The following is a 70159-nucleotide window of genomic DNA, read 5'->3' as shown; positions in this document are numbered from 1 at the left end:
CAGGTGTGTCAAATCAAGAAGCTGATTAAACAGCGTGATCATTACACAGGTGCACCTTGTGTTAGGGACAATAAAAGTCCACTTTAAAATGTGCAGTTTTGTCACACAACACAATGCCACAGATGTCTCAACTTTTTAGGGAGTGTGCAATTGGCATGCTGCCTGCAGGAATGTCAACCAGAGCTGTTGCCAGAGAATGTAATGTTAATTTCTCTAACATAAGCTAACACGAGCTGCCTCCAACATTGTTTTAGAGAATTTGGCAATACGTCCAACGGGCCTCACAACCGCAGACCAAGTGTAACCACGGCAGCCCAGGACCTCCACAACCGCAGACCACGTGTAACCACGCCAGACCAGGACCTCCACAACCGCAGACCAGGTGTAACCACGGCAGCCCAGGACCTCCACAACCGCAGACCACATGTAACCACGCCAGCCCAGGACCTCCACAACCAGCTTCTTCACCTGCGGGATGATCTGGGGAAGAGGGGTGCTAAGGAGTATTTCTGTCTGTAATAAATCCCTTTTGTGGGGAAAAACTCATTCTAATTGGCTGGGCCTGGCTCGCCAGTGGCTGGGCCTGGCTGCCAAGTGGGTGGGCCTTTGCCCTCCAAGGCCCACCCATGGCTGCTCCCCTGCCCAGTCATGTGAAATTCATAGATTAGGGCGTAGTTAATTTATTTAAATTGACTGATTGATTGTATAATGAAATTTAAATCATAAAAAATACTTGAGATTGTTGCATGTTATGGTTACATTTTTGTTCAGTATGATTTGTGTGGCTTCGGGTTGCGTTCAATAGAGTGCGATAACAAGAAAATGTCCACCCTCGCATGGACAAAAAAAATAATATATTATATTCTATAGGCTTATATTCTGAGAACTAGAAGAGACAATTAAAACAGGGATGTGGCTGGAGAAAAGCATCACCCTCTGCTAGCCCATGGGAATGTTTAAAGGCCCCGCGTAGCACGCGATGGGGGGAGGGGATTGTTTACCTCTCTCTCGCTCTCTCTCTCTCTCTCTCTCTCTCTCTCTCTCTCTCTCTCTCTCTCTCTCGCTCTCTCTCTCTCTCTCTCTCTCTCTCTATCTCTCTCTCTCTCTCTCTCTCTCTCTCTCTCTCTCTCTCTCTGGCGAGGTGCCAAGGCTGCTCACTGACGGAGTTTCAATTGATGAGGGGAAGAATAGGTTCACTCAAGCAAGGCCTCGGCTACAATAATACCAGTGTTTACACACATACATGAGCGCACAGTGGGACGTTCTGCTGGAGATATTTACACCTGCTACCCGCTGGTGCCTCGGCAGGAGCTGAGGAGATTCCCTTGAATTTATGAAACACACAGCGTCTCGCTCTCTCTCTCTCTCTCTCTCTCTCTCTCTCTCTCTCTCTCTCTCTCTCTCTCTCTCTCTCTCTCTCTCTCTCTGACATCTCTATACTCTTAGATAAACAAGCAGTTAGGCCTATCAGATGTTGCTGATGTGCTTTCTGATGTGTTTTATTATGCTTGTGTTAAATAACGTTGTCAGCACTGTTAACAACCCTCGTCATGAAGGAATTACCAAATGGTTCTATTCAAAGCTTATCTGAGTCTCCATGCAGATAAAGATAGATGGATATTTTTAATCTCTGCTTCATCAAAACGTTGGACACCATTCGTGGAAAGATTACACTTGCTGTTACAAATAACCAAAGCCCTTTCATGTCATTGCAGCCTGCTGCCTGCTTAGGTACTGCTACTTCTCAGTGGGATGGATATGGTTGCTATCTATCAGCTGGTTGCTGTCTATCAGCTGGTTGTGCTCTATCAGCTGGTTGCTTTCTATCAGCTGGTTATGCTCTATCAGCTGGTTGCAGTCTATCAGCTGGTTGTGCTATATCAGCTGGTTATGCTCTATCAGCTGGTTGCTATCTATCAGCTGGTTATGCTCTATCAGCTGGTTGCAATCTATCAGCTGGTTATGCTCTATCAGCTGGTTATACTCTATCAGCTGGTTATGCTCTACCAGCTGGTTATGCTCTACCAGCTGGTTATGCTCTATCAGCTGGTCGTGCTCTATCAGCTGGTTGTGCTCTATCAGCTGGTTGCTCTCTATCAGCTGGTTGCTCTCTATCAGCTGGTTATGCTCTATCAGCTGGTTGCTATCTATCAGCTGGTTGCTATCTATCAGCTGGTTATGCTCTATCAGCTGGTTGCAATCTATCAGCTGGTTATGCTCTATCAGCTGGTTATACTCTATCAGCTGGTTATGCTCTACCAGCTGGTTATGCTCTACCAGCTGGTTATGCTCTATCAGCTGGTCGTGCTCTATCAGCTGGTTGTGCTCTATCAGCTGGTTGTGCTCTATCAGCTGGTTGCTCTCTATCAGCTGGTTGCTCTCTATCAGCTGGTTATGCTCTATCAGCTGGTTGTGCTCTATCAGCTGGTTGTGCTCTATCAGCTGGTTGCAGTCTATCAGCTGGTTATACTCTATCAGCTGGTTGCAGTCTACCAGCTGGTTGTGCTCTATCAGCTGGTTATACTCTATCAGCTGGTTGTGCTCTATCAGCTGGTTGTGCTCTATCAGCTGGTCGTGCTCTATCAGCTGGTTGTGCTCTATCAGCTGGTTGTGCTCTATCAGCTGGTCGTGCTCTATCAGCTGGTTGCTCTCTATCAGCTGGTTATGCTCTATCAGCTGGTTGTGCTCTATCAGATGGCTGTGCTCTATCAGCTGGTTATGCTCTATCAGCTGGTTGTGCTCTATCAGATGGTTATGCTCTATCAGCTGGTTGTGCTCTATCAGCTGGTTGCTCTCTATCAACTGGTTATGCTCTATCAGCTGGTTGCTCTCTATCAGCTGGTTGCTCTCTATCAGCTGGTTGCTCTCTATCAGCTGGTTGCGCTCTATCAGCTGGTTGCTCTCTATCAGCTGGTTGCGCTCTATCAGCTGGTTATGCTCTATCAGCTGGTTGCTCTCTATCAGCTGGTTGCTCTCTATCAGCTGGTTGCTCTCTATCAGCTGGTTGCGCTCTATCAGCTGGTTGTGCTCTATCAGCTGGTTGCTCTCTATCAGCTGGTTGCTCTCTATCAGCTGGTTGTGCTCTATAAGCTGGTTGCTCTCTATCAGCTGGTCGTGCTCTATCAGCTGGTCGTGCTCTATCAGCTGGTCGTGCTCTATCAGCTGGTCGTGCTCTATCAGTTGGTTGTGCTCTATCAGCTGGTTGTGCTCTATAAGCTGGTTGCTCTATCAGCTGGTTGCTCTCTATCAGCTGGTTGCGCTCTATCAGCTGGTTGTGCTCTATCAGCTGGTTGTGCTCTATCAGCTGGTTGTGCTCTATCAGCTGGTCGTGCTCTATCAGCTGGTCGTGCTCTATAAGCTGGTCGTGCTCTATCAGCTGGTCGTGCTCTATCAGCTGGTTGTGCTCTATCAGCTGGTCGTGCTCTATCCCTTCATAGCAGCCAGAACCTCCAGACAGTGAGACAGACCTGTCCATTACACAGCGCGTCAGACTTGTAACACAACACGTCACCAATGTTATGTTGAAATAACCCTTGACCCTTCGGCCCTTTATGGAGTGGCCACTTGCTGATGCGTTTGATAGTCTCAATCACTCAAGTCTTTTTTCGAAAAAAAAAAAAGAGAATTGAAACGATCAAAGTTCACTTATATCCCAACTGCAACTTGTCAATATCCCAAAACCCATTGGTGAGCATCGTGTCCCTCCGTGACCTGTTTTGTAACATGATTCCCTATGAAACGTTGCCAGTTAAGACACTCTCTGGTAATAGAAAATTAGAAAGTTATAAAAAAAGAAGAAGTTTAAAACAGCACCGAAGCACACACACACACGTCTCCACTCGATGTTGACTTGATAAACTGATTGAGGCCCGGCTGCTCAATGTGCCTGCTAACTACGACTTCCTAGCGGCATTTGTTTTTTTTTAAACACAAGAGTTGGACCTTAGCTAGCAAGTGATTTGATTTTTCTTCCGCTGATAAACAGCTCGTAGATTGTTCTTTATTTAAGATAGTTTGACAGCTGATGAGGACGTTATAGACGTGTTGTTCTCAGAAATCAGCCCTGAGCATGCAGCCAAACTTTCCCGACTCCATAGATTGTCTGCACTGATTAGTTTTCATGCAAATGTTTTTAACTTGAGAAATACTACACCAAACACCTTTGCTAGATGTCAAATCGCAGGACTAAGACCACCTCGGTAAGCTCTTATTTCTCTTTGATTCATTTAGACGATTTTAAGGAAGTGGTTATGTTGTTGCTACGGTGACCCAGGAGGGACAAACAACAGTACCTGCAAAGGTATGATGTGCCACACCCACATCAAACCACACCCCAAGACAACTTACGTTTGTTTGGCTTCCGTCATGGCCGCTAGCGTTTCTTAAAGAGACAGTCTTCAAAACGAGGCCAAATCAGGAAGAGCAGTTGCCCTTCAATATGGCGACACATCTTAACTCCTCCTCCACATTTACTGGATTGGTTGAACAGTGCAGAAGAGAACCTCCCCCAAACAGTTTTTTCTCTCTCTTTCTCTCTCTCTCTCTCTGTCTCATTTACACCTGCTACATTAGGCTAGAGACTGAGTGTTGATCTTTTTTATTTCTATTTTATTTATTTGACCTTTTATTTAACTAGGCAAGTCAGTTAAGAACAAATTCTTATTTACAATGACGTTCAAGGAACAGTGGGTTAACTGGTCTAGGAACAGTGGGGTTAACTGGTCTAGGAACAGTGGGTTAACTGGTCTAGGAACAGTGGGTTAACTGGTCTAGAAACAGTGGGTTAACTGGTCTAGGAACAGTGGGTTAACTGGTCTAGGAACAGTACGTTCACTGGCAGATCGACAGATTTGTACCTTGTTCAGCTCGGGGATTTGAACTTGCAACCTTCCCGGTTGCTAGTCCGCCACTAGGCTACCCTGCCGCCCATAGTGACCATAGATAGAAACTGGGCCCTAATCACACACATCCATTCTATAGATAGATAGATTTGGATCCTTCTGTAACCCACCGGGGCAGGTAAGAGATGTCTAACCCACCGGGGCAGGTAAGAGATGTCTAACCCACCGGGGCAGGTAAGAGATGTCTAACCCACCGGGGCAGGTAAGAGATGTCTAACCCACCGGGGCTGGTAAGAGATGTCTAACCCACCGGGGCAGGTAAGAGATGTCTAACCCACCGGGGCAGGTAAGAGATGTCTAACCCACCGGGGCAGGTAAGAGATGTCTAACCCACCGGGGCAGGTAAGAGATGTCTAACCCACCGGGGCTGGTAAGAGATGTCTAACCCACCGGGGCAGGTAAGAGATGTCTAACCCACCGGGGCAGGTAAGAGATGTCTAACCCACCGGGGCAGGTAAGAGATGTCTAACCCACCGGGGCAGGTAAGAGATGTCTAACCCACCGGGGCAGGTAAGAGATGTCTAACCCACCGGGGCAGGTAAGAGATGTCTAACCCACCGGGGCTGGTAAGAGATGTCTAACCCACCGGGGCAGGTAAGAGATGTCTAACCCACCGGGGCAGGTAAGAGATGTCTAACCCACCGGGGCTGGTAAGAGATGTCTAACCCACCGGGGCAGGTAAGAGATGTCTAACCCACCGGGGCTGGTAAGAGATGTCTAACCCACCGGGGCAGGTAAGAGATGTCTAACCCACCGGGGCAGGTAAGAGATGTCTAACCCACCGGGGCAGGTAAGAGATGTCTAACCCACCGGTAAGAGATGTCTAACCCACCGGGGCAGGTAAGAGATGTCTAACCCACCGGGGCAGGTAAGAGATGTCTAACCCACCGGGGCAGGTAATGTCTAACCCACCGGGGTAGGTAAGAGATGTCTAACCCACCGGGGCTGGTAAGAGATGTCTAACCCACCGGGGCAGGTAAGAGATGTCGAACCCACCGGGGCAGGTAACCCAGATGTGTCTAACCCACCGGGGCAGGTACCCAACCCACCGGGGCAGGTAAGAGATGTCTAACCCACCGGGGCTGGTAAGAGATGTCTAACCCACCGGGGCAGGTAACCCACCGGGGCAGGTAAGAGATGTCTAACCCACCGGGACAGGTAAGAGATGTCTAACCCACCGGGGCAGGTAAGAGACGTCTAATAGGCTCTCTGTTCAAGTTGTTAGCGTCATGGCTTTTCCAACACGGAAATAATAATTCCTTGTAAATGAGAACATGCATGTAGTAATGTCAACCCCCCTCCCCATGGTCTATTTGTGGCACAAAGACATCCAATGCATTAACATGGTTGGTCGGGCCTTATGCCCGTGTGAACATGTGGAATGTATGTTTAACACTCACTCACTCACACACGCACACACACACACACGCACGCACACACACACACACACACACATCTGCTAGCCCGAAGGAGTTCAGGGTTGGTTTATTGGACAGTAGCGGTCATTAAATATCTCAATAGGTCTGTCTTCCAGGCCTGCTTTCCAGTCTGTTTCCCAGGTCTGTTTTCCAGTCTGATCTCTAGGTCTGGATGCCAGTCTGTTCTCTAGGTCTGGATGCCAGTCTGTTTTCCAGGTCTGTTTTCCAGTCTGATCTCTAGGTCTGGATGCCAGTCTGTTCTCTAGGTCTGGATGCCAGTCTGTTTTCCAGGTCTGTTTTCCAATCTGATCTCTAGGTCTGGATGCCAGTCTGTTCTCCAGGTCTGGATGCCAGTCTGTTCTCCAGGACTGGATGCCAGTCTGTTTCCCAGGTCTGGATGCCAGTCTGTTTCCCAGTCTGTTTTCCAGTCTGTTTCCCAGTCTGTTTTCCAGGTCTGGATGCCAGTCTGTTCTCCAGGTCTGGATGCCAGTCTGTTCTCCAGGTCTGGATGCCAGTCTGTTTCCCAGGTCTGGACGCCAGTCTGTTCTCCAGGTCTGGATGCCAGTCTGTTCTCCAGGTCTGGATGCCAGTCTGTTTTCCAGTCTGTTCTCCAGGTCTGGATGCCAGTCTGTTCTCCAGGTCTGGATGCCAGTCTGTTCTCCAGGTCTGGATGCCAGTCTGTTTTCCAGTCTGTTCTCCAGGTCTGGATGCCAGTCTGTTCTCCAGGACTGGATGCCAGTCTGTTTCCCAGGTCTGGATGCCAGTCTGTTTTCCAGTCTGTTCTCCAGGTCTGGATGCCAGTCTGTTTTCCAGTCTGTTTTCCAGGTCTGGATGCCAGTCTGTTCTCCAGGTCTAGATGCCAATCTGTTCTCCAGGTCTGGATGCCAGTCTGTTCTCCAGGTCTGGATGCCAGTCTGTTCTCCAGGTCTGGATGCCAGTCTGTTTTCCAGTCTGTTCTCCAGGTCTAGATGCCAGTCTGATCTCCAGGTCTGGATGCCAGTCTGTTCTCCAGGTTGTTGTTGTTTGGCCAAACAAGATTTGTTTGGCAAGGCAACAATGTGTCGTTGTCGAAAGCAGAAACAGTCATTCAGCTACCTAGGCTACACTATTGTTGCTTGGCAACCCAGACTCCTTGCTCTGGCCAAACACAGACACAATGAGCCTGGATCTGAGTACCTCCCCGACCCTCCACTGAATGCCAACACATTCGGGGGCCGTCCGATTGGTCCAGAAACCGATGGGTTTGGACCAGAGCCAGAACCACAAGCGTCAGTTTAAAAACAAAAAAATCAGTCATTGGCTTTGATACTCTGATTAGATCCCACCTGGTCAGACAGTTATAGGCCTATCGAGCTGACATGCAACATGTGTAAGTTGATTCGAGGGTGATGCATTTCTTGTAAGTTAGGGATTTGATGAGCGGAGCACAGAGTGGGGTTCAGGAGAGGGAGGTCTGCTCTGGTGACAGTTAAAAGAGGCGATGAGTGTTGTGTATTTTTGACATTGAGAAAGCTTACGATACCATGTGGAGGGAAAGGGGTTGTTGATCAAGTTGAGTGCATCAGGCTTTGGGGGACGACTCTATAACTGGGCCATGGACTTCCTGTTTTGATCGAGTCATACAGATGAGGGTGGGGTCAGAATTGTCAATGTGATTTGACCAACGGTATTCCTCAGGGAAGTGTAGTTAGTCCTGTGTTCTTCACCCTGATGATAGGTTACATTTTTTTTATAAACAAGAGTTATTTTGGACGCAGTATTTGCACCCTACTGCAGTTATACTACAGTATACTGCAGTTATAATGCACTCTGGCTACAGTTATACTACAGCATACTGCAGTTATACTACACTCTGGCTACAGTTATACTACAGTATACTGCAGTTATACTGCACTCTGGCTACAGTTATACTACAGTTATACTGCAGTTATACTGCACTCTGGCTACAGTTATACTACAGTGTACTGCAGTTATACTACAGTGTAGTGCAGTTATACTGCACTCTGGCTACAGTTATACTACAGTGTACTGCAGTTATACTGCACTCTGGCTACAGTTATACTACAGTGTACTGCAGTTATACTACACTCTGGCTACAGTTATACTACAGTGTACTGCAGTTATACTACAGTGTACTGCAGTTATACTACAGCATACTACAGTTATACTGCACTCTGGCTACAGTTATACTACAGTGTACTGCAGTTATACTGCACTCTGGCTACAGTTATACTACAGTGTACTACAGTTATACTACAGTGTACTGCAATCTTTTTTTCTTAAGGGAAGACATCTTCAACCATGAATACGTTTTTTTTGCGCAATGTATAATAATCAAGTTGCGAACATTTGCAGGAATAACAGGTTTCAAGGTATCCATGAGAAGAAGATTTCGGTTGATATTTTATTTTGACATGTTTAGCTGTCTGGGTAGTTTCTTCTTTAACAGAGTAGTTATTCTGCTGTGTGGTTAGCTGCGCTTAAAAAGGAATAGTCATCTAACAAGTTAAACTCTATCGCACCCAAGTGGCCAACAAAGAAAATACACCCTTCTACAAATCTTTTTTTGGGGGGGGAATGGACTTAGTTCCAAACTTCACTTCAGTTCAGAGTTTGATCAATTAAATATTTATGTTCCTGCTTCTATTGTGGCATTGGTACATGACACATGCAACAAGACACAGAGATGGTGTAGGTTAACAAGTAACAGTCAGGAAGAGACAGAAGGACAAACACTATATAACGTTTTCAAGCAATCAATCACACACAAAACTAGATCATGGTCATTTGTAGGCTACACTTTACATAACTCGGGTTCAACCAAAATACGTCTCTTCTTTCTAGGGAGGTTTTCTTTTTTTTTTGGCAACTGTGCTCCTGCTTGCTCTTTGCGATACTGTAAAACACGTTGACAATCACCATGGAACTGATGAAAGATAAACCCGCACACAAACACAGTGTTAATTAACCTACGTCATGGGGTTTCATGTATCTTACCTACCTTGATGTGTATCTGAAGGGGTACATGACAGTAGCACTAGCAGCATTGGCTTCAGCCGGTTGCTCCGGCGGGAGGCGGACCGTGTGTGTGTGTGTGTGTGTGTGTGTCTTGAACAACATTGAGCAAGGAACAGTACAATTGCCTTCTAAATAAAAGTCCCCAAATGAAACTGATGCAAACGGATGAAAATGGCGGAATCCTGCCACAATTAGACTGGAGATCATGCTAAACAAGGTAGGAATGTTGTTATATAAATTAAACAAAATAAAAATAATTAGTTAATTTCACCCCCCCAAAAAAATTCTGTTGAAATCGTAAATGAAATCATGTATGTATACATTAAAGAATTGCATTCGGGTCACACGTGTAATATAATGTATAGCCTTACCTATGGATTTGGGGTGTGTTGGAGTGTCAGAGTGTGTCGAGTCCTGTCAGGGTCCTGTCAGAGTGTAGAGTCCTGTCAGAGTGTAGAGTCCTGTCAATGTGTAGAGTCCTGTCAGTGTGTAGAGTCCTGTCAGAGTGTAGAGTCCTGTCAGGGTCCTGTCAGTGTGTAGAATCCTGTCAGAGTGTAGAGTCCTGTGAGTGTGTAGAGTCCTGTCAGAGTCCTGTCAGGGTGTAGAGTCCTGTCAGAGTCCTGTCAGGGTGTAGAGTCCTGTCAGTGTGTAGAGTCCTGTCAGAGTCCTGTCAGGGTGTAGAGTCCTGTCAGTGTGTAGAGTCGTGTCAGTGTGTAGAGTCCTGTCAGAGTGTAGAGTCATGTCAGTGTGTAGAGTCCTATCAGTGTGTAGAGTCCTGTCAGTGTGTAGAGTCCTGTCAGAGTGTAGAGTCATGTCAGTGTGTAGAGTCCTGTCAGAGTGTAGAGTCCTGTCAGAGTGTAGAGTCCTGTCAGGGTCCTGTCAATGTGTAGAGTCCTGTCAGTGTGTAGAGTCCTGTCAGAGTGTAGAGTCCTATCAGTGTGTAGAGTCTTGTCATAGTCCTGTCAGGGTGTAGAGTCCTGTCAGTGTGTAGAGTCCTGTCAGTGTGTAGAGTCCTGTCAATGTGTAGAGTCCTGTCCGTGTGTAGAGTCCTATCAGTGTGTAGAGTCCTATCATAGTCCTGTCAGGGTGTAGAGTCCTGTCAGTGTGTAGAGTCCTGTCAGAGTCCTATCAGTGTGTAGAGTCCTATCATAGTCCTGTCAGGGTGTAGAGTCCTGTCAGGGTGTAGAGTCCTGTCAGTGTGTAGAGTCCTGTCAGAGTCCTGTCAGTGTGTAGAGTCCTGTCAGTGTGTAGAGTCCTGTCAGTGTGTAGAATCCTGTCAGAGTGTAGAGTCCTGTCAGAGTGTAGAGTCCTGTCAGAGTGTAGAGTCCTGTCAGAGTGTAGAGTCCTGTCAGTGTGCATAGAGACAGTGCTAAAAGAAAGATGCAAGCCATTTTGCTAGCTATTTAGCAGTCTCATGGCTTGAGGATAGAAGCCAGTTAAGTTTTGTTGTGTTACAGCCTGAATTTAAAATGGATTAAATTGAGATTTTATGTCACTGGCCTACACACAATATCCCATAATGTCAAAGTGGAATTACATTAGAGGTCGATGCAATGATGCAATCGTCAACTCAGATAGTTTGTGAAGCCATTTTGTTATCTATTTAACAGTCTTATGACTTGGGGATAGAAGCTGTTCAGGAGGATGTTGGTGCCCGACGATGTACCAGTATTGCTCGCACGGATTGCCGTGCGGAAGCAGAAAGAACAGTCTATGGCTTGGGTGACTGGAGTCTAGGGCTGTCACCGACTAAAAAATAATATCTCTCTCTCTCTCTCCTCCCTGCTGCTGTGACCACCACAGAACATCAACAGAGTGTATAGTGTTGTCTCTCTCTCCTCCCTGCTACAGCGACCACCACAGAACATCAACAGAGTGTATAGTGTTGTCTCTCTCTCCTCCCTGCTACAGCGACCACCACAGAACATCAACAGAGTGTATAGTGTTGTCTCTCTCTCCTCCCTGCTACAGCGACCACCACAGAACATCAACAGAGTGTATAGTGTTGTCTCTCTCTCCTTCCTCCACCACAGAACATCAACAGAGTGTATAGTGTTGTCTCTCTCTCCTCCCTCCTACAGCGACCACCACAGAACATCAACAGAGTGTATAGTGTTGTCTCTCTCTCCTCCCTGCTACAGCGACCACCACAGAACATCAACAGAGTGTATAGTGTTGTCTCTCTCTCCTCCCTCCACCACAGAACATCAACAGAGTGTATAGTGTTGTCTCTCTCTCCTTCCTCCACCACAGAACATCAACAGAGTGTATAGTGTTGTCTCTCTCTGCTTCCTCCACCACAGAACATCAACAGAGTGTATAGTGTTGTCTGTCTCTCCTTCCTCCACCACAGAACATCAACAGAGTGTATAGTGTTGTCTGTCTCTCCTTCCTCCACCACAGAACATCAACAGAGTGTATAGTGTTGTCTCTCTCTCCTTCCTCCACCACAGAACATCAACAGAGTGTATAGTGTTGTCTCTCTCTCCTTCCTCCACCACAGAACATCAACAGAGTGTATAGTGTTGTCTGTCTCTCCTTCCTCCACCACAGAACATCAACAGAGTGTATAGTGTTGTCTCTCTCTCCTTCTTCCACCACAGAACATCAACAGAGTGTATAGTGTTGTCTCTCTCTCCTTCCTCCACCACAGAACATCAACAGAGTGTATAGTGTTGTCTGTCTCTCCTTCCTCAACCACAGAACATCAACAGAGTGTATAGTGTTGTCTCTCTCTCCTTCCTCCACCACAGAACATCAACAGAGTGTATAGTGTTGTCTCTCTCTCCTTCCTCCACCACAGAACATCAACAGAGTGTATAGTGTTGTCTGTCTCTCCTTCCTCCACCACAGAACATCAACAGAGTGTATAGTGTTGTCTCTCTCTCCTTCCTCCACCACAGAACATCAACAGAGTGTATAGTGTTGTCTGTCTCTCCTTCCTCCACCACAGAACATCAACAGAGTGTATAGTGTTGTCTGTCTCTCCTTCTTCCACCACAGAACATCAACAGAGTGTATAGTGTTGTCTCTCTCTCCTCCCTGCTACAGCGACCACCACAGAACATCAACAGAGTGTATAGTGTTGTCTCTCTCTCCTCCCTCCACCACAGAACATCAACAGAGTGTATAGTGTTGTCTCTCTCTCCTTCCTCCACCACAGAACATCAACAGAGTGTATAGTGTTGTCTCTCTCTCCTTCCTCCACCACAGAACATCAACAGAGTGTATAGTGTTGTCTCTCTCTCCTTCCTCCACCACAGAACATCAACAGAGTGTATAGTGTTGTCTCTCTCTCCTTCCTCCACCACAGAACATCAACAGAGTGTATAGTGTTGTCTCTCTCTCCTTCCTCCACCACAGAACATCAACAGAGTGTATAGTGTTGTCTCTCTCTCCTTCTTCCACCACAGAACATCAACAGAGTGTATAGTGTTGTCTCTCTCTCCTTCCTCAACCACAGAACATCAACAGAGTGTATAGTGTTGTCTCTCTCTCCTTCCTCAACCACAGAACATCAACAGAGTGTATAGTGTTGTCTCTCTCTCCTCCCTCCACCACAGAACATCAACAGAGTGTATAGTGTTGTCTCTCTCTCCTTCCTCCACCACAGAACATCAACAGAGTGTATAGTGTTGTCTCTCTCTCCTTCCTCCACCACAGAACATCAACAGAGTGTATAGTGTTGTCTCTCTCTCCTTCCTCCACCACAGAACATCAACAGAGTGTATAGTGTTGTCTCTCTCTCCTTCCTCCACCACAGAACATCAACAGAGTGTATAGTGTTGTCTCTCTCTCCTTCTTCCACCACAGAACATCAACAGAGTGTATAGTGTTGTCTCTCTCTCCTTCCTCCACCACAGAACATCAACAGAGTGTATAGTGTTGTCTCTCTCTCCTTCCTCCACCACAGAACATCAACAGAGTGTATAGTGTTGTCTCTCTCTCCTTCTTCCACCACAGAACATCAACAGAGTGTATAGTGTTGTCTCTCTCTCCTCCCTGCTGCTGTGACCACCACAGAACATCAACAGAGTGTATAGTGTTGTCTGTCTCTCCTTCCTCCACCACAGAACATCAACAGAGTGTATAGTGTTGTCTCTCTCTCCTTCCTCCACCACAGAACATCAACAGAGTGTATAGTGTTGTCTCTCTCTCCTTCCTCCACCACAGAACATCAACAGAGTGTATAGTGTTGTCTCTCTCTCCTTCCTCCACCACAGAACATCAACAGAGTGTATAGTGTTGTCTCTCTCTGCTTCCTCCACCACAGAACATCAACAGAGTGTATAGTGTTGTCTGTCTCTCCTTCCTCCACCACAGAACATCAACAGAGTGTATAGTGTTGTCTCTCTCTCCTTCCTCCACCACAGAACATCAACAGAGTGTATAGTGTTGTCTCTCTCTGCTTCCTCCACCACAGAACATCAACAGAGTGTATAGTGTTGTCTCTCTCTCCTTCCTCCACCACAGAACATCAACAGAGTGTATAGTGTTGTCTCTCTCTCCTTCCTCCACCACAGAACATCAACAGAGTGTATAGTGTTGTCTGTCTCTCCTCCTGTCCGTGTTACTGAAGGTGTAACATAACTACAACCATTTTTGACTGAAGAGTTTTGGTACCAAAAAATCCCTAATTTGGTTCATTTAAATTAGAACAGTAAAATGTATATATTTTTTGTCATTGCTGTAGTATATGGTCAGATATTACATGGCTTTCAACCAATCAGCATTCAGGGCTCAAACCACCCAGTTTATGACTGTAAATAAATGCTGGTTGCACATGTGCATAACTAAAGATAAATCTGACAGAAGAGAATGAGTGATTAATGTTGGACAGAGGATCTCGAAATCTCTGAGTGAGAAACACTAGAAGGAACTTTAAAGAATGAAAGTTAGACTGTTTTCTGGCAATTCTGCCCCAGCTCCAGCATTCTACCTTATCCCCAGCATTCTACCCTATCCCCAGCATTCTACCCTATCCCCAGCATTCTACCTTATCCCCAGCATTCTACCCTATCCCCAGCATTCTACCCTATCCCCAGCATTCTACCCTATCCCCAGCATTCTACCCTATCTCCAGCATTCTACCTTATCCCCAGCATTTTACCTTATCCCCAGCATTCTACCCTATCTCCAGCATTCTACCCTATCCCCAGCATTCTACCTTATCCCCAGCATTCTACCCCAGCCCCAGCATACTACCCTATCCCCAGCATTCTACCCTATCTCCAGCATTCTACCCTATCCCCAGCATTCTACCTTATCCCCAGCATTCTACCCTATCTCCAGCATTCTACCTTATCCCCAGCATTCTACCTTATCCCCAGCATTCTACCCTATCCCCAGCATTCTACCCTATCCCCAGCATTCTACCCTATCCCCAGCATTCTACCCTATCCCCAGCATTCTACCCTATCCCCAGCATTCTACCCTATCCCCAGCATTCTACCCTATCCCCAGCATTCTACCCTATCCCCAGCATTCTACCCTATCCCCAGCATTCTACCTTATCCCCAGCATTCTACCCTATCTCCAGCATTCTACCTTATCCCCAGCATTCTACCTTATCCCCAGCATTCTACCCTATCTCCAGCATTCTACCCTATCCCCAGCATTCTACCTTATCCCCAGCATTCTACCCCAGCCCCAGCATACTACCCTATCCCCAGCATTCTACCCTATCTCCAGCATTCTACCCTATCCCCAGCATTCTACCTTATCCCCAGCATTCTACCCTATCTCCAGCATTCTACCTTATCCCCAGCATTCTACCTTATCCCCAGCATTCTACCCTATCCCCAGCATTCTACCTTATCCCCAGCATTCTACCCTATCCCCAGCATTCTACCCTATCCCCAGCATTCTACCTTATCCCCAGCATTCTACCCTATCCCCAGCATTCTACCCTATCTCCAGCATTCTACCTTATCCCCAGCATTCTACCCTATCCCCAGCATTCTACCCTATCCCCAGCATTCTACCCTATCCCCAGCATTCTACCCTATCCCCAGCATGCTACCCTATCCCCAGGATTCTACCCTATCCCCAGCATTCTACCCTATCCCCAGGATTCTACCCTATCCCCAGCATTCTACCTTATCCCCAGCATTCTACCCTATCCCCAGGATTCTACCCTATCCCCAGCATTCTACCCTATCCCCAGCATTCTACCCTATCCCCAGCATTCTACCCTATCCCCAGCATTCTACCCTATCCCCAGCATTCTACCTTATTCCCAGCATGCTACCCTATCCCCAGCATTCTACCCTATCCCCAGCATTCTACCCTATCCCCAGCATTCTACCCTATCCCCAGCATTCTACCCTATCCCCAGCATTCTGCCCTATCCCCAGCATTCTACCCTATCCCCAGCATTCTACCCTATCCCCAGCATTCTACCCTATCCCCAGCATTCTACCCTATCCCCAGCATTCTACCCTATCCCCAGCATGCTACCCTATCCCCAGGATTCTACCCTATCCCCAGCATTCTACCCTATCCCCAGGATTCTACCCTATCCCCAGCATTCTACCTTATCCCCAGCATTCTACCCTATCCCCAGCATTCTACCCTATCCCCAGCATTCTACCCTATCCCCAGCATTCTACCCTATCCCCAGCATTCTACCCTATCCCCAGCATTCTACCCTATCCCCAGCATTCTACCCTATCCCCAGCATTCTACCCTATCCCCAGCATTCTACCCTATCCCCAGCATTCTACCCTATCCCCAGCATTCTGCCCTATCCCCAGCATTCTACCCTATCCCCAGCATTCTACCCTATCCCCAGCATTCTACCCTATCCCCAGCATTCTGCCCTATCCCCAGCATTCTACCCTATCCCCAGCATTCTGCCCTATCCCCAGCATTCTACCTTATCCCCAGCATTCTACCCTATCCCCAGCATTCTACCCTATCCCCAGCATTCTACCTTATCCCCAGCATTCTACCCTATCCCCAGCATTCTACCCTATCCCCAGCATTCTACCCTATCCCCAGCATTCTACCTTATCCCCAGCATTCTACCTTATCCCCAGCATTCTACCTTATCCCCAGCATTCTACCCTATCCCCAGGATTCTACCCTATCCCCAGCATTCTACCTTATCCCCAGCATTCTACCTTATCCCCAGCATTCTACCTTATCCCCAGCATTCTACCTTATCCCCAGCATTCTACCCTATCCCCAGCATTCTACCCTATCCCCAGCATTCTACCTTATCCCCAGCATTCTACCCTATCCCCAGCATTCTACCCTATCCCCAGCATTCTACCTTATCCCCAGCATTCTACCCTATCCCCAGCATTCTACCCTATCCCCAGCATTTTACCCAATCCCCAGCATTCTACCCTATCCCCAGCATTCTACCCTATCCCCAGCATTCTACCCTATCCCCAGCATTTTACCCAATCCCCAGCATTTTACCCAATCCCCAGCATTCTACCCTATCCCCAGCATTCTACCCTATCCCCAGCATTCTACCCTATCCCCAGCATTTTACCCAATCCCCAGCATTCTACCCTATCCCCAGCATTCTACCCTATCCCCAGCATTCTACCCTATCCCCAGCATTCTACCCTATCCCCAGCATTCTACCCTATCCCCAGCATTCTACCCTATCCCCAGCATTCTACCCTATCCCCAGCATTCTACCCTATCCCCAGCATTCTACCCAATCCCCAGCATTCTACCCTATCCCCAGAATTCTACCCAATCCCCAGCATTCTACCCTATACCCAGTATTCTACCCTATCCCCAGCATTCTAACCCAGCTCCAGCATTCTACCCTATCCCCAGCATTCTACCCTATCCACAGCATTCTACCTTATCCCCAGCATTCTACCCCAGCCCCAGCATTCTTCCAGCCTCAGCAATCTACCCTATCCCCAGCATTCTACCCCAGCCCCAGCATTCTTCCAGCCTCAGCATTCTACCCTATCCCCAGCATTCTTCCAGCCTCAACCTGCTCCCAACCCTCCCGGTGCAGGTGACCCGTCATTCAGGGCAGGTGTTCCGTCATTCAGGACAACTGACCCGTCATTCATTGCAGCTGACCCGTCATTCAGGACAACTGACCCGTCATTCATTGCAGCTGACCCGTCATTCAGGGCAGCTGACCCGTCATTCAGGGCAGCTGACCCATCATTCAGGGCAGGTGACCCGTCATTCAGGGCACACCTGTTTTGAGCCCCACATTTACCTGGCATTAATACGTGTCACATATCAGCTTGCAAACAATGTCCAAAAAAATCAAAAAATCTTTGAGTTAGTAAAGTCACATACAAACATGTTTTTTGCCTTCTTGAGTAAGGTAGCTCCAAAATGTAGGTGTTTCAGCCTAGCTCAGTGCTTTCTGTGGTGGGGCATCCAACGGAAAATACGGAGCGTAGGGGTTGGTAATGTCCTCTAGTTGCGCTGCGATTGGATAATGTTCTCTAGTTGCGCCATGATTGGCTCAGTCTTCTATCACTCATGGGGACACTCCTTCACTGACAATTCTAAGGGTAGACCTAAAAAATTCACGCCCCTTGGGTGCTGCCGAAGAGTTACTTTTAGAAGTGTCCATCCAAGATGGGTGGTCATTGGTCACAGATAAAATTACGGCAAATCACGTTATATCTACAGTAGCTTTGATTGGACTGATCTTAGCTAGCAAGATAGCAGAACCCAACAGTTTGTCCATCTCAACTGTCAGTAGAAACCAAATTTGTTTTTAGCAAGTCATCCATATCAGCTATGTTTTTTTTTAAAGGCAGTAAATGAGGCTGAATGAACTGTTTCACTGCCAGACAAGGATCTGCTGATAGCCAGGTGTAGCAGTGGTAAGGTGTTGGGACTGCTGTTTGTAGGTCTTAGGAGTTTGTGGGCTTGCCCCACCAAGATGTACCAGCTAAAATCGCCACTGGTCTCCATAATGATCAATCTAAATGGCTTACCTACAACTGGCAAAAAAGTTGTCACGACGTGCACGCTCTGTTTCCTTGACTCGGCTACCTCGGCTGCAACACACACACACACACACACACACACACACACACACACACACACACACACACACACACACACACACACACACACACACACACACACACACACACACACACACACACACACACACACACACACACCACCGGTCCTCCGCCTCCCAAACATTCACTCACTCACTCACTCACTCACTCACTCAATATCATAGTCAGCAGCAGGTAACAGTGAACAATATATACTAACAATATATATAAATTCCTATGGTGGTCGCGGTGGAATTTAGAAGTAGCTCAAAAAAACAACATGTTTTCCACCCGTGACATCGTTTTCAAAATAGCCCAATTTGTCAGGAAGACCGTGAACATGGCAGCCCTCGTTCAGGAAACACTTATGTTCCTACCCTGTCGCAATAACTCCTCCTGGCGTTTTCATTCGTTGTCACGTCCAACAACACTGTTTTCAACGTGCCCACTGCCCTATTGAGGGGCTCCAGAGTGCCGCAGCGGTCTAAAGCACTGCATCTCAGTGCTAGGTGCATCATTACAGACCCTGGTTTGATTCCAGGCTGTAGCACAACCGGCCGTGATTGGGAGTCCCCACAGGGCGGCGCACAATTGCACCAGCAGTAAGTAAGAATTTGTTCTTAACTGACTTGCCTAGTTAAATAAAAAATAAATACAAATGATTATATTCTATCTATAGAATTAGAATAGTCATTGATTACATATCCTTGATTCCAACAGTTCACCAAAGTGTTTCGCTATAAATCACAAGTCAAACCGTAATTACAACATTTATAAATAAAGCTTAGATTGTCTGCCCATATTGTGCAGCCCTATGTGGCAGTGTGGAAATGACCTCAAATGAGTGAAGTTGAATTGAACAGTATAAACCAATCAGAATGGAGAAAGACCCATTGAAATCATGTAGAATGTGTGTGTTGTCACCCTGGGATCACGACTCATAAAGAACATTTAGAATGTATGTGTTGTCACCCTGGGATCACGACTCATAAAGAACATTTAGAATGTATGTGTTGTCACCCTGGGATCACGACTCATAAAGAACATTTAGACTCATAAAGAACATTTAGAATGTATGTGTTGTCACCCTGGGATCACGACTCATAAAGAACATTTAGACTCATAAAGAACATTTAGAATGTATGTGTTGTCACCCTGGGATCACGACTCATAAAGAACATTTAGAATGTATGTGTTGTCAACCTGGGATCACGACTCATAAAGAACATTTAGAATGTATGTGTTGTCACCCTGGGATCACGACTCATAAAGAACATTTAGAATGTATGTGTTGTCACCCTGGGATCACGACTCATAAAGAACATGTATAATATATATGTGTTGTCACCCTGGAACCGAGTTTGTGAAACCCCGATCTAGAACATTGTCTGTTCTTGTACCAGATGTAGGTGGGGTTGGGGTTGTCACTCAGAAGGCAGGTGGTGCTACAGGTCAGTATCTTCTCTGTCATTGTGGTTGGAATCACCTTCACCTGCAGGTCTAAAATAAAAATGGACTAGAAAACCCAAAGAGTGTTTGAAAATGAAATGTATATTTATTCATTATTTTCTGGTTGTACCCAGAACACCTAAAATACAAAGGTAGTTTAATCAATGTATTATTTTTTTTAATCAGCTGATTCAGGACTGAACCATACAACCTTAATGATAGTAATAATAATGTGCGTGTGCATGTAATGTTCCCATTAAACAGTATCTTGGAAACAGTCCTTGGAAACAGTATCTTGGAAACAGTCCTTGGAAACAGTATCTTGGAAACAGTCCTTGGAAACAGTATCTTGGAAACAGTCATTGGAAACAGTATCTTGGAAACAGTCATGGAAACAGTATCTTGAAACTGTCCTTGGAAACAGTATCTTGGAAACAGTCATTGGAAACAGTATCTTGGAAACAGTCATTGGAAACAGTATCTTGGAAACAGTCATTGGAAACAGTATCTTAGAAACAGTCATTGGAAACAGTATCTTGAAACAGTCATTGGAAACAGTATCTTGGAAACAGTATCTTGAAACAGTCATTGGAAACAGTATCTTGGAAACAGTCATTGGAAACAGTATCTTGGAAACAGTAATTGGAAACAGTATCTTGGAAACAGTATCTTGGAAACAGTCCTTGGAAACAGTATCTTGGAAACAGTCATTGGAAACAGTATCTTGGAAACAGTAATTGGAAACAGTATATTGGAAACAGTATCTTGGAAACAGTATCTTGCAAACAGTCGTTGAAACTGTCGTTGGAAACAGTCATTGGAAACAGTATCTTGAAACAGTCATTGGAAACAGTATCTTGAAACAGTATCTTGGAAACAGTCATTGGAAACAGTATCTTGGAAACAGTCATTGGAAACAGTATCTTGGAAACAGTAACTTGGAAACAGTCATTGGAAACAGTATCTTGGAAACAGTCATTGGAAACAGTATCTTGGAAACAGTAATTGGAAACAGTATATTGGAAACAGTATCTTGGAAACAGTATCTTGGAAACAGTCATTGGAAACAGTATCTTGGAAACAGTAATTGGAAACAGTATATTGGAAACAGTATCTTGGAAACAGTATATTGGAAACAGTATCTTGGAAACAGTAATTGGAAACAGTATCTTGGAAACAGTCTTGGAAACAGTATCTTGGAAACAGTAATTGGAAACAGTATATTGGAAACAGTATCTTGGAAACAGTATATTGGAAACAGTATCTTGGAAACAGTAATTGGAAACAGTATCTTGGAAACAGTATCTTGGAAACAGTCCTTGCACATCACTGGACCATTCCTATGAAAGCGTTGGGTAGTGAGTGACCTAATGAGACTCTTAAGGGACCATTCTCTAAAGTTGTGGGAATGCTTGTTGTTAACTGGGTCAGCAAGGCTGTACGTTGCAATACGAATGTTCAATAAGCACAATAACCCGAATAGCTTGGTGATTTCCCACAGTTAAAAGTCTTGCAATAAGAGATACAACAACGTTGATATTTGTGTAAACTAAATAATTGTAATCTGCGAGTGTCATTGTAGTAGGCTGATACCCCATTTAATGGACCCAAGAGCCATAGGCAAGGCTCTACATTTAAATATGAATGTTCGATACACACAATGGACTGAATGGGAAGTTGATTTCCCACAGTTAAAGTTCCATACTAAGAGCTACAAAGCTAATATTTGTGAAAACCCTTCACAGTTGTGTTCTGTGGGTGTTCCAGAGTAGACTGATACCCCATTGCATGGACCCAAAATCCATAGGTAAGGCTGTGTACTGTACATTGCAATGTAAGTATGCAATTCTGAAGTACATATATAGCCATAGATTATTTTTTTGTGTGCGTCAAATGAACGGATTATTTGTTATTTTTTGGGTTGAATTTATATAGAGGCAGGGTAGCCTAGTGGTTAGAGCGTTGGACTACTAACCGGAAGGTTGCAAGTTCAAACCCCCCGAGCTGACAAGGTACAAATCTGTGGTTCTGCCCCTGAACAGGCAGTTAACCCACTGTTCCCAGGCCGTAATTGAAAATAAGAATTTGTTCTTAACTGACTTGCCTAGTTAAATAAAGGTAAAAAATAATAACATTCCAGATTTAGTTTTAGACATATCGAGTCCAATTGCAGCACGATTCCACTGTTTTAATCTGTTTACGTCAGTTTCCAATGTGCGACTTTTATTTGGAAGGCGAATCGCAGATTCCCACTATTGTTTCTCACAACACACACATGTGGCTGCGGAGACCGGATCCTTCACATGAGGTATTAAGAAGAGGTCAGGGACAGCTAGGTTTGCTGGTTCAAGCTTCAAGCGAGTCCGTCCGTGTATGGGCCTGTGTTAGTGTCCCAATAGGATGTCCCGTCATGAAGGTAAGAAGTCAACTCGGGATAAAGAGACCGGGGTGAAGCGGGTTGCGATAGCTGCGGGTTGGTGACATGGGAGGGTGTTGTTTTTGTATCGAATATATGATGGCGGCACCACTTTAACATTTGGACAACTTTTATCAAGCCCCCTACCCGAGTTTCTGTAGCTAACTAATAAATAAATACTTGCTTTCCAATAATGAAATGCTTGTATTTACCCGCAAGGACACTGGCCAAGAAAGCAGCTCATATTTGGTTTTTATAGCTATCCAAACAACTATACAGTCACTAAGTTAGCATTAGTTGGACTTGCTAATAAGTTAGCTTGTGAACTGTTTATTGGGTTAAGGTACTGCGGCAACAAACAAAACAACAGCACTTTTTTACACATTTGAAATGTATTTCGACACTTTGACAAAAAGTGTCCTTGTTATAACTTGCCTCTGTTTCACTTTCCTTTTCTCTCTTGCCAACTTCACACTCACAGGTTGTGAATGTCATCAAATTAGTCCCTGTTTTCATGCTTTCAGCAGTATAGTTCGTTTTACTACATTTTTCTTTTTTAGCACGTACAAACAACAACACAAATATATATATATATATATATATATACCAGCGTAATGTACAAGTCTAATTATTTTCTTGGTTTCTAAAATAAAAACCCAGATAATGAACAACCTTTTGCTGACCTCTGCTCGTTCTGTATTTGACAGCCTGGAGATCTAACGGTGGACATTATTGACCGACTGGATTAGGAACGTTTTATTTCCTCTCACGACCTTTTACAAGCCATGATGTTCAATCAAAGTATATTTTAACATCCTTTTTTAAAAATGTATTGCAGGGAGGAATGAGATTAACCAATGTCCACAAAAGTATACTTACACAACGTTTCAAAGTGCTGTTCAATTGTCTTATCACCTGGAGCAAGAGTTCCCAACCTAGGGTGCACAATATTTTGTTGTGGGGGTACGGGACCCTGCTTGTTTTGACGGGTACATTATATATATTAAAAAAAAGATTTACAATTTTATTTGATTGTAATTTCATTCTTATTTTCAATGACAGCCTGGGTTAACTGCCTGTTCAGGGGCAGAACGACAGCTGACAACCGTGACAACCTCAAACCTCAGGGGTTGGAACTCGCAACCTTCCGGTTACTAGTCCAACGCTCTAACCACTAGGCTACGCTGCCGCCCCGGTTGTTTATACCGATCATGCTTTAGTCTAGAAACAAGCAGTGAAATCCAAATGCAACGTTGGATTTCCAGGCCATTGGGGAATGTTGGCTCGTTTTGGAAGCCGGCTAGTTTAAAAAAAAAAAACCTGATGTAGAAAAGACGCCAGGACAAGTTAGGTTGAAAATACTGTATCCCTGAGAACCAGAAACAATCCGCTTTTCGACCAACGCTGCTACGGGTGGCTGTTTTTTATTTTATTTATAGCAAGACTGTTGTAGTCAATCATTTGCCTGCTGTCAAAGTTGGAAGTTCACATAGCCAGCTGGATATAGTAGTCACACTGGTATTTCATAATGACGGCCATCAGTCCTGCACTGGCATTGTAGCAATGTTGGCTTTTCATTAACCATGTGGACCACAAGGGACCACCAAGGGGTCACCAAGGGGTCACCAAGGGACCATCCATTGGATAACCAACCATCTTCTACTGTAAACTGAAATGGGAAACTGTTCTGTGTCTGTGCAGTAGGTTAAGTGTGTTACGTCAATATGTTGGTTCTATGTCATGATGGATAAATTATGCAACATTTAGGCTGTGTGTTGTTACCTTTATTTAACTAGGCAAGTCAGTTAAGAACAAATTCTTATTTTCAATGACGGCCTCGGAACAGTGGGTTAACTGCCTTGTTCAGGGGCAGAACGGCAGATTTGTACCTTGTCAGCTCGGGGGGTTTGAACTCGCAACCTTTCGGTAGTCCAACGCTCTAACCACTAGGCTACACTGCCGTGCGTGCGTGCGTGCGTGTGTCCGTGCGTGCGTGCGTGCGTGCGGTGGTGTTGGGTTTGACCAATACCCTGTGTGGTGGTGTTGGGTTTGACCAATACCCTGTGTGGGGGTGTTGGGTTTGACCAATACCCTGTGTGGTGGTGTTGGGTTTGACCAATACCCTGTGTGGTGGTGTTGGGTTTGACCAATACCCTGTGTGGGGGTGTTGGGTTTGACCAATACCCTGTGTGGTGGTGTTGGGTTTGACCAATACCCTGTGTGGGGGTGTTGGGTTTGACTCGGTCCTGTGTGGTGGTGTTGGGTTTGACCAATACCCTGTGTGGTGGTGTTGGGTTTGACTCAATACCCTGTGTGGGGGTGTTGGGTTTGACTCGGTCCTGTGTGGGGGTGTTGGGTTTGACTCGGTCCTGTGTGGTGGTGTTGGGTTTGACTCGGCCCTGTGTGGTGGTGTTGGGTTTGACCAATACCCTGTTTGGGGGTGTTGGGTTTGACTCAGTCCTGTGTGGTGGTGTTGGGTTTGACTCGGTCCTGTGTGGGGTGTTGGGTTTGACTCGGTCCTGTGTGGTGGTGTTGGGTTTGACCAATACCCTGTTTGGGGGTGTTGGGTTTGACCAATACCCTGTGTGGTGGTGTTGGGTTTGACTCGGTCCTGTGTGGTGGTGGTGTTGGGTTTGACTCGGTCCTGTGTGGTGGTGGTGTTGGGTTTGACTCGGTCCTGTGTGGTGGTGTTGGGTTTGACTCGGTCCTGTGTGGTGGTGTTGGGTTTGACTCGGTCCTGTGTGGTGGTGTTGGGTTTGACTCAGTCCTGTGTGGTGGTGTTGGGTTTGACTCAGTCCTGTGTGGTGGTGGTGTTGGGTTTGACTCGGTCCTGTGTGGGGGTGTTGGGTTTGACTCAGTCCTGTGTGGTGGTGTTGGGTTTGACCAATACCCTGTGTGGGGGTGTTGGGTTTGACTCGGTCCTGTGTGGGGGTGTTGGGTTTGACTCGGTCCTGTGTGGTGGTGTTGGGTTTGACCAATACCCTGTGTGGGGGTGTTGGGTTTGACTCGGTCCTGTGTGGTGGTGTTGGGTTTGACTCAGTCCTGTGTGGTGGGGGTGTTGGGTTTGACTCGGTCCTGTGTGGTGGTGTTGGGTTTGACCAATACCCTGTGTGGGGGTGTTGGGTTTGACCAATACCCTGTGTGGGGGTGTTGGGTTTGACCAATACCCTGTGTGGTGGTGTTGGGTTTGACCAATACCCTGTGTGGGGGTGTTGGGTTTGACCAATACCCTGTGTGGGGGTGTTGGGTTTGACCAATACCCTGTGTGGGGGTGTTGGGTTTGACCAATACCCTGTGTGGGGGTGTTGGGTTTGACTCGGTCCTGTTAATGTTGTGTCCTTCCCCAGGTGTGAGCTGCGACGCGTGTTTGAAAGGTAACTTTCGGGGGCAGCGGTACAAGTGTTTAATTTGCTACGACTACGACCTGTGTGCCTCGTGCTACGAGGGCGGAGCCACGACCACCAGACACACGGCAGAGCACGCCATGCAGTGTATACTAACCAGGGTCGACTACGGTGAGTACACTCACACACACACACACACACACACACACACACACACACACACACACACACACACACACACACACACACACACACACACACACACACACACACACACACACACACACGCATATAAACCACAGACACACACTTGCATATAAACCACAGACACACAACTACAGTGGGGCAAAAAAGTATTTAGTCAGCCACCAATTGTGCAAGTTCTCCCACTTAAAAAGATGAGAGAGGCCTGTAATTTAAGATGAGAGAGGCCTGTAATTTTCATCATAGGTACACTTCAACTATGACAGACAAAATTAGGGAAAAATCACATTGTAGGATTTTTTATGAATTTATTTGCAAATGTTGGTGGAAAATAAATATTTGGTCTGCTGTTCCATACTGTCTCCTCCTCCCTAAACTCTGCTGTCTCCTACTCCCTAACCTCTGCTGTCTCCTACTCCCTAACCTCTGCTGTCTCCTCCTCCCTAAACTCTGCTGTCTCCTACTCCCTAACCTCTGCTGTCTCCTACTCCCTAACCTCTGCTGTCTCCTACTCCCTAACCTCTGCTGTCTCCTACTCCCTAACCTCTGCTGTCTCCTACTCCCTAACCTCTGCTGTCTCCTACTCCCTAACCTCTGCTGTTCCATCCTGTCTCCACCTCCCTAACCTCTGCTGTTCCATCCTGTCTCCTCCTCCCTAACCTCTGCTGTTCCATCCTGTCTCCTCCTCCCTAACCTCTGCTGTTCCATCCTGTCTCCTCCTCCCTAACCTCTGCTGTTTCCATCCTGTCTCCTCCTCCCTAACCTCTGCTGTTCCATCCTGTCTTCTCCTCCCTAACCTCTGCTGTTCCATCCTGTCTCCTCCTCCCTAACCTCTGCTGTTTCCATCCTGTCTCCTCCTCCCTAACCTCTGCTGTTCCATCCTGTCTTCTCCTCCCTAACCTCTGCTGTTCCATCCTGTCTCCTCCTCCCTAACCTCTGCTGTTTCCATCCTGTCTTCTCCTCCCTAACCTCTGCTGTTCCATCCTGTCTCCTCCTCCCTAACCTCTGCTGTTCCATCCTGTCTTCTTCTCCCTAACCTCTGCTGTTCCATCCTGTCTCCTCCTCCCTAACCTCTGCTGTTCCATCCTGTCTCCTCCTCCCTAACCTCTGCTGTTCCATCCTGTCTCCTCCTCCCTAACCTCTGCTGTTCCATCCTGTCTCCTCCTCCCTAACCTCTGCTGTTCCATCCTGTCTCCTCCTCCCTAACCTCTGCTGTTCCATCCTGTCTCCTCCTCCCTAACCTCTGCTGTTCCATCCTGTCTCCTCCTCCCTAACCTCTGCTGTTCCATCCTGTCTTCTCCTCCCTAACCTCTGCTGTTCCATCCTGTCTCCTCCTCCCTAACCTCTGCTGTTCCATCCTGTCTCCTCCTCCCTAACCTCTGCTGTTCCATCCTGTCTCCTCCTCCCTAACCTCTGCTGTTCCATCCTGTCTCCTCCTCCCTAACCTCTGCTGTTTCCATCCTGTCTCCTCCTCCCTAATCTCTGCTGTTCCATCCTGTCTCCTCCTCCCTATCCTCTGCTGTTCCATCCTGTCTCCTCCTCCCTATCCTCTGCTGTTCCATCCTGTCTCCTCCTCCCTAATCTCTGCTGTTCCATCCTGTCTCCTCCTCCCTAATCTCTGCTGTTCCATCCTGTCTCCTCCTCCCTAACCTCTGCTGTTCCATCCTGTCTCCTCCTCCCTAATCTCTGCTCTTCCATCCTGTCTCCTCCTCCCTAACCTCTGCTGTTCCATCCTGTCTCCTCCTCCCTATCCTCTGCTGTTCCATCCTGTCTCCTCTCTATCCTCTGCTGTTCCATCCTGTCTCCTCCTCCCTATCCTCTGCTGTTCCATCCTGTCTCCTCCTCCCTAATCTCTGCTCTTCCATCCTGTCTCCTCCTCCCTAACCTCTGCTGTTCCATCCTGTCTCCACCTCCCTAACCTCTGCTGTTCCATCCTGTCTCCTCCTCCCTAACCTCTGCTGTTCCATCCTGTCTCCTCCTCCCTATCCTCTGCTGTTCCATCCTGTCTCCTCTTCCCTAACCTCTGCTGTTCCATCCTGTCTCCTCCTCCCTAACCTCTGCTGTTCCATCCTGTCTCCTCTTCCCTAACCTCTGCTGTTCCATCCTGTCTCCTCCTCCCTATCCTCTGCTGTTCCATCCTGTCTCCTCCTCCCTATCCTCTGCTGTTCCATCCTGTCTCCTCCTCCCTAACCTCTGCTCTTCCATCCTGTCTCCTCCTCCCTAACCTCTGCTGTCTCCTACTCCCTAACCTCTGCTGTTCCATCCTGTCTCCTCCTCCCTAACCTCTGCTGTTCCATCCTGTCTCCTCCTCCCTAACCTCTGCTGTTCCATCCTGTCTCCTCCTCCCTAACCTCTGCTGTTCCATCCTGTCTCCTCCTCCCTAACCTCTGCTGTTCCATCCTGTCTCCTCCCCCTAACCTCTGCTGTTCCATCCTGTCTCCTCCTCCCTAACCTCTGCTGTTCCATCCTGTCTCCTCCTCCCTAATCTCTGCTGTTCCATCCTGTCTCCTCCTCCCTATCCTCTGCTGTTCCATCCTGTCTCCTGCTCCCTAACCTCTGCTGTTCCATCCTGTCTCCTCCTCCCTAACCTCTGCTGTTCCATCCTGTCTCCTCCTCCCTAACCTCTGCTGTTCCATCCTGTCTTCTTCTCCCTAACCTCTGCTGTTCCATCCTGTCTCCTCCTCCCTAACCTCTGCTGTTCCATCCTGTCTCCTCCTCCCTAACCTCTGCTGTTCCATCCTGTCTCCTCCTCCCTAACCTCTGCTGTTCCATCCTGTCTCCTCCTCCCTAACCTCTGCTGTTCCATCCTGTCTCCTCCTCCCTAACCTCTGCTGTTCCATCCTGTCTCCTCCTCCCTAACCTCTGCTGTTCCATCCTGTCTCCTCCTCCCTAATCTCTGCTGTTCCATCCTGTCTCCTCCTCCCTAACCTCTGCTGTTCCATCCTGTCTCCTCCTCCCTAACCTCTGCTGTTCCATCCTGTCTCCTCCTCCCTAACCTCTGCTGTTCCATCCTGTCTCCTCCTCCCTACCCTCTGCTGTTCCATCCTGTCTCCTCCTCCCTAACCTCTGCTGTTCCATCCTGTCTCCTCCTCCCTAACCTCTGCTGTTCCATCCTGTCTCCTCCTCCCTAACCTCTGCTGTTCCATCCTGTCTCCTCCTCCCTAACCTCTGCTGTTCCATCCTGTCTCCTCCTCCCTAACCTCTGCTGTTCCATCCTGTCTCCTCCTCCCTAACCTCTGCTGTTCCATCCTGTCTCCTCCTCCCTAACCTCTGCTGTTCCATCCTGTCTCCTCCTCCCTAACCTCTGCTGTTCCATCCTGTCTCCTCCTCCCTAACCTCTGCTGTTCCATCCTGTCTTCTTCTCCCTAACCTCTGCTGTTCCATCCTGTCTCCTCCTCCCTAACCTCTGCTGTTCCATCCTGTCTTCTTCTCCCTAACCTCTGCTGTTTCCGTACTGTCTAACCACGTCCCGGTCCTCTTTTCTTCCAGACCTGTATTATGGGGGAGAGTCCTTCTCGGTGGAGCAGCCCCAGGCTTTCACCTGTCCCTACTGTGGCAGGATGGGCTACACAGAGACTTCTCTACAGGAGCACGTGACTGCAGACCACACAGAGATCTCCTCAGAGGTGGTGAGTATACACTGAGTGGACAAAACATTAGGAACACCGAGTCTTTCCTTCGACACCCTGACCAGTTTAAAGATATGATCCCTTATTGATGTCACTTGTTAAATCCACTTCAATCAGTGTAGAAAGGAGACAGGTTAAAGAAGGATTTTTAAGGCTTGAGACAATTGAGACATGGATTGTGTAGGTGTCATTCATCAGGTGAATGGGTAAGACCAAATATTAAAAAACCTTTGAACGACAGATTTGTACCTTGTCAGCTCGGGGGTTTGAACTTGCAACCTTCCGGTTACTAGTCCAACACTCTAACCACTAGGCTACCCTGCCGCCTCTAAGGTGTTAGAGGCGGCAGGTGAACCACTAACCTTTATTGGGGCCCCGGTCTTAGCCATGAAAACTGAAAAGTCTGAGTCTTTAGGTCAATCACGGAGGTAAATCCCTACAGTGGAAAAGAGACATCAGTGTTTTCTCTAGATTATTTCCAGGCGGGAGGGTAGGTGCAAAAATATCCACAAAGAGATCAAGGCCATGTTCAGTAAAACAACACAGCACCTAAAAAAAAGGCTGGCTGTAAAAGTGTTTTCAAATTAATTTGATGTGGAGTGTGTTCAGATGGTCGTGTGTTCTCTACCAGGGGTTGGAACCCGATCCATTTGATGTGGAGCGTGTTCAGATGGTCGTGTGTTCTCTACCAGGGGTTGGAACCCGATCCATTTGATGTGGAGTGTGTTCAGATGGTCGTGTGTTCTCTACCAGGGGTTAGAACCCGATCCATTTGATGTGGAGCGTGTTCAGATGGTCGTGTGTTCTCTACCAGGGGTTGGAACCCGATCCATTTGATGTGGAGTGTGTTCAGATGGTCGTGTGTTCTCTACCAGGGGTTAGAACCCGATCCATTTGATGTGGAGTGTGTTCAGATGGTCGTGTGTTCTCTACCAGGGGTTAGAACCCGGTCCATTTGATGTGGAGTGTGTTCAGATGGTCGTGTGTTCTCTACCAGGGGTTAGAACCCGGTCCATTTGATGTGGAGTGTGTTCAGATGGTCGTGTGTTCTCTACCAGGGGTTAGAACCCGATCCATTTGATGTGGAGTGTGTTCAGATGGTCGTGTGTTCTCTACCAGGGGTTAGAACCCGGTCCATTTGATGTGGAGTGTGTTCAGATGGTCGTGTGTTCTCTACCAGGGGTTAGAACCCGGTCCATTTGATGTGGAGTGTGTTCAGATGGTCGTGTGTTCTCTACCAGGGGTTAGAACCCGGTTCGTGGAATAGAACCAAAAGAGTAAATATTTGAGGAACAAATATTTGAGGAACAAATACGGTCCTTCTGTAGCTCAGTTGGTAGAGCATGGCGCTTGTAATGCCAGGGTAGTGGGTTTGATTCCTGGGACCACCCATACGTAGAATGTATGCACACATGACTGTAAGTCGCTTTGGATAAAAGCGTCTGATAAATGGCATATATATATAAAATCAAACCCGTTAAGGAAAGTGATCTATAACAGAACTGTTATTTTTAAAAGCATATATATATATATATATATATATTTTTTTTTCTTCAACCAAAAAACACAAGAGTGAGGGCTTTGCATAGACACTTGTCACTCAAACTTATTCCAGTGCCTGCCTGTCGGCTGATAATCTTTGTCTGGGTGTGCACGATAGGGCTGACCCCAATTCGTCGACTGGTCGACCAAGATTTTGTTGTTGTTGAGCAAATATATATAAACGCAGCAACAAAAAAAGAAACGTCCCTTTTTCAGGACCCTGTCTTTCAAAGATAATTCGGAAAAATCTAAAAGACTTTACAAATCTTCATTGTAAAGGGTTTAAACGCTGTTTCCCATGCTTGTTCAATGAACCATAAACAATGAATGAACATGCACCTGTGGAACGGTCGTTAAGACACTAACAGGTTACAGACGGTAGACAATTAAGGTCACAGTTATGAAAACTTAGGACACTAAAGAGGCCTTTCTCCAGACTGAAAAACACACACAAAAAAAAGATGCCCAGGGTCCATTTAGAATAATTCGGTCCATTTCACCTCTGTGACGCAACAGGAACGTGCAGAGAAGTGACACTATGCAAGTGGAGACGTACACGCCCACTAAAAAAACACTTAGCACCTCGAGTGATGGAGTAGCCTCTTTTAATCAGGAAACATTTGTGATGTTTCAGCTTCCAACCAAGAAATAATTGATTTAAAGGGTTAAACGGTTTCAGTCATTTGGAAGTGGGTTTGGTGTTTTGAAGTCCGACCAAGAGCAGAACGATGTTCGGGGCAAATTGTGCCGTAGACACGAGGCTACGAAGTCTGGTAATACGACAAACCTGTTTCAACATCTGAAGCAAAGTCACTCTTTGGACCATACAGGAAGTTTGAGTTTGCACCACGGTATCGATCAACGCCCCTCAAAGCACCAGGCAATCTAGGGATGTTTGCCCGAAGCAGTCAACACTGACAGCGTTTATGCCCTGCAAGCAAACATCTTAAAGACAGACATCACAAATGCTATTATGCATTGCATTGCTAGGGACATTGCTAAGGACCAATTAGCACTGTCGAAAAGGAAGGTTAAGAGCCCTCTACGCTCTAACCACTAGGCTACCCTGCCGCCTCTACACTTTAACCACTAGGCTACCCTGCCGCCTCTACACTCTAATCACTAGGCTACCTGCCGCCTCTACACTCTAACCACTAGGCTACCCTGCCGCCTCTACGCTCTAACCACTAGGATACCCTGCCACCTCTACACTCTAACCACTAGGCTACCTGCCACCTCTACACTCTAATCACTAGGCTACCTGCCGCCTCTACACTCTAACCACTAGGCTACCCTGCCGCCTCTACGCTCTAATCACTAGGCTACCTGCCGCCTCTACACTCTAACCACTAGGCTACCCTGCCGCCTCTACGCTCTAACCACTAGGCTACCCTGCCACCTCTACACTCTAACCACTAGGCTACCTGCCACCTCTACACTCTAATCACTAGGCTACCTGCCGCCTCTACACTCTAACTACTAGGCTACCCTGCCACCTCTACACTCTAACCACTAGGCTACCTGCCACCTCTACACTCTAACCACTAGGCTACCCTGCCGCCTCTACACTCTAACCACTAGGCTACCTGCCACCTCTACACTCTAACCACTAGGCTACTTGCCACCTCTACACTCTAACCACTAGGCTACCCTGCCGCCTCTACACTCTAACCACTAGGCTACCTGCCACCTCTACGCTCTAACCACTAGGCTACCCTGCCCCCTCTACACTCTAACCACTAGGCTACCTGCCGCCTCTACACTCTAACCACTAGGCTACCCTGCCGCCTCTACACTCTAACCACTAGGCTACCCTGCCGCCTCTACACTCTAACCACTAGGCTACCTGCCTCCTCTACACTCTAACCACTAGGCTACCTGCCGCCTCTACACTCTAACCACTAGGCTACCTGCCGCCTCTACACTCTAACCACTAGGCTACCTGCCACCTCTACGCTCTAACCACTAGGCTACCCTGCCCCCTCTACGCTCTAACCACTAGGCTACCTGCCGCCTCTACACTCTAACCACTAGGCTACCTGCAGCCCGAACTTGATAGAAGCTGCTCCTCCGGGGGAGGACAACTCATCTAGCACCCTACACTTGTCTGTCCAACGCATGTAAACAGTTTGCCCAGTCCACGGCCCAGTCCACGGCCCAGTCCACGGCCCAGTCCACGGCCCAGTCCACGGCCCAGTCCACGGCCCAGTCCACGGCAAGCTGCTCTATCTGCACTGATTGATAGATCACTTTAATGTTGAGATAAATGAAAAAAAAAAAAAAAAAGGGAATTATATAAACATGACTTTTCGGTTCAGAACATTTTATTTTGCTGGTCAGAACAGTGGAACAGAAACGAACTACTGGAAAATAATTTTGGTTCCAACCCTTGGTTCTCTCTCTCTCTCTCTGTCTCTGTCTCTCTCTCTCTCTCTCTCTCTCTCTCTCTCTCTCTCTCTCTCTCTCTCTCTCTCTCTCTCTCTCTCTCTCTCTCCCTCTCCAGATCTGTCCCATATGTGCTGTGCTGCCCGGCGGAGACCCTAATCACGTGACGGACGACTTCGCTGCTCATCTCACACTTGAACACAGAGCCCCCAGAGACTTGATATCCTTTACCCTCAGGGTCTTTCACCAATAGGCACACTACCGTTCTTTGAGCATGAATGAGTCCAAATCAAAGTATGTCCGATGGATGGATTATCTTGGCTACTGAGAAATGATCACCAACAGGGATGTAAATAAATCTGGGCAATCTGAGAGAAATAATCTTTTTGTGTGTGAAAAAAAAAAAAAAAAATGTAAATTGTGTGGAACATTTCTGGGATCTTTTTATTTACATGTTGTTTTTATTCATGACGTGTCCATGATGTTCCTTGACGGTGTTGCTCCACGATGAGTCTAGCGGTGTGCGGCACGTGCGTCGGATGATCCACCCAGGTCGTGGTCTAGGGGGGCAGAGGGCCCGTCGATCCAACATGCACTTCACCTCGTCAACCTCCGGGGGGAGCTCTACCACACAGACCTCTACACAGAGCTCCAACTTCAACAGGGAGGCCATGGATCCTATAGGAGGTAGGACGGGGACGGCTGGTTTGGAGACGACAGAAGCATGTCTGTTCTACGAAATATAGTCTTCAGAAACTATTCACACCCCTGGACATTTTTTCCCACATTGGATGTCATAAGGTGAATGCACCAATTTGTAAGTCGCTCTGGATAAGAGCATCTGCTAAATAACTTAAATGTAAATGTAAATTACAGACAGATTTTAAAAAGGATTGAATCATTGGTCTACCCACAATACACCATACTGTCAAAGTGGAATTTTTTTTTTTTACAAATGAAAAACTGAAATGTCTTGAGTCAATAAGTATTCAATTCCTTTGTTACACCCCCAATCCACAGGCCTAAATACGTTCAGCAGGAAACGTTTGCTTAACAATTTAACATATTGCAGAGTGAGTCCATGCTACATAAGTGTTTAACATGCTTTATGTTTTTATGACGACCTCATCTCTGTACCCCACACATACAATTATTTGGAAGTGTGTCTTCCCCCCGGGGAGGCAGCCTAGTGGTTAGAGGGTAGAGGAGGCAGGGTAGCCTAGTGGTTAGAGTGTAGAGGTGGCAGGTAGCCTAGTGGTTAGAGTGGAGGGGAGGCAGGGTAGCCTAGTGGTTAGAGTGGAGGGGCGGCAGGGTAGCCTAGTGGTTAGAGTGGAGGGGAGGCAGCGTAGTGGTTAGAGTGGAGGGGAGGCAGCGTAGCCTAGTGGTTAGAGTGGAGGGAGGCAGCGTAGCGTAGTGGTTAGAGTGGAGGGGAGCAGGGTAGCCTAGTGGTTAGAGTGGAGGGGAGGCAGGGTAGCCTAGTGGTTAGAGTGGAGGGGAGGCAGCGTAGTGGTTAGAGTGTAGAGGAGGCAGCGTAGTGGTTAGAGTGTAGAGGAGGCAGGGTAGCCTAGTGGTTAGAGTGTAGAGGAGGCAGGGTAGCCTAGTGGTTAGAGTGTAGAGGAGGCAGCGTAGCCTAGTGGTTAGAGTGTAGAGGGGGCAGCGTAGCCTAGTGGTTAGAGTGTAGAGGTGGCAGGGTAGCCTAGTGGTTAGAGTGTAGAGGCGGCAGGAAGCCTAGTGGTTAGAGTGTAGAGGGGGCAGGGTAGCCTAGTGGTTAGAGTGTAGAGGTGGCAGGGTAGCCTAGTGGTTAGAGTGTAGAGGCGGCAGGAAGCCTAGTGGTTAGAGTGTAGAGGAGGCAGCGTAGCCTAGTGGTTAGAGTGGAGGGGCGGCAGGGTAGCCTAGTGGTTAGAGTGTAGAGGCGGCAGGGTAGCCTAGTGGTTAGAGTGTAGAGGAGGCAGCGTAGCCTAGTGGTTAGAGTGGAGGGCGGCAGCGTAGCCTAGTGGTTAGAGTGGAGGGCGGCAGCGTAGCCTAGTGGTTAGAGTGTAGAGGAGGCAGCGTAGCCTAGTGGTTAGAGTGGAGGGCGGCAGCGTAGCCTAGTGGTTAGAGTGGAGGGCGGCAGCGTAGCCTAGTGGTTAGAGTGGAGGGGAGGCAGCGTAGCCTAGTGGTTAGAGTGGAGGGCGGCAGCGTAGCCTAGTGGTTAGAGTGTAGAGGCGGCAGGGTAGCCTAGTGGTTAGAGTGGAGGGGAGGCAGGGTAGCCTAGTGGTTAGAGTGGAGGGGCGGCAGCGTAGCCTAGTGGTTAGAGTGGAGGGCGGCAGCGTAGCCTAGTGGTTAGAGTGGAGGGCGGCAGCGTAGCCTAGTGGTTAGAGTGTAGAGGGCAGCGTAGCCTAGTGGTTAGAGTGTAGAGGAGGCAGCGTAGTGGTTAGAGTGTAGAGGAGGCAGCGTAGTGGTTAGAGTGTAGAGGAGGCAGCGTAGTGGTTAGAGTGGAGGGGAGGCAGCGTAGCCTAGTGGTTAGAGTGGAGGGAGGCAGCGTAGCGTAGTGGTTAGAGTGGAGGGGAGGCAGGGTAGCCTAGTGGTTAGAGTGGAGGAGGCAGGGTAGCCTAGTGGTTAGAGTGGAGGGGAGGCAGCGTAGTGGTTAGAGTGTAGAGGAGGCAGCGTAGTGGTTAGAGTGTAGAGGAGGCAGGGTAGCCTAGTGGTTAGAGTGTAGAGGAGGCAGGGTAGCCTAGTGGTTAGAGTGTAGAGGAGGCAGCGTAGCCTAGTGGTTAGAGTGTAGAGGGGCAGCGTAGCCTAGTGGTTAGAGTGTAGAGGTGGCAGGGTAGCCTAGTGGTTAGAGTGTAGAGGCGGCAGGAAGCCTAGTGGTTAGAGTGTAGAGGGGGCAGGGTAGCCTAGTGGTTAGAGTGTAGAGGTGGCAGGGTAGCCTAGTGGTTAGAGTGTAGAGGCGGCAGGAAGCCTAGTGGTTAGAGTGTAGAGGAGGCAGCGTAGCCTAGTGGTTAGAGTGGAGGGGCGGCAGGGTAGCCTAGTGGTTAGAGTGTAGAGGCGGCAGGGTAGCCTAGTGGTTAGAGTGTAGAGGAGGCAGCGTAGCCTAGTGGTTAGAGTGGAGGGGCGGCAGCGTAGCCTAGTGGTTAGAGTGGAGGGGCGGCAGCGTAGCCTAGTGGTTAGAGTGTAGAGGAGGCAGCGTAGCCTAGTGGTTAGAGTGGAGGGGCGGCAGCGTAGCCTAGTGGTTAGAGTGGAGGGCGGCAGCGTAGCCTAGTGGTTAGAGTGGAGGGAGGCAGCGTAGCCTAGTGGTTAGAGTGGAGGGGCGGCAGCGTAGCCTAGTGGTTAGAGTGTAGAGGCGGCAGGGTAGCCTAGTGGTTAGAGTGGAGGGGAGGCAGGGTAGCCTAGTGGTTAGAGTGGAGGGGCGGCAGCGTAGCCTAGTGGTTAGAGTGGAGGGCGGCAGCGTAGCCTAGTGGTTAGAGTGGAGGGCGGCAGCGTAGCCTAGTGGTTAGAGTGGAGTGGAGGCAGCGTAGCCTAGTGGTTAGAGTGGAGGGAGGCAGGGTAGCCTAGTGGTTAGAGTGGAGGGCGGCAGCGTAGCCTAGTGGTTAGAGTGGAGGGCGGCAGCGTAGCCTAGTGGTTAGAGTGGAGGGCGGCAGCGTAGCCTAGTGGTTAGAGTGGAGGGCGGCAGGGTAGCCTAGTGGTTAGAGTGTAGAGGAGGCAGCGTAGCCTAGTGGTTAGAGTGGAGGGGAGGCAGGGTAGCCTAGTGGTTAGAGTGTAGAGGCGGCAGCGTAGCCTAGTGGTTAGAGTGTAGAGGAGGCAGGGTAGCCTAGTGGTTAGAGTGTAGAGGCGGCAGCGTAGCCTAGTGGTTAGAGTGGAGGGGCGGCAGCGTAGCCTAGTGGTTAGAGTGGAGGAGGCAGCGTAGCCTAGTGGTTAGAGTGTAGAGGCGGCAGCGTAGCCTAGTGGTTAGAGTGGAGGGAGGCAGCGTAGCCTAGTGGTTAGAGTGTAGAGGCGGCAGCGTAGCCTAGTGGTTAGAGTGGAGGGGCGGCAGCGTAGCCTAGTGGTTAGAGTGGAGGGCGGCAGCGTAGCCTAGTGGTTAGAGTGGAGGGGAGGCAGGGTAGCCTAGTGGTTAGAGTGGAGGGACGGCAGCGTAGCCTGGTGGTTAGAGTGTAGAGGAGGCAGGGTAGCCTAGTGGTTAGAGTGGAGGGCGGCAGCGTAGCCTAGTGGTTAGAGTGGAGGGCGGCAGGGTAGCCTAGTGGTTAGAGTGGAGGGCGGCAGCGTAGCCTAGTGGTTAGAGTGGAGGGCGGCAGCGTAGCCTAGTGGTTAGAGTGGAGGAGGCAGCGTAGCCTAGTGGTTAGAGTGGAGGGAGGCAGGGTAGCCTAGTGGTTAGAGTGGAGGGGCGGCAGCGTAGCCTAGTGGTTAGAGTGTAGAGGAGGCAGCGTAGCCTAGTGGTTAGAGTGGAGGGGCGGCAGCGTAGCCTAGTGGTTAGAGTGGAGGGGCGGCAGGGTAGCCTAGTGGTTAGAGTGTAGAGGAGGCAGCGTAGCCTAGTGGTTAGAGTGTAGAGGAGGCAGGGTAGCCTAGTGGTTAGAGTGGAGGGCGGCAGCGTAGCCTAGTGGTTAGAGTGGAGGGGCGGCAGGGTAGCCTAGTGGTTAGAGTGTAGAGGAGGCAGCGTAGCCTAGTGGTTAGAGTGTAGAGGAGGCAGGGTAGCCTAGTGGTTAGAGTGGAGGGGCGGCAGCGTAGCCTAGTGGTTAGAGTGGAGGGCGGCAGGGTAGCCTAGTGGTTAGAGTGGAGGGCGGCAGCGTAGCCTAGTGGTTAGAGTGGAGGGCGGCAGCGTAGCCTAGTGGTTAGAGTGGAGGGGAGGCAGGGTAGCCTAGTGGTTAGAGTGTAGAGGTGGCAGGGTAGCCTAGTGGTTAGAGTGGAGGGAGGCAGCGTAGCCTAGTGGTTAGAGTGGAGGGGCGGCAGGGTAGCCTAGTGGTTAGAGTGTAGAGGAGGCAGCGTAGCCTAGTGGTTAGAGTGGAGGGCGGCAGGGTAGCCTAGTGGTTAGAGTGTAGAGGCGGCAGGGTAGCCTAGTGGTTAGAGTGTAGAGGAGGCAGCGTAGCCTAGTGGTTAGAGTGGAGGGGCGGCAGCGTAGCCTAGTGGTTAGAGTGGAGGGCGGCAGCATAGCCTAGTGGTTAGAGTGTAGAGGAGGCAGCGTAGCCTAGTGGTTAGAGTGGAGGGCGGCAGCGTAGCCTAGTGGTTAGAGTGGAGGGCGGCAGGGTAGCCTAGTGGTTAGAGTGGAGGGCGGCAGCGTAGCCTAGTGGTTAGAGTGGAGGGCGGCAGCGTAGCCTAGTGGTTAGAGTGGAGGGAGGCAGCGTAGCCTAGTGGTTAGAGTGGAGGGAGGCAGGGTAGCCTAGTGGTTAGAGTGGAGGGGCGGCAGCGTAGCCTAGTGGTTAGAGTGTAGAGGAGGCAGCGTAGCCTAGTGGTTAGAGTGGAGGGGCGGCAGCGTAGCCTAGTGGTTAGAGTGGAGGGCGGCAGGGTAGCCTAGTGGTTAGAGTGTAGAGGAGGCAGCGTAGCCTAGTGGTTAGAGTGTAGAGGAGGCAGGGTAGCCTAGTGGTTAGAGTGGAGGGGCGGCAGCGTAGCCTAGTGGTTAGAGTGGAGGGGCGGCAGGGTAGCCTAGTGGTTAGAGTGTAGAGGAGGCAGCGTAGCCTAGTGGTTAGAGTGTAGAGGAGGCAGGGTAGCCTAGTGGTTAGAGTGGAGGGGCGGCAGCGTAGCCTAGTGGTTAGAGTGGAGGGGCGGCAGGGTAGCCTAGTGGTTAGAGTGGAGGGCGGCAGCGTAGCCTAGTGGTTAGAGTGGAGGGCGGCAGCGTAGCCTAGTGGTTAGAGTGGAGGGGAGGCAGGGTAGCCTAGTGGTTAGAGTGTAGAGGTGGCAGGGTAGCTTAGTGGTTAGAGTGGAGGGAGGCAGCGTAGCCTAGTGGTTAGAGTGGAGGGCGGCAGGGTAGCCTAGTGGTTAGAGTGTAGAGGAGGCAGCGTAGCCTAGTGGTTAGAGTGGAGGGGCGGCAGGGTAGCCTAGTGGTTAGAGTGTAGAGGCGGCAGGGTAGCCTAGTGGTTAGAGTGTAGAGGAGGCAGCGTAGCCTAGTGGTTAGAGTGGAGGGCGGCAGCGTAGCCTAGTGGTTAGAGTGGAGGGCGGCAGCGTAGCCTAGTGGTTAGAGTGTAGAGGAGGCAGCGTAGCCTAGTGGTTAGAGTGGAGGGGCGGCAGCGTAGCCTAGTGGTTAGAGTGGAGGGCGGCAGCGTAGCCTAGTGGTTAGAGTGGAGGGAGGCAGCGTAGCCTAGTGGTTAGAGTGGAGGGGCGGCAGCGTAGCCTAGTGGTTAGAGTGGAGGGCGGCAGGGTAGCCTAGTGGTTAGAGTGGAGGGGAGGCAGGGTAGCCTAGTGGTTAGAGTGGAGGGCGGCAGCGTAGCCTAGTGGTTAGAGTGGAGGGCGGCAGCGTAGCCTAGTGGTTAGAGTGGAGGGGCGGCAGCGTAGCCTAGTGGTTAGAGTGGAGTGGAGGCAGCGTAGCCTAGTGGTTAGAGTGGAGGGGAGGCAGGGTAGCCTAGTGGTTAGAGTGGAGGGGCGGCAGGGTAGCCTAGTGGTTAGAGTGTAGAGGAGGCAGCGTAGCCTAGTGGTTAGAGTGGAGGGGAGGCAGGGTAGCCTAGTGGTTAGAGTGTAGAGGCGGCAGCGTAGCCTAGTGGTTAGAGTGTAGAGGAGGCAGGGTAGCCTAGTGGTTAGAGTGTAGAGGCGGCAGCGTAGCCTAGTGGTTAGAGTGGAGGGCGGCAGGGTAGCCTAGTGGTTAGAGTGGAGGGGAGGCAGCGTAGCCTAGTGGTTAGAGTGGAGGGCGGCAGCGTAGCCTAGTGGTTAGAGTGGAGGGAGGCAGCGTAGCCTAGTGGTTAGAGTGTAGAGGCGGCAGCGTAGCCTAGTGGTTAGAGTGGAGGGAGGCAGCGTAGCCTAGTGGTTAGAGTGTAGAGGCGGCAGCGTAGCCTAGTGGTTAGAGTGGAGGGCGGCAGCGTAGCCTAGTGGTTAGAGTGGAGGGCGGCAGCGTAGCCTAGTGGTTAGAGTGGAGGGAGGCAGGGTAGCCTAGTGGTTAGAGTGGAGGGACGGCAGCGTAGCCTAGTGGTTAGAGTGTAGAGGAGGCAGGGTAGCCTAGTGGTTAGAGTGGAGGGGCGGCAGCGTAGCCTAGTGGTTAGAGTGGAGGGCGGCAGGGTAGCCTAGTGGTTAGAGTGGAGGGCGGCAGCGTAGCCTAGTGGTTAGAGTGGAGGGCGGCAGCGTAGCCTAGTGGTTAGAGTGGAGGGGGCAGCGTAGCCTAGTGGTTAGAGTGGAGGGGAGGCAGGGTAGCCTAGTGGTTAGAGTGGAGGGGCGGCAGCGTAGCCTAGTGGTTAGAGTGTAGAGGAGGCAGCGTAGCCTAGTGGTTAGAGTGGAGGGCGGCAGCGTAGCCTAGTGGTTAGAGTGGAGGGCGGCAGGGTAGCCTAGTGGTTAGAGTGTAGAGGAGGCAGCGTAGCCTAGTGGTTAGAGTGTAGAGGAGGCAGGGTAGCCTAGTGGTTAGAGTGGAGGGCGGCAGCGTAGCCTAGTGGTTAGAGTGGAGGGCGGCAGGGTAGCCTAGTGGTTAGAGTGTAGAGGAGGCAGCGTAGCCTAGTGGTTAGAGTGTAGAGGAGGCAGGGTAGCCTAGTGGTTAGAGTGGAGGGGCGGCAGCGTAGCCTAGTGGTTAGAGTGGAGGGCGGCAGGGTAGCCTAGTGGTTAGAGTGGAGGGGGCGGCAGCGTAGCCTAGTGGTTAGAGTGGAGGGGCGGCAGCGTAGCCTAGTGGTTAGAGTGGAGGGGAGGCAGGGTAGCCTAGTGGTTAGAGTGGAGGAGGCAGGGGTAGCCTAGTGGTTAGAGTGGAGGGCGGCAGGGTAGCCTAGTGGTTAGAGTGTAGAGGAGGCAGCGTAGCCTAGTGGTTAGAGTGGAGGGGCGGCAGGGTAGCCTAGTGGTTAGAGTGTAGGGGAGGCAGGTAGCCTAGTGGTTAGAGTGGAGGAGGCAGCGTAGCCTAGTGGTTAGAGTGGAGGGAGGCAGGGTAGCCTAGTGGTTAGAGTGGAGGGGAGGCAGCGTAGCCTAGTGGTTAGAGTGGAGGGGCGGCAGGGTAGCCTAGTGGTTAGAGTGGAGGGGAGGCAGGGTAGCCTAGTGGTTAGAGTGTAGAGGTGGCAGCGTAGCCTAGTGGTTAGAGTGTAGAGGAGGCAGCGTAGCCTAGTGGTTAGAGTGGAGGGGAGGCAGCGTAGCCTAGTGGTTAGAGTGGAGGGGCGGCAGGGTAGCCTAGTGGTTAGAGTGTAGAGGTGGCAGCGTAGCCTAGTGGTTAGAGTGGAGGGCGGCAGGGTAGCCTAGTGGTTAGAGTGGAGGGCGGCAGGGTAGCCTAGTGGTTAGAGTGTAGAGGAGGCAGCGTAGCCTAGTGGTTAGAGTGTAGAGGAGGCAGGGTAGCCTAGTGGTTAGAGTGGAGGGCGGCAGCGTAGCCTAGTGGTTAGAGTGGAGGGGCGGCAGGGTAGCCTAGTGGTTAGAGTGGAGGGGCGGCAGCGTAGCCTAGTGGTTAGAGTGGAGGGGCGGCAGCGTAGCCTAGTGGTTAGAGTGGAGGGGAGGCAGGGTAGCCTAGTGGTTAGAGTGTAGAGGTGGCAGGGTAGCTTAGTGGTTAGAGTGGAGGGGAGGCAGCGTAGCCTAGTGGTTAGAGTGGAGGGGCGGCAGGGTAGCCTAGTGGTTAGAGTGTAGAGGAGGCAGCGTAGCCTAGTGGTTAGAGTGGAGGGGCGGCAGGGTAGCCTAGTGGTTAGAGTGTAGAGGCGGCAGGGTAGCCTAGTGGTTAGAGTGTAGAGGAGGCAGCGTAGCCTAGTGGTTAGAGTGGAGGGCGGCAGCGTAGCCTAGTGGTTAGAGTGGAGGGGCGGCAGCGTAGCCTAGTGGTTAGAGTGTAGAGGAGGCAGCGTAGCCTAGTGGTTAGAGTGGAGGGCGGCAGCGTAGCCTAGTGGTTAGAGTGGAGGGCGGCAGCGTAGCCTAGTGGTTAGAGTGGAGGAGGCAGCGTAGCCTAGTGGTTAGAGTGGAGGGCGGCAGCGTAGCCTAGTGGTTAGAGTGGAGGGCGGCAGGGTAGCCTAGTGGTTAGAGTGGAGGGGAGGCAGGGTAGCCTAGTGGTTAGAGTGGAGGGCGGCAGCGTAGCCTAGTGGTTAGAGTGGAGGGCGGCAGCGTAGCCTAGTGGTTAGAGTGGAGGGCGGCAGCGTAGCCTAGTGGTTAGAGTGGAGTGGAGGCAGCGTAGCCTAGTGGTTAGAGTGGAGGAGGCAGGGTAGCCTAGTGGTTAGAGTGGAGGGCGGCAGGGTAGCCTAGTGGTTAGAGTGTAGAGGAGGCAGCGTAGCCTAGTGGTTAGAGTGGAGGGGAGGCAGGGTAGCCTAGTGGTTAGAGTGGAGGGGCGGCAGCGTAGCCTAGTGGTTAGAGTGTAGAGGAGGCAGGGTAGCCTAGTGGTTAGAGTGTAGAGGCGGCAGCGTAGCCTAGTGGTTAGAGTGGAGGGGCGGCAGGGTAGCCTAGTGGTTAGAGTGTAGAGGCGGCAGCGTAGCCTAGTGGTTAGAGTGTAGAGGCGGCAGCGTAGCCTAGTGGTTAGAGTGGAGGGGTGGCAGCGTAGCCTAGTGGTTAGAGTGTAGAGGCGGCAGCGTAGCCTAGTGGTTAGAGTGGAGGGGAGGCAGCGTAGCCTAGTGGTTAGAGTGTAGAGGCGGCAGCGTAGCCTAGTGGTTAGAGTGGAGGGCGGCAGCGTAGCCTAGTGGTTAGAGTGGAGGGCGGCAGCGTAGCCTAGTGGTTAGAGTGGAGGAGGCAGGGTAGCCTAGTGGTTAGAGTGGAGGGACGGCAGCGTAGCCTAGTGGTTAGAGTGTAGAGGAGGCAGGGTAGCCTAGTGGTTAGAGTGGAGGGGCGGCAGCGTAGCCTAGTGGTTAGAGTGGAGGGCGGCAGGGTAGCCTAGTGGTTAGAGTGGAGGGCGGCAGCGTAGCCTAGTGGTTAGAGTGGAGGGCGGCAGCGTAGCCTAGTGGTTAGAGTGGAGGGGAGGCAGCGTAGCCTAGTGGTTAGAGTGGAGGGGAGGCAGGGTAGCCTAGTGGTTAGAGTGGAGGGGCGGCAGCGTAGCCTAGTGGTTAGAGTGTAGAGGAGGCAGCGTAGCCTAGTGGTTAGAGTGGAGGGCGGCAGCGTAGCCTAGTGGTTAGAGTGGAGGGGCGGCAGGGTAGCCTAGTGGTTAGAGTGTAGAGGAGGCAGCGTAGCCTAGTGGTTAGAGTGTAGAGGAGGCAGGGTAGCCTAGTGGTTAGAGTGGAGGGCGGCAGCGTAGCCTAGTGGTTAGAGTGGAGGGCGGCAGGGTAGCCTAGTGGTTAGAGTGTAGAGGAGGCAGCGTAGCCTAGTGGTTAGAGTGTAGAGGAGGCAGGGTAGCCTAGTGGTTAGAGTGGAGGGCGGCAGCGTAGCCTAGTGGTTAGAGTGGAGGGCGGCAGGGTAGCCTAGTGGTTAGAGTGGAGGGGCGGCAGCGTAGCCTAGTGGTTAGAGTGGAGGGCGGCAGCGTAGCCTAGTGGTTAGAGTGGAGGGGAGGCAGGGTAGCCTAGTGGTTAGAGTGGAGGAGGCAGGGTAGCCTAGTGGTTAGAGTGGAGGGCGGCAGGGTAGCCTAGTGGTTAGAGTGTAGAGGAGGCAGCGTAGCCTAGTGGTTAGAGTGGAGGGGCGGCAGGGTAGCCTAGTGGTTAGAGTGTAGGGGAGGCAGGTAGCCTAGTGGTTAGAGTGGAGGGAGGCAGCGTAGCCTAGTGGTTAGAGTGGAGGGAGGCAGGGTAGCCTAGTGGTTAGAGTGGAGGAGGCAGCGTAGCCTAGTGGTTAGAGTGGAGGGGCGGCAGGGTAGCCTAGTGGTTAGAGTGGAGGGGAGGCAGGGTAGCCTAGTGGTTAGAGTGTAGAGGTGGCAGCGTAGCCTAGTGGTTAGAGTGTAGAGGAGGCAGCGTAGCCTAGTGGTTAGAGTGGAGGGGAGGCAGCGTAGCCTAGTGGTTAGAGTGGAGGGGCGGCAGGGTAGCCTAGTGGTTAGAGTGTAGAGGTGGCAGCGTAGCCTAGTGGTTAGAGTGGAGGGCGGCAGGGTAGCCTAGTGGTTAGAGTGGAGGGCGGCAGGGTAGCCTAGTGGTTAGAGTGGAGGGGCGGCAGGGTAGCATAGTGGTTAGAGTGGAGGGTCGGTCAGGGTAGACTAGTGGTTAGAGTGGAGAGGCGGCAGGGTAGCCTAGTGGTTAGAGTGGAGGGCGGCAGGGTAGCATAGTGGTTAGAGTGGAGGGTCGGTCAGGGTAGACTAGTGGTTAGAGTGGAGGGGTGGAGGGGTGGCAGGGTAGCCTAGTGGTTAGAGTGGAGGGGAGGCAGCGTAGCCTAGTGGTTAGAGTGGAGGGGAGGCAGGGTAGCCTAGTGGTTAGAGTGGAGGGCGGCAGCGTAGCCTAGTGGTTAGAGTGGAGGGCGGCAGCGTAGCCTAGTGGTTAGAGTGGAGGGGCGGCAGGGTAGCCTAGTGGTTAGAGTGGAGGAGGCAGCGTAGCCTAGTGGTTAGAGTGGAGGGGCGGCAGCGCAGCCTAGTGGTTAGAGTGGAGGGAGGCAGCGTAGCTTAGTGGTTAGAGTGGAGGGGCGGCAGCGTAGCCTAGTGGTTAGAGTGGAGGGCGGCAGGTAGCATAGTGGTTAGAGTGGAGGGGGCAGCGTAGCCTAGTGGTTAGAGTGGAGGGCGGCAGGTAGCATAGTGGTTAGAGTGGAGGGCGGCAGGGTAGCCTAGTGGTTAGAGTGGAGAGGCGGCAGCGTAGCCTAGTGGTTAGAGTGTAGGGAGGCAGCGTAGCCTAGTGGTTAGAGTGGAGGGCGGCAGCGCAGCCTAGTGGTTAGAGTGGAGGGGAGGCAGCGTAGCTTAGTGGTTAGAGTGGAGGGGCGGCAGCGTAGCCTAGTGGTTAGAGTGTAGGGAGGCAGCGTAGCCTAGTGGTTAGAGTGGAGGGCGGCAGCGCAGCCTAGTGGTTAGAGTGGAGGGGAGGCAGCGTAGCCTAGTGGTTAGAGTGGAGGGGCGGCAGGGTAGCCTAGTGGTTAGAGTGGAGGGAGGCAGCGTAGCTTAGTGGTTAGAGTGGAGGGGCGGCAGGGTAGCCTAGTGGTTAGAGTGGAGGGCGGCAGCGTAGCCTAGTGGTTAGAGTGGAGGGCGGCAGGGTAGCCTAGTGGTTAGAGTGGAGGGAGGCAGGGTAGCCTAGTGGTTAGAGTGGAGGGAGGCAGCGTAGCCTAGTGGTTAGAGTGGAGGGGAGGCAGGGTAGCCTAGTGGCTAGAGTGGAGGAGGCAAGGTAGCCTAGTGGTTAGAGTGGAGGGAGGCAGCGTAGCTTAGTGGTTAGAGTGGAGGGCGGCAGCGTAGCCTAGTGGTTAGAGTGGAGGGCGGCAGGGTAGCCTAGTGGTTAGAGTGGAGGAGGCAGCGTAGCCTAGTGGTTAGAGTGTAGGGGCGGCAGCGTAGCCTAGTGGTTAGAGTGGAGGGGAGGCAGGGTAGCCTAGTGGTTAGAGTGGAGGGGAGGCAGGGTAGCCTAGTGGTTAGAGTGGAGGGGAGGCAGCGTAGCCTAGTGGTTAGAGTGGAGGGCGGCAGCGTAGCCTAGTGGTTAGAGTGGAGGGGTGGCAGTGTAGCCTAGTGGTTAGAGTGGAGGGGCGGCAGCGTAGCCTAGTGGTTAGAGTGGAGGGCGGCAGGGTAGCCTAGTGGTTAGAGTGTAGAGGAGGCAGCGTAGCCTAGTGGTTAGAGTGGAGGAGGCAGGGTAGCCTAGTGGTTAGAGTGGAGGGCGGCAGGGTAGCCTAGTGGTTAGAGTGGTGGGGAGGCAGCGTAGCCTAGTGGTTAGAGTGGAGGGACGGCAGGGTAGCCTAGTGGTTAGAGTGTAGAGGTGGCAGCGTAGCCTAGTGGTTAGAGTGGAGGGCGGCAGGGTAGCCTAGTGGTTAGAGTGGAGGGACGGCAGCGTAGCCTAGTGGCTAGAGTGGAGGGCGGCAGGGTAGCCTAGTGGTTAGAGTGGAGGGCGGCAGCGTAGCCTAGTGGTTAGAGTGGAGGAGGCAGCGTAGCCTAGTGGTTAGAGTGGAGGGGAGGCAGGGTAGCCTAGTGGTTAGAGTGGAGGGCGGCAGCGTAGCCTAGTGGTTAGAGTGGAGGAGGCAGGGTAGCCTAGTGGTTAGAGTGGAGGGGCGGCAGCGTAGCCTAGTACATACCCCTTAGTACATACCCCCCACCCCCCAGCCAAGGCCCTTTAGACCAGTCTAGACAGGAACCCCCAAGGCCCTAATTAATAGACCAGTCTAGACAGTAACCCCCCATAGACCAGTCTAGACAGTACCCCCCACACCCAAGGCCCTAATTAATAGACCAGTCTAGAGAGTAACCCCCCCAAGGCCCTAATTAATAGACCAGTCTAGACAGTAACCCCCCCATAGACCAGTCTAGACAGTAACCCCCAAGGCCCTAATTAATAGACCAGTCTAGACAGTACCCCCCTGCCCAATAGACCAGTTGAGACAGTAACACCCCCACCCCTGCCCAATAGACCAGTCTAGACAGTAACACCCCCAAGGCCCTGATAGACCAGTCTAGACAGTAACACCACCCACCCAAGGCCCTGATAGACCAGTCTAGACAGTAACACCCCCACCCAAGGCCCTGATAGACCAGTCTAGACAGTAACACCCCCCACCCAAGGCCCTGATAGACCAGTCTAGACAGTAACACCCCCCGCCCAATAGACCAGTTGAGACAGTAACACCCCCCATAGACCAGTCTAGACAGTAACACCCCCACCCAAGGCCCTGATAGACCAGTCTAGACAGTAACACCCCCACCCAAGGCCCTGATAGACCAGTCTAGACAGTAACACCCCCTCCCCCATAGACCAGTCTAGGCAGTAACACCCCCCCACCCAAGGCCCTGATAGACCAGTCTAGACAGTAACACCCCCCCATAGACCAGTCTAGACAGTAACACCCCCCCCCACCCAAGGCCCTGATAGACCAGTCTAGACAGTAACACCCCCACCCAAGGCCCTGATAGACCAGTCTAGACAGTAACACCCCCCACCCAAGTCCCTGATAGACCAGTCTAGACAGTAACACCCCCCCCCCACCCAAGGCCCTGATAGACCAGTCTAGACAGTAACACCCCATAGACCAGTCTAGGCAGTAACACCCCCCCATAGACCAGTCTAGACAGTAACACCCCCACCCAAGGCCCTGATAGACCAGTCTAGACAGTAACACCCCCACCCAAGGCCCTGATAGACCAGTCTAGACAGTAACACCCCCCACCCAAGGCCCTGATAGACCAGTCTAGACAGTAACACGCCCCACCCAAGGCCCTGATAGACCAGTCTAGACAGTAACACCCCCCACCCAAGGCCCTGATAGACCAGTCTAGACAGTAACACCACCCACCCAAGGCCCTGATAGACCAGTCTCGACAGTAACACCCCCCCACCCAAGGCCCTGATAGACCAGTCTAGACAGTAACACCCCCCACCCAAGGCCCTGATAGACCAGTCTAGACAGTAACACCCCCCACCCAAGGCCCTGATAGACCAGTCTAGACAGTAACACCCCCTCCCCACCCAAGGCCCTGATAGACCAGTCTAGACAGTAACACCCCCCCCCACCCAAGGCCCTGATAGACCAGTCTAGACAGTAACATCCCCCATAGACCAGTCTAGGCAGTAACACCCCCCCATAGACCAGTCTAGGCAGTAACACCCCCAAGGCCCTGATAGACCAGTCTAGACAGTAACACCCCCCACACCACCCAAGGCCCTGATAGACCAGTCTAGACAGTAACACCCCCCACCCCCATAAACCAGTCTAGGCAGTAACACCCCCCCATAGACCAGTCTAGGCAGTGACACCCCCCACCCAAGGCCCTGATAGACCAGCCTAGATAGTAACACCCCCACCCAAGGCCCTGATAGACCAGTCTAGACAGTAACACCCCCATTGACCAGTCTAGGCAGCAACACCCCCCCATAGACCAGTCTAGACAGTAACACCCCCATAGACCAGTCTAGACAGTAACACCCCCCCATAGACCAGTCTAGACAGTAACACCCCCCACCCCCATAGACCAGTCTAGGCAGTGACACCCCCATAGACCAGTCTAGACAGTAACACCCCCCACCCAAGGCCCTGATAGACCAGTCTAGACAGTAACACCCCCCCCCCCATAGACCAGTCTAGACAGTAACACCCCCCATAGACCAGTCTAGACAGTAACACCCCCATAGACCAGTCTGGACAGTAACACCCCCATAGACCAGTCTGGACAGTAACACCCCCCATAGACCAGTCTAGACAGTAACACCCCCCACCCAAGGCCCTGATAGACCAGTCTAGACAGTAACACCACCCACCCAAGGCCCTGATAGACCAGTCTAGACAGTAACACCCCCACCCAAGGCCCTGATAGACCAGTCTAGACAGTAACACCCCCCACCCAAGGCCCTGATAGACCAGTCTAGACAGTAACACCCCCCACCCAAGGCCCTGATAGACCAGTCTAGACAGCAACACCCCCACCCAAGGCCCTGATAGACCAGTCTAGACAGTAACACCCCCCACCCAAGGCCCTGATAGACCAGTATAGACAGTAACACCCCCATAAACCAGTCTAGGCAGTAACACCCCCTCACCCAAGGCCCTGATAGGCCAGTCTAGACAGTAACACCCCCTCCCCACCCAAGGCCCTGATAGACCAGTCTAGACAGTAACACCCCCCCACCCAGGGCCCTGATAGACCAGTCTAGACAGTAACACCCCCTCCCCACCCAAGGCCCTGATGGAACAGTCTAGACAGTAACACCCCCCCACCCAAGGCCCTGATAGACCAGTCTAGACAGTAACCCCCCATAGACCAGTCTAGGCAGTAACATCCCCCCATAGACCAGTCTAGGCAGTAACACCCCCCACCCAAGGCCCTGATAGACCAGTCTAGACAGTAACACCCCCCCCCACCACCCAAGGCCCTGATAGACCAGTCTAGACAGTAACACCCCCCATAGACCAGTCTAGGCAGCAACACCCCCCATAGACCAGTCTAGGCAGTAACAACACCCCCATAGACCAGTCTAGGCAGTAACACCCCCCACCCAAGGCCCTGATAGACCAGCCTAGACAGTAACACCCCCACCCAAGGCCCTGATAGACCAGTCTAGACAGTAACACCCCCATAGACCAGTCTAGGCAGCAACACCCCCCATAGACCAGTCTAGGCAGTAACAACACCCCCCATAGACCAGTCTAGGCAGTAACAACACCCCCCATAGACCAGTCTAGGCAGCAACACCCCCCCATATAGACCAGTCTAGGCAGTAACAACACCCCCCATAGACCAGTCTAGGCAGTAACAACACCCCCCATAGACCAGTCTAGGCAGTAACAACACCCCCTCCCCATAGACCAGTCTAGACAGTAACACCCCCTCCCATAGACCAGTCTAGGCAGTAACACCCCCATAGACCAGTCTAGGCAGTAACACCCCCCCATAGACCAGTCTAGGCAGTAACACCCCCCATAGACCAGTCTAGGCAGTAACACCCCCCCATAGACCAGTCTAGGCAGTAACACCCCCATAGACCAGCCTAGGCAGTAACACCCCCCCCCATAGACCAGTCTAGGCAGTAACACCCCCCATAGACCAGTCTAGACAGTAACACCCCCCACCCAAGGCCCTGATAGACCAGCCTAGACAGTAACACCCCCACCCAAGGCCCTGATAGACCAGTCTAGACAGTAACACCCCCCATAGACCAGTCTAGGCAGCAACACCCCCCCATAGACCAGTCTAGGCAGTAACAACACCCCCCATAGACCAGTCTAGGCAGTAACACCCCCACCCAAGGCCCTGATAGACCAGCCTAGACAGTAACACCCCCACCCAAGGCCCTGATAGACCAGTCTAGACAGTAACACCCCCCCCATAGACCAGTCTAGGCAGCAACACCCCCCCATAGACCAGTCTAGGCAGTAACAACACCCCCCATAGACCAGTCTAGGCAGTAACAACACCCCCCCATAGACCAGTCTAGGCAGCAACACCCCCCCCCATAGACCAGTCTAGGCAGTAACAACACCCCCATAGACCAGTCTAGGCAGTAACAACACCCCCATAGACCAGTCTAGGCAGTAACAACACCCCTCCCCATAGACCAGTCTAGACAGTAACACCCCCCCATAGACCAGTCTAGGCAGTAACACCCCCATAGACCAGTCTAGGCAGTAACACCCCCCATAGACCAGTCTAGGCAGTAACACCCCCCCCCATAGACCAGTCTAGGCAGTAACACCCCCCATAGACCAGTCTAGGCAGTAACACCCCCCCATAGACCAGTCTAGGCAGTAACACCCCCATAGACCAGTCTAGACAGTAACACCCCCCATAGACCAGTCTAGACAGTAACACCCCCATGGACCAGTCTAGACAGTAACACCCCCCATAGACCAGTCTAGACAGTAACACCCCCCCATAGACCAGTCTAGACAGTAACACCCCCCATAGACCAGTCTAGACAGTAACACCCCCCATAGACCAGTCTAGACAGTAACACCCCCCCATAGACCAGTCTATCAGTAAAGACAGTGTTTGTGTCGGTGTTGCCATTAACCTAATCCTGTTTTTAATCCAGATATTAATCCGTTTGGTTCAGTGCCTACCACTGCTGTGTTTAAATGGCCCAGATAGACTGCCACATGGACAGACAGAAATTACATCTTTATTTAACCCCTTCTTCCTCCCCACGCCTCGCAGAGCTGCTGTCCCAGTTGTCGGGGGTGCGTAGATCGGCGGGCAGCCAGCTGAGTTCAGGTCATTCAGCCTCCCAGCTACAGCAGCTCCAGGTAGGTAGTCCATAGGAGAGTCAGCAACCAGAGGGTCGACAGTTCGAGTCCCGGAGCCCTCCGGTTGTTGTTATCAGTAGCCTAGAATCTGATGCAATTCTTCTGCCATTTATGCCCTTAAGTGAAGCACTTTAACTCTTCATTGTCTTCTACAACATTTTGTTCATCACTTCCTCCTTCCCCTCTCTTCCAACTTCCTGTCTTCATCTTCTCCTCCTCCTCCCATTTCGGTCTTCTTCGTCCTCATCACTTCGCCCTGTAGATGCAGCTCCAGGTGGATTGGCAGCAGACCCAGGCTACCAGGCAGCAGTTGGAGACGGCCCGGGGCACCTCGCAACGCGGCAGCCGCACCTCCAACCACGCAGGGAATCACAATACCAACCCTGGCTCCAACTTCTTCAACAACCTTAGTCCCAACCCGGAGCAGCAGGAGCCCAACACACAGAGCAGCACATCCCAGTTCCTTCTCAACAGGTTGGCAACTGTCTGCTACTCTTCATTTATACTAGTTATTCTCTTGAGCGAGAGGCTTGTCTGCCCGTTAGATGTGGGTGATGGATTGTTTTTGTAATAGAGCTCCATTTGTCCCTCCCCCTCCCTCCCTCCCTCCCTCCCTCCCTCCCTCCCTCCCCCTCCAGACTGACTGAGCCGAGGTTGTCAGAGACGGAACACCAGCTATGTGAGGGCCAGTGGGCGGACCGCTCTCTCTTCGTCACGGAGCTCCTCCTCTCCACCCTGCTGGCCAATCCCGACCACAGCGAAGACGACGACGACGATCTCCGTGACTACCACGATGCCGTGACGCGAGGCTCGGATGCCTTCGCCGCCTTCGAAGATATGGGCTGCGTTGGGGTCATGACCCTAGACTTGGCTCTGCAGAACCTCAACCTCCGAGAACTGAAGAACGAGCAGCATCCCCCGGCGTTGCCGTAGCGACCACTACAAAGTTTTTTTTTGGGGGGTTGTCATCTCATCTGTCACCCCCCCCCCACCACATTCTATTACAATGTGTACATGACAGGACACAGAATGTGAACGTGAGAGAGCGAGTGTTGTGAGCAAGAGGAAATTGAAGAATTTAGAATACATCTATATAAATGTATATGAATGAAAGCGGATAATCAACACCACATGAAGTCGTGTTTGACTGCTTGGCCCCCAGCAGGTGAACGTAGGTCAGATAGATGGGTAGGTAAAGCAGCTTGATCATTTATTATCTTAGAGTCGTCCACAGACACACAAGGGGACAGACAGACAGTGGGAAGATCTCTATTGCATACTCCTTGTCCCTTAAAACCCAGTGGGATGTTAGCTCTTCTGAAAGGTGACCTTATGGGCTTTCTGTTTCAATGACAATCTACTTGTGGGTTTTGAGGAGACGTCTTCCCAGATTCTCTCCTCCGACGCCTCCTGGATATTTATGAAAACCTACTCCAACAAACGTTCATATTGTTCACCACTGTGTTCCCTCTTCTCAACTGCGGTCACTGTTCCATATTAAACTGCTATCACAGCATCGGGGAGTCGGGTATCATCGCAGAGATGTTTTAACTCCTGTAGGATAGCATGTGTGTGTTCGGTCTATGGCTAACCTGCTCTGTCAATTATAGGGGGTGTTTTTCATTTTCATTTTTTTGTTCTACACAAATTATTCACTCCTCAGAGACTGTTGATTGGATGGTTTAGTTCCTCAGAGACTGTTGATTGGATGGTTTAGTTCCTCAGAGACTGTTGATTGGATGGTTTAGTTCCTCAGAGACTGTTGATTGGATGGTTTAGTTCCTACCACACTTACTCCTCAAAGACTGTTGATTGGATGGTTTAGTTCCTCAGAGACTGTTGATTGGATGGTTTAGTTCCTCAGAGACTGTTGATTGGATGGTTTAGTTCCTCAGAGACTGTTGATTGGATGGTTTAGTTCCTCAGAGACTGTTGATTGGATGGTTTAGTTCCTCAGAGACTGTTGATTGGATGGTTTAGTTCCTCAGAGACTGTTGATTGGATGGTTTAGTTCCTCAGAGACTGTTGATTGGATGGTTTAGTTCCTCAGAGACTGTTGATTGGATGGTTTAGTTCCTCAGAGACTGTTGATTGGATGGTTTAGTTCCTACCACACTTACTCCTCAGAGACTGTTGATTGGATGGTTTAGTTCCTCAGAGACTGTTGATTGGATGGTTTAGTTCCTCAGAGACTGTTGATTGGATGGTTTAGTTCCTCAGAGACTGTTGATTGGATGGTTTAGTTCCTCAGAGACTGTTGATTGGATGGTTTAGTTCCTCAGAGACTGTTGATTGGATGGTTTAGTTCCTCAGAGACTGTTGATTGGATGGTTTAGTTCCTACCACACTTACTCCTCAGAGATTGTTGATTGGATGGTTCAGTTCCTCAGAGACTGTTGATTGGATGGTTTAGTTCCTCAGAGACTGTTGATTGGATGGTTTAGTTCCTCAGAGACTGTTGATTGGATGGTTTAGTTCCTACTTACGGTGCCATGTGACCTCCTGCTTTATGCCAACGGACCCGTGGCTCAGTTGTTTTGAGTTGCACATCCAGGGAGAAGCTTCATAAAGTATGTATAACACTACATAAAGGAGGTAATTAGACATGTTACACAGGAGGACCATAGAAGATCCACAAGAATGGTATAAAAAGGGAGTGTTTTTTATTATCTTCTAAAAGGCAGGTCTGAAAGTAGGGAGTGTTTTTAATCTTCTAAAAGGCAGGTCTGAAAGTAGGGAGTGTTTTCTTCTAAAAGGCAGGTCTGAATGTAGGGAGTGTTTTCTTCTAAAAGGCAGGTCTGAATGTAGGGAGTGTTTTTTTCTTCTAAAAGGCAGGTCTGAAAGTAGGGAGTGTTTTCTTCTAAAAGGCAGGTCTGAAAGTAGGGAGTGTTGTCTTCTTCTAAAAGGCAGGTCTGAAAGTAGGGAGTGTTGTCTTCTAAAAGGCAGGTCTGAAAGTAGGGAGTGTTTTTAATCTTCTAAAAGGCAGGTCTGAATGTAGGGAGTGTTTTTTTCTTCTAAAAGGCAGGTCTGAAAGTAGGGAGTGTTTTTTTCTTCTAAAAGGCAGGTCTGAAAGTAGGGAGTGTTTTTTATTATCTTCTAAAAGGCAGGTCTGAAAGTAGGGAGTGTTTTTTATTATCTTCTAAAAGGCAGGTCTGAAAGTAGGGAGTGTTTTTTATTATCTTCTAAAAGGCAGGTCTGAAAGTAGGGAGTGTTTTTTATTATCTTCTAAAAGGCAGGTCTGAAAGTAGGGAGTGTTTTTTATTATCTTCTAAAAGGCAGGTCTGAATGTAGGGCGTGTTTTTAATCTTCTAAAAGGCAGGTCTGAAAGTAGGGAGTGTTTTTTTCTTCTAAAAGGCAGGTCTGAAAGAAGGGAGTGTTTTTTTTCTTCTAAAAGGCAGGTCTGAAAGTAGGGAGTGTTTTTTTCTTCTAAAAGGCGGGTCTGAATGTAGGGAGTGTTTTCTTCTAAAAGGCAGGTCTGAAAGAAGGGAGTGTTTTTTTCTTCTAAAAGGCAGGTCTGAATGTAGGGAGTGTTTTCTTCTAAAAGGCAGGTCTGAAAGTAGGGAGTGTTTTCTTCTAAAAGGCAGGTCTGAAAGTAGGGAGTGTTTTCTTCTAAAAGGCGGGTCTGAAAGTAGGGAGTGTTTTCTTCTAAAAGGCAGGTCTGAAAGTAGGGAGTGTTTTTTTCTTCTAAAAGGCGGGTCTGAATGTAGGGAGTGTTTTCTTCTAAAAGGCAGGTCTGAAAGTAGGGAGTGTTTTCTTCTAAAAGGCAGGTCTGAAAGTAGGGAGTGTTTTCTTCTAAAAGGCGGGTCTGAATGTAGGGAGTGTTTTCTTCTAAAAGGCAGGTCTGAAAGAAGGGAGTGTTTTTTTCTTCTAAAAGGCAGGTCTGAATGTAGGGAGTGTTTTCTTCTAAAAGGCAGGTCTGAAAGTAGGGAGTGTTTTCTTCTAAAAGGCAGGTATGAAAGTAGGGAGTGTTTTTAATCTTCTAAAAGGCAGGTCTGAAAGTAGGGAGTGTTGTCTTCTAAAAGGCAGGTCTGAAAGTAGGGAGTGTTTTTAATCTTCTAAAAGGCAGGTCTGAAAGTAGGGAGTGTTTTTAATCTTCTAAAAGGCAGGTCTGAATGTAGGGAGTGTTGTCTTCTTCTAAAAGGCAGGTCTGAAAGTAGGGAGTGTTTTTAATCTTCTAAAGGGCAGGTCTGAAAGTAGGGAGTGTTTTTAATCTTCTAAAAGGCAGGTCTGAAAGGAGGGAGTGTTTTCTTCTAAAAGGCAGGTCTGAAAGTAGGGAGTGTTTTCTTCTTCTAAAAGGCAGGTCTGAAAGTAGGGAGTGTTTTTAATCTTCTAAAAGGCAGGTCTGAAAGTAGGGAGTGTTTTCTTCTAAAAGGCAGGTCTGAAAGTAGGGAGTGTTTTTTTTCTTCTAAAAGGCAGGTCTGAATGTAGGGAGTGTTTTTAATCTTCTAAAAGGCAGGTATGAAAGTAGGGAGTGTTTTTAATCTTCTAAAAGGCAGGTCTGAAAGTAGGGAGTGTTTTCTTCTAAAAGGCAGGTCTGAAAGTAGGTGTTTGCTATAGAATCACTTTTACCTTTTACATCACATGGTTGATTTATATGGACAGACACGGGGGAGGGGGCTGATCCTAGATCAGCACTTTATGACACCCGACACTGTCCTGCCAGTTTACATAGTCGTCGCCCCCCGACTGACAGTATTCCTCAATTGCAGAGATGCTAATCCGACAGAGTGACTGGAGAGAGTCCTCTCTGTATCTCTGTCTCTGTCTCTCTCTCTCAGACGACCCTTTGTAATGCCTCCAATGCTACCTTTAACAAATGCAATGTATGATTACATGTTTTAGGTGTTTTGGAAAATGCTATAAAATGTTTTTTTTAAAAACAGGGTAAAGTGTTCAACTTGGGGAGGACAATAAAATTAGTTTTGAATGTAAAATGAACTACACCATCGTTGTCTAGAGAGATTCCTAAATGCGACATCCCAGTCACTATTCTGTAGAAAGAGTTGCCCAGCAGGTAACCATCTATTTTTCGGCAGGTAGCATAGCGGTTAAGGGCATTTGGCCAGTAACCGAAAAGGCTGCAGGTTCGAATCCCTGAGCTGACTAGGTGAGAGAAGAAAAAAAAAAATCTGTCTGTGCTCTTGAGCAAGGCTCTTAACCCTAATTGCTCCTGTAAGTCTCTCTGGATAAGAGCGTCTGCTGAACGACCACACGAGAAAGAATGATAGCAGAACGAGGCCTGGATTGAAGCTAACCATAAAGTAGGTATTGGTTTACAATCTTGTTTTTTTTTTACCTTTATTTAACCAGGCAAGTCAGTTAAGAGCAAATTCTTCTTTTCAATGACAGCCTGGGAACAGTGGGTTAACTGCCTTGTTCAGGGGCAGAACGACAGATTTGTACCTTGTCAGCTCAGGGATTTGAACTTGCAACCTTCCGGTTACTTGTCCAATGCTCTAACCACTAGGCTACGCTGCCTCCCCATGAGGGGAGTGTGGTGGTGTCTAGCTGTAAAGAGCAGTCTGAATGTATGAGGCGGGGGGGACTGCAGCATGGTCAATTATTTATTTTTGTTTAACCAGGCGAGTCGGTAAAGAACATATTCTCATTTACAATGATGGCCTGGGGACAAGACTAATGGCCACTTGGCGAGAGTGAGAAATAATGAGATTGCCTCTTCTCTTCAGTCTCCATGCGCTCCAAGTGGCACCCTATTCTCTATAATAGTGTCCTATCTTTTGACCAGAGTGCTATGGGCCCTGTTCAAAAGTAGGGCACTCTAAAGACAAGCCGGGGTTCCATTTGGAATGTTTCCATTGTGATGCTACCTCTGCTTGCTCTGCAGTGGGTGTGACTGCGCCAGCGTTCCATGCTGTTACCAAGGGGACATTAATGGGGGAGGGACTTAGTTAATATGAGGGTTAAACTCAGCACTGATATGTTAAACACATCCAGTGGGTGTCCATCCTAGGGCTCCCATTGCAACAACACTAACTAACCTCTTCTCTTTTTCACATCAGTATTAGAGCAAAGTAATTGACATTTTACTCTCGGGTCACACAAGCCCAAAGTAGAACCTAAAGGAAATGAGTTGTTTCTATAAACACGTCATTATTTTACAGTATTCTGGTTGTATTAATGAAGCACCAAACAGGGAGCAGAGCGTACCCTTTATAGATACCCAGAGGGGCAGAGCGTACCCTTTATATGTACCCAGAGGGGCAGAGCGCACCCTTTATATGTACCCAGAGGAGCACCCTTTATAGATACCCAGAGGGGCAGAGCATACCCTTTATATGTACCCAGAGGGGCAGAGCGTACCCTTTAAATGTACCCAGAGGGGCAGAGCATACCCTTTATATGCACCCAGAGGAGCAGAGCATACCCTTTAAATGTACCCAGAGGGGCAGAGCGTACCCTTTAAATGTACCCAGAGGGGCAGAGCATACCCTTTATAGATACCCAGAGGAGCAGAGCGTACCCTTTATATCTACCCAGAGGGGCAGAGCGTACCCTTTATAGATACCCAGAGGAGCAGAGCGTACCCTTTATATGTACCCAGAGGGGCAGAGCATACCCTTTATAGATACCCAGAGGGGCAGAGCATACCCTTTATAGATACCCAGAGGGGCAGAGCGTACCCTTTATAGATACCCAGAGGGGCAGAGCGTACCCTTTATATGTACCCAGAGGAGCAGAGCGTACCCTTTATATGTACCCAGAGGGGCAGAGCGTACCCTTTATATGTACCCAGAGGGGCAGAGCGTACCCTTTATATGTACCCAGAGGGGCAGAGCATACCCTTTATATGTACCCAGAGGAGCAGAGCGTACCCTTTATATGTACCCAGAGGAGCAGAGCGTACCCTTTATATGTACCCAGAGGGGCAGAGCATACCCTTTATATGTACCCAGAGGAGCAGAGTGTACCCTTTATATGTACCCAGAGGGGCAGAGCGTACCCTTTATATGTACCCAGAGGGGCAGAGCATACCCTTTATATGTACCCAGAGGGGCAGAGCGTACCCTTTATATGTACCCAGAGGGGCAGAGCGTACCCTTTATATGTACCCAGAGGGGCAGAGCGTACCCTTTATATGTACCCAGAGGGGCAGAGCATACCCTTTATATGTACCCAGAGGGGCAGAGCGTACCCTTTATATGTACCCAGAGGAGCAGAGCATACCCTTTATATGTACCCAGAGGGGCAGAGCATACCCTTTATATGTACCCAGAGGGGCAGAGCGTACCCTTTATATGTACCCAGAGGGGCAGAGCGTACCCTTTATATGTACCCAGAGGGGCAGAGCGTACCCTTTATATGTACCCAGAGGGGCAGAGCGTACCCTTTATATGTACCCAGAGGGGCAGAGCGTACCCTTTATATGTACCCAGAGGGGCAGAGCGTACCCTTTATATGTACCCAGAGGGGCAGAGCGTACCCTTTAAAGGTACCCAGAGGGGCAGAGCATACCCTTTATATGTACCCAGGGAGGCAGAGCGTACCCTTTATAGATACCCAGAGGGGCAGAGTGTACCCTTTATAGATACCCAGAGGGGCAGAGCGTACCCTTTATAGATACCCAGAGGGGCAGAGCGTACCCTTTATATGTACCCAGAGGGGCAGAGCGTACCCTTTATATGTACCCAGAGGAGCAGAGCATACCCTTTATATGTACCCAGAGGGGCAGAGCGTACCCTTTAAAGGTGCCCAGAGGAGCAGAGCATACCCTTTAAATGTACCCAGAGGGGCAGAGCGTACCCTTTATAGATACCCAGAGGGGCAGAGCGTACCCTTTAAAGGTGCCCAGAGGAGCAGAGCGTACCCTTTATATGTACCCAGAGGGGCAGAGCGTACCCTTTATATGTACCCAGAGGGGCAGAGCGTACCCTTTATATGTACCCAGAGGGGCAGAGCGTACCCTTTATATGTACCCAGAGGGGCAGAGCGTACCCTTTAAAGGTGCACAGAGGAGCAGAGCATACCCTTTATATGTACCCAGAGGGGCAGAGCATACCCTTTATATGTACCCAGAGGAGCAGAGCATACCCTTTATATGTACCCAGAGGGGCAGAGCGTACCCTTTAAAGGTGCCCAGAGGAGCAGATCATACCCTTTAAATGTACCCAGAGGGGCAGAGCGTACCCTTTATAGATACCCAGAGGGGCAGAGCGTACCCAGAGGAGCAGCGCGTACCCTTTATATGTACCCAGAGGGGCAGAGCGTACCCTTTATATGTACCCAGAGGAGCAGAGCGTACCCTTTATATGTACCCAGAGGAGCAGAGCGTACCCTTTATATGTACCCAGAGGGGCAGAGCATACCCTTTATATGTACCCAGAGGAGCAGAGCGTACCCTTTATATGTACCCAGAGGGGCAGAGCGTACCCTTTATATGTACCCAGAGGGGCAGAGCATACCCTTTATATGTACCCAGAGGAGCAGAGCGTACCCTTTATATGTACCCAGAGGGGCAGAGCGTACCCTTTATATGTACCCAGAGGGGCAGAGCGTACCCTTTATATGTACCCAGAGGGGCAGAGCATACCCTTTAAATGTACCCAGAGGGGCAGAGCGTACCCTTTATATGTACCCAGAGGAGCAGAGCATACCCTTTATATGTACCCAGAGGGGCAGAGCATACCCTTTATATGTACCCAGAGGGGCAGAGCGTACCCTTTATATGTACCCAGAGGGGCAGAGCGTACCCTTTATAGATACCCAGAGGAGCAGAGCATACCCTTTATATGTACCCAGAGGGGCAGAGCATACCCTTTATATGTACCCAGAGGGGCAGAGCATACCCTTTATAGATACCCAGAGGGGCAGAGCATACCCTTTATAGATACCCAGAGGGGCAGAGCGTACCCTTTATAGATACCCAGAGGGGCAGAGCGTACCCTTTATATGTACCCAGAGGGGCAGAGCGTACCCTTTATATGTACCCAGAGGGGCAGAGCGTACCCTTTATATGTACCCAGAGGAGCAGAGCATACCCTTTATAGATACCCAGAGGGTCAGAGCGTACCCTTTATATGTACCCAGAGGGGCAGAGCGTACCCTTTATATGTACCCTGAGGGGCAGAGCGTACCCTTTAAAGATACCCAGAGGGGCAGAGCATACCATTTAAATGTACCCAGAGGAGCAGAGCATACCCTTTATATGTACCCAGAGGAGCAGAGCATACCCTTTATATGTACCCAGAGGGGCAGAGCGTACCCTTTATATGTACCCAGAGGAGCAGAGCGTACCCTTTATATGTACCCAGAGGAGCAGAGCGTACCCTTTAAATATACCCAGAGGGGCAGAGCGTACCCTTTAAATGTACCCAGAGGGGCAGAGCATACCCTTTATATGTACCCAGAGGAGCAGAGCGTACCCTTTATAGATGCCCAGAGGGGCAGAGCATACCCTTTATATGTACCCAGAGGGGCAGAGCGTACCCTTTATATGTACCCAGAGGAGCAGAGCGTACCCTTTATATGTACCCAGAGGAGCAGAGCGTACCCTTTAAATGTACCCAGAGGGGCAGAGCGTACCCTTTAAATGTACCCAGAGGGGCAGAGCATACCCTTTATATGTACCCAGAGGAGCAGAGCGTACCCTTTATATGTACCCAGAGGGGCAGAGCGTACCCTTTATATGTACCCAGAGGGGCAGAGCGTACCCTTTATATGTACCCAGAGGGGCACCCTTTATAGATACCCAGAGGGGCAGAGCATACCCTTTATATGTACCCAGAGGGGCAGAGCGTACCCTTTATATGTACCCAGAGGGGCAGAGCATACCCTTTATAGATACCCAGAGGGGCAGAGCATACCCTTTATATGTACCCAGAGGGGCAGAGCGTACCCTTTATATGTACCCAGAGGGGCAGAGCATACCCTTTATATGTACCCAGAGGAGCAGAGCGTACCCTTTATATGTACCCAGAGGAGCAGAGCGTACCCTTTATATGTACCCAGAGGAGCAGAGCGTACCCTTTATATGTACCCAGAGGAGCACCCTTTATATGTACCCAGAGGAGCACCCTTTATATGTACCCAGAGGAGCACCCTTTATATGTACCCAGGGAGGCAGAGCGTACCCTTTATATGTACCCAGAGGAGCAGAGTGTACCCTTTATATGTACCCAGAGGAGCAGAGCGTACCCTTTATATGTACCCAGAGGGGCAGAGCATACCCTTTATATGTACCCAGAGGAGCAGAGCATACCCTTTATATGTACCCAGAGGGGCAGAGCGTACCCTTTATATGTACCCAGAGGGGCAGAGCGTACCCTTTATATGTACCCAGAGGAGCAGAGCATACCCTTTATATGTACCCAGAGGGGCAGAGCGTACCCTTTATATGTACCCAGAGGGGCAGAGCGTACCCTTTATATGTACCCAGAGGGGCAGAGCGTACCCTTTATATGTACCCAGAGGGGCAGAGCGTACCCTTTATAGGTACCCAGAGGGGCAGAGCATACCCTTTATATGTACCCAGAGGAGCAGAGCATACCCTTTATATGTACCCAGAGGGGCAGAGCGTACCCTTTATATGTACCCAGAGGGGCAGAGCGTACCCTTTATAGGTACCCAGAGGGGCAGAGCGTACCCTTTATATGTACCCAGAGGGGCAGAGCATACCCTTTATATGTACCCAGAGGGGCAGAGCATACCCTTTATATGTACCCAGAGGAGCAGAGCGTACCCTTTAAATGTACCCAGAGGAACAGAGCGTACCCTTTATAGATACCCAGAGGGGCAGAGCATACCCTTTATATGTACCCAGAGGGGCAGAGCGTACCCTTTATAGGTACCCAGAGGGGCAGAGCGTACCCTTTAAAGGTGCCCAGAGGGGCAGAGCGTACCCTTTATATGTACCCAGAGGAGCAGAGCATACCCTTTATATGTACCCAGAGGGGCAGAGCGTACCCTTTATATGTACCCAGAGGGGCAGAGCATACCCTTTATATGTACCCAGAGGGGCAGAGCGTACCCTTTAAATGTACCCAGAGGAGCAGAGCGTACCCTTTAAATGTACCCAGAGGAACAGAGCGTACCCTTTATAGATACCCAGAGGGGCAGAGCATACCCTTTAAATGTACCCAGAGGAGCAGAGCATACCCTTTATATGTACCCAGAGGGGCAGAGCATACCCTTTATATGTACCCAGAGGGGCAGAGCGTACCCTTTATAGACACCCAGAGGGGCAGAGCATACCCTTTAAATGTACCCAGAGGGGCAGAGCATACCCTTTATATGTACCCAGAGGGGCAGAGCGTACCCTTTAAATGTACCCAGAGGGGCAGAGCATACCCTTTATATGTACCCAGAGGGGCAGAGCGTACCCTTTATAGGTACCCAGAGGGGCAGAGCGTACCCTTTAAAGGTGCCCAGAGGGGCAGAGCGTACCCTTTATATGTACCCAGAGGGGCAGAGCGTACCCTTTATATGTACCCAGAGGGGCAGAGCGTACCCTTTATATGTACCCAGAGGGGCAGAGCATACCCTTTATATGTACCCAGAGGGGCAGAGCGTACCCTTTAAATGTACCCAGAGGAGCAGAGCGTACCCTTTAAATGTACCCAGAGGAACAGAGCGTACCCTTTATAGATACCCAGAGGGGCAGAGCATACCCTTTAAATGTACCCAGAGGAGCAGAGCATACCCTTTATATGTACCCAGAGGGGCAGAGCATACCCTTTATATGTACCCAGAGGGGCAGAGCATACCCTTTATAGGTACCCAGAGGGGCAGAGCATACCCTTTATATGTACCCAGAGGGGCAGAGCATACCCTTTATATGTACCCAGAGGGGCAGAGCGTACCCTTTATATGTACCCAGAGGGGCAGAGCATACCCTTTATATGTACCCAGAGGGGCAGAGCGTACCCTTTATAGGTACCCAGAGGGGCAGAGCGTACCCTTTAAATGTACCCAGAGGAACAGAGCGTACCCTTTATAGATACCCAGAGGGGCAGAGCATACCCTTTAAATGTACCCAGAGGAGCAGAGCATACCCTTTATATGTACCCAGAGGGGCAGAGCATACCCTTTATATGTACCCAGAGGGGCAGAGCGTACCCTTTATAGACACCCAGAGGGGCAGAGCATACCCTTTAAATGTACCCAGAGGGGCAGAGCATACCCTTTATATGTACCCAGAGGGGCAGAGCGTACCCTTTAAATGTACCCAGAGGGGCAGAGCATACCCTTTATATGTACCCAGAGGGGCAGAGCGTACCCTTTATATGTACCCAGAGGGGCAGAGCATACCCTTTAAAGGTACCCAGAGGGGCAGAGCGTACCCTTTAAATGTACCCAGAGGGGCAGAGCGTACCCTTTATATGTACCCAGAGGGGCAGAGCGTACCCTTTATATGTACCCAGAGGGGCAGAGCATACCCTTTATATGTACCCAGAGGGGCAGAGCGTACCCTTTAAATGTACCCAGAGGAGCAGAGCGTACCCTTTAAATGTACCCAGAGGAACAGAGCGTACCCTTTATAGATACCCAGAGGGGCAGAGCATACCCTTTAAATGTACCCAGAGGAGCAGAGCATACCCTTTATATGTACCCAGAGGGGCAGAGCATACCCTTTATATGTACCCAGAGGGGCAGAGCGTACCCTTTATAGATACCCAGAGGGGCAGAGCATACCCTTTATATGTACCCAGAGGGGCAGAGCATACCCTTTATATGTACCCAGAGGGGCAGAGCGTACCCTTTAAATGTACCCAGAGGGGCAGAGCATACCCTTTATATGTACCCAGAGGGGCAGAGCGTACCCTTTATACGTACCCAGAGGGGCAGAGCGTACCCTTTAAAGGTACCCAGAGGGGCAGAGCGTACCCTTTATATGTACCCAGAGGGGCAGAGCGTACCCTTTATATGTACCCAGAGGAGCAGAGCATACCCTTTATATGTACCCAGAGGAGCAGAGCGTACCCTTTATATGTACCCAGAGGAGCAGAGCGTACCCTTTATATGTACCCAGAGGGGCAGAGCGTACCCTTTATATGTACCCAGAGGGGCAGAGCGTACCCTTTAAAGGTACCCAGAGGGGCAGAGCGTACCCTTTATAGATACCCAGAGGGGCAGAGCGTACCCTTTATATGTACCCAGAGGGGCAGAGCATACCCTTTATATGTACCCAGAGGGGCAGAGCGTACCCTTTATATGTACCCAGAGGAGCAGAGCGTACCCTTTATATGTACCCAGAGGAGCAGAGCATACCCTTTAAATGTACCCAGAGGAGCAGAGCGTACCCTTTATAGAAAAGCATAATGCGTCATCATAAAACACAACAAAATAAAAATGTCATAAAGAGACGATTCGTCTTCAATTAAACCTATTTAATCTATTTACCTAATAACCTATTTATTTAACAAGGCAAGTCTTCGGCCTACTTCGGCCAAACCCGAAAGACGCTGGCCCAATTGTGCGCCGTCCTCCGGGACTGGTTATGACTGCAGTGACGCCTCTTGCAGACTGTTGCGCAACGCGGGAGCACAATTTTAAAAGGGAGACTCGGTGACAACGAACAGCGATGAAACTACAGATGTCGTAGAAGATCAAGTCAAGTGTAGACCTTACCTCGGTTAGTGCAGTTATAGGCGTGCCATACAGATGGCGTGTGATCGCCGCGTGACAACAAACGTAGTCGTTTCACGGTTTATATCCATATCGCTGAGCGTACCTTTAATAATGGCTAAAAACACACAAAAAAACATTGAATACTATGCCACACCCTCTTAGCTCAGACCACACCCACAACACACAATAACCACACCCACAACACACAATAACCACACCCACAACACACTGTTTGGTATGCTTTGTAATTTTAATTCCCGTAATTTCATTTGTTTTTAAATGCAGACACATTTTTTTTCCCCACAAAAACATTTAAACTTAAAACTTTACGGTACAATTATTATGCAAGTCAGAAGAGCTTTAGTCTTCGCTGAAGCTCAGGCTTGGAGGAGGGACTGATTATCAAACGGGTTAAATAGTGAAGCAGTATAAAGACGACATCGAGCAGTAGACAGCTAGCAATATCTAGTGGACAAAGCTCTGTCTGCACCCTCAGTAGAGACAGCTAGCGCCACCTAGTGGACGAAGTGAGGACTGGAACCGTTTCATCCTCGGGAGCAGCAGCAGTGCTAGCCTGGAAATCCATCCTGAATTCAGCTCCCATTATTACTGTAGTGAAACCATTCTAAAACGTAGCGTGATTCAGTCTGGCTTTCTGGGCTAAAAGCAACAGCGCCACCCTGTGGGGAGACAATACCGTTACACCCATCCACCCTGAGAAGAACAGTGTCTCTACAGAGAGAGAGAGAGAGAGACAGCGATGCAGTCACAACATGCAGCTTGATCTAATATTAACGTTCAGAAAATAAACCCTTTTGTCACATTCTGTTCCGTTCCCGCAGAACACCTGAGAGGGGGTTGGCTGTCTGCTATCACACGTCGGCATGGTAACAACACAGGAGGCTGCTGATAGGAGGACGGCTCATAATAATGTCTGGAACGGAGCAAATGGAAGGACATCAGACACCTGGAAACCATAGAAACCAATGTGTTTGATACCATTCCGCAGATTCCGCTCCAGTCATTACCACGAGCCGGTCCTCCCCAATTAAGGTGCCACCTGTGGGTAACAAACTGTCACCAACTCCCAATTGGCAACTACATCAGCCATTGGTTATTGTTTTGATCGATGATCGGTAGCTAATATTGATTGATCAAAATGTGGTCCCTCTCTACCTTGAGCGGTGCATTAGCCTATCAGGACTGAGAATGCATGAAAATAAGAATGACAAGGTGTGTTCCAAAAGGGTCTCAATCTATGGAAGCAGATTAATGCCAAAATGTTGGCAGGAATAAGACTTCATAGCCCACAGAGCAACTCGGTGTTTGTCAAAGGAAAAGGAACATGAGCCGCTAGAGCGAAAGTCGCCTCCGGCAAAAACCCATTTCAGATAATCTCCCGTCTACAGACCTATTCTGAGAAGAGCTGATTTGAGACCGGCCCTTAAGTGTCACCAGTCTAAGCGCTGTCCTTAGTGATACTGATTTCAGGCCTGCTGTTAACTTATGGGCCAGACATGGATGGTAAGAAAAAAACAGTGTAATATATATAGGCTTTCAGTTTCCATTATCTACTTTTCAAACAAGTGACCCCAGTCTGGCCGCTCATTAAAGCGGTATAGGGAAACAAAATTACAAAGTGTTTTTTATCTAAAATAAAAATGGTAATTTAAAAGTCTGCATCTGTATCGGCAAACTGACACGCCATCTAACGTAAGGCGAGGAGAGCGCACTGGGTTAGAGTCGAACCGTGGTGAATCGCGTTAGAACGGAGGAAATTGTTTTTCCTGTGTCGTCACATCCACTTCCTGGTTAAGGGCTAGGTTTAAAATTAACAAAGGTTAAGACAAATAGGATTCTAATACCCCATAAGTCTTTGCATAAATACGGAACAAGTCTAAACAATGGGACTAGCAATGTGAGTCAAAATGACAAAGTGACTGTTCGCAGTAGCCTATTGAAAGTTTGCCAACCAAAGTGGGGGGAAAAAAACACAATCGTAGTGAATTTCTCGCTAACAGTCAACAAATCGGATAACTGTTTTACTGTTATTCTATTCATAAAAAATAACATGATCTAGTCACTTTATTATTTAATTGTACGACCGCTAATCCTGCAGAATCAGCAACGGTGCTGCTGGTCAAATGAAAATATTTATTTTCCTAACGTTTCGCATTGAAAACAAATGAAATTGTCTTAACCTTTGTTACCTAGGTTACAGGCGATAGCGCGTCATGGCCTAAGACCCGTTGCCAGCGATCTCCCATTGGTTCCCAGCGCATTCCGCCACCCTCACGGTGTATGGAGTGCTTCACTCAGATGCTAGAAAAATATAGTCTATTTATTCTCTTCATTGGTACATCGCAGCCAGACATGTAGTGTTTAATAACACAGCAGGATAACTAGCACTACAAGAGAAGAAAAAAAAAACATGAGGGCAATGAGACGTCATCAACTCTCGTCTAGACACTTCAGGTTATTTTTTTGTTGTCTTACTTGCACTTGATAATTCGTGGTTAATAATAATAAGTATTATAGTTGTCTTTTCATTGGCATTATTTGGCAACACGTTTTGTATTTTTTATGTGTTTTTTGTTTTTGTTTTGAGGTACTTTACAATATGGTTACGATGTCAACTCCACAGTACTTAGAAATGACTGTATCGATCACACAGTAAAAACACTACTTTACAAGGCAAATGGCCACTTCAGAAGAGATGTTTTCATGAGAAATAACGCGGCACAACGAAAGAAAAATACAAAATATAATAACAGCGACTCCTCGCATTGGGGGTCAGATTTGAAAAACAAAGCCACACTTTCATTAATTTGTTAATTTACAAGTGAGGTGACTCTGATAATATAATAATATATGCCATTTAGCAGACGCTTTTATCCAAAGCGACTTACAGTCATGTGTGCATACATTCTACGTATGGGTGGTCCCGGGGATCGAACCCACTACCCTGGCGTTACAAGCGCCATGCTCTACCAACTGAGCTACAGAAGGACCGATAAAAATGCTGGTGATGACCAATACAGCTGCAAAATACCTCAATATAAACACGAGTTGGACAGAGACTTGCCACAAACCCTGTTTTAACTTGGGCAGAAACATTGATATGTGCCCTTTATTCAACTCTATGCCTCCATGTCTTGTATGAGCTACAGGTACCTCCATATTAGCCCCTGATATCAGACCTATCCCCCTCCCTAATATTACTCCTGATATCAGACCTATCCCCCCTCCCTAATATTACTCCTGATATCAGACCTATCCCCCCTCCCTAATATTACTCCTGATATCAGACCTATCCCCCCCTCCCTAATGTCACTCCTGATATCAGACCTATCCCCCCTCCCTAATGTCACTCCTGATATCAGACCTATCCCCCCTCCCTAATATTACTCCTGATATCAGACCTATCCCCCCTCCCTAATATTACTCCTGATATCAGACCTATCCCCCCTCCCTAATATTACTCCTGATATCAGACCTATCCCCCCTCCCTAATATTACTCCTGATATCAGACCTATCCCCCCCTCCCTAATATTACTCCTGATATCAGACCTATCCCCCCTCCCTAATGTCACTCCTGATATCAGACCTATCCCCCCTCCCTAATGTCACTCCTGATATCAGACCTATCCCCCCTCCCTAATATTACTCCTGATATCAGACCTATCCCCCTCCCTAATATCACTCCTGATATCAGACCTATCCCCCTCCCTAATATTACTCCTGATATCAGACCTATCCCCCTCCCTAATGTCACTCCTGATATCAGACCTATCCCCCTCCCTAATATTACTCCTGATATCAGACCTATCCCCCTCCCTAATATCACTATATCAGACCTATCCCCCTCCCTACTCCTGATATCAGACCTATCCCCCCCCCTAATATTACCCCCTCCTGATATCAGACCTATCCCCCCCTCCCTAATATTACTCCTGATATCAGACCTATCCCCCTCCCTAATATTACTCCTGATATCAGACCTATCCCCCTCCCTAATATTACTCCTGATATCAGACCTATCCCCCTCCCTAATATTACTAATATCAGACCTACTCCTGATATCAGACCTATCCCCCTCCCTAATGTCACTCCTGATATCAGACCTATCCCCCCTCCCTAATGTCACTCCTGATATCAGACCTATCCCCCTCCCTAATATCACTCCTGATATCAGACCTATCCCCCCCTAATGCCACCCTGATATCAGACCTATCCCCCTATTGTCACTCCTGACAGACCTATCCCCCTCCCTAATATTACTCCTGATATCAGACCTATCCCCCTCCCTAATGCCACTCCTGACAGACCTCCTGATATCAGACCTATCCCCCCCCTAATATTACCCTATATCAGACCTATCCCCCTGATATCAGACCTCATCCCCCTCCCTAATGTCACTCCTGATATCAGACCTATCCCCCTCCCTAATATTACTCCTGATATCAGACCTATCCCCCTCCCTAATATTACTCCTGATATCAGACCTATCCCCCTCCCTAATGTCACTCCTGATATCAGACCTAATATTACCCTGATATCAGACCTCCCTAATATTACTCCTGATATCAGACCTATCCCCCTCCCTAATATTACTCCTGATATCAGACCTATCCCCCTCCCTAATATTACTCCTGATATCAGACCTATCCCCCTCCCTAATATTACCTCCTGATATCAGACCTATCCCCCTCCCTAATATTACTCTGATATCAGACCTATCCCCCCCTAATATCACTCCTGATATCAGACCTATCCCCCTCCCTAATGTCACTCCTGATATCAGACCTATCCCCCTCCCTAATGTCACTCCTGATATCAGACCTATCCCCCTCCCTAATGTCACTCCTGATATCAGACCTATCCCCCTCCCTAATATTACTCCTGATATCAGACCTATCCCCCCCTCCCTAATATTACTCCTGATATCAGACCTATCCCCTCCCTAATGCCACCCTGATATCAGACCCCCCCCTCCCTAATATTACTCCTGATATCAGACCTATCCCCCCTCCCTAATTTCACTCCTGATATCAGACCTATCCCCCCTCCCTAATATTACTCCTGATATCAGACCTATCCCCCCCTCCCTAATGTCACTCCTGATATCAGACCTATCCCCCCTCCCTAATATTACTCCTGATATCAGACCTATCCCCCTCCCTAATATCACTCCTGATATCAGACCTATCCCCCTCCCTAATGTCACTCCTGATATCAGACCCATCCCCCTCCCTAATATTACTCCTGATATCAGACCTATCCCCCTCCCTAATATTACCCTGATATCAGACCTATCCCCCCTCCCTAATATCACTCCTGATATCAGACCTATCCCCCCTCCCTAATATCACTCCTGATATCAGACCTATCACCCCTCCCTAATGTCACCCCTGATATCAGACCTATCCCCCTCCCTAATACTGATTGACCTAGAATA

The 70159-nt window shown here is 49.6% G+C and overlaps 1 protein-coding gene and 2 long non-coding RNA genes across 48 annotated transcripts in view; 2 read left to right on the top strand and 1 right to left on the bottom strand.

Moving 5' to 3' along the window:
• The first annotated feature begins 22060 nt into the window (after window positions 1-22060).
• Window positions 22061-52072, top strand: LOC127907141 (E3 ubiquitin-protein ligase KCMF1-like). Its single transcript, XM_052460867.1, has 8 exons — window positions 22061-22213; window positions 25561-25728; window positions 29251-29390; window positions 33436-33537; window positions 33824-34004; window positions 51028-51116; window positions 51379-51590; window positions 51755-52072. The coding sequence occupies exons 1-8, from the start codon at window positions 22198-22200 to the stop codon at window positions 52047-52049; spliced, it is 1203 nt and encodes a 400-aa protein (XP_052316827.1). The 5' UTR covers window positions 22061-22197; the 3' UTR covers window positions 52050-52072.
• A 6-nt stretch (window positions 52073-52078) lies between these two features.
• On the top strand, window positions 52079-56054 carry LOC127907142 (uncharacterized). Of its 38 annotated transcripts, XR_008063435.1 has the most exons (7): window positions 52079-54435; window positions 54515-54589; window positions 54665-54700; window positions 54848-54883; window positions 54956-55261; window positions 55302-55492; window positions 55649-56054. It is a non-coding gene; the product is annotated as an uncharacterized LOC127907142 (long non-coding RNA). The 38 variants fall into 38 exon arrangements; XR_008063425.1 differs by having other exon boundaries at window positions 52079-54553; window positions 54848-54919; window positions 55031-55261; XR_008063417.1 differs by lacking the exon at window positions 54665-54700 and adding an exon at window positions 54773-54811 and having other exon boundaries at window positions 52079-54589; window positions 54848-54919; window positions 55031-55261.
• Window positions 56055-67494: 11440 nt separating this feature from the next.
• The window catches only part of LOC118379965 (uncharacterized), a 2826-nt gene continuing 161 nt past the window's right edge, over window positions 67495-70159 (bottom strand). The window contains exons 2-3 of one of the 9 annotated variants that reach the window (XR_008063394.1): window positions 69834-69870; window positions 67495-67900 (exon numbers count right to left, since the gene is read on the bottom strand). This is a non-coding gene — a long non-coding RNA (uncharacterized LOC118379965). Of the gene's footprint in view, window positions 67901-67936; window positions 68011-68085; window positions 68234-68345; window positions 68383-69758; window positions 69796-69833; window positions 69871-70159 lie in introns of all 9 variants that reach the window. The other 8 variants (XR_008063395.1, XR_008063396.1, XR_008063397.1 and 5 more) reach the window with 8 other exon arrangements.

Source organism: Oncorhynchus keta, chromosome 14 (assembly GCF_023373465.1).
Source record: "Oncorhynchus keta strain PuntledgeMale-10-30-2019 chromosome 14, Oket_V2, whole genome shotgun sequence".
NCBI classification, from domain to species: Eukaryota; Metazoa; Chordata; class Actinopteri; order Salmoniformes; family Salmonidae; genus Oncorhynchus; species Oncorhynchus keta.
This window is presented reverse-complemented; position numbering and strand designations above follow the sequence as displayed.

Bases quoted from the DNA above. Each gene is read 5' to 3' on its own strand.
- LOC127907141 (XM_052460867.1), top strand. The intron at 34,005-51,027 runs GTAGGACGGGGA...CACGCCTCGCAG, and splicing joins GGCCATGGATCCTATAGGAG to AGCTGCTGTCCCAGTTGTCG. The intron at 51,591-51,754 runs GTTGGCAACTGT...CTCCCCCTCCAG, and splicing joins TCCCAGTTCCTTCTCAACAG to ACTGACTGAGCCGAGGTTGT.